The sequence below is a fragment of the Helianthus annuus genome, chromosome 13, assembly GCF_002127325.2.
Source record: "Helianthus annuus cultivar XRQ/B chromosome 13, HanXRQr2.0-SUNRISE, whole genome shotgun sequence".
Lineage (NCBI taxonomy): Eukaryota > Viridiplantae > Streptophyta > Magnoliopsida > Asterales > Asteraceae > Helianthus > Helianthus annuus.
The window spans coordinates 61647474-61719562 of record NC_035445.2 but is presented as its reverse complement, the minus strand read 5'-3'; the positions used below and the strand labels follow the sequence as shown (position 1 = coordinate 61719562).

At 40.7% G+C, this 72089-nt stretch overlaps 1 protein-coding gene and 2 non-coding genes across 3 annotated transcripts; 2 read left to right on the top strand and 1 right to left on the bottom strand.

Annotated features, from left to right (window-relative positions):
• Positions 1-30538: 30538 nt before the first annotated feature.
• On the bottom strand, positions 30539-31201 carry LOC110900863. Its single transcript, XM_022147723.1, has one exon. It carries the CDS (start codon positions 31199-31201, stop codon positions 30539-30541), a length of 663 nt encoding a protein of 220 aa, XP_022003415.1.
• Positions 31202-45107: 13906 nt separating this feature from the next.
• On the top strand, positions 45108-45214 carry LOC118486100. Its single transcript, XR_004877956.1, has one exon. It is a non-coding gene; the product is annotated as a small nucleolar RNA R71 (small nucleolar RNA).
• Positions 45215-55486: 10272 nt separating this feature from the next.
• LOC118486111 lies at positions 55487-55593 on the top strand. The gene has a single exon (XR_004877967.1). It is a non-coding gene; the product is annotated as a small nucleolar RNA R71 (small nucleolar RNA).
• Positions 55594-72089: the final 16496 nt, after the last annotated feature.

Genomic DNA, 72089 nt, shown 5'->3' with positions numbered 1-72089 from the left:
GTGCTGAAGGCTATTTCAAGTGGGATTGCCCCCAGATAAACCAGAATCGCAACAACAACAACAATCAGGGCAATGGTAACAACGGTGGAAGAAATAATGGCAATGAAGCCAGGGGTCGAGCTTTTGTGCTAGGTCGGGGTGACGCAAGGAACGATCCTAACGTGGTCATGGGTAAGTTTCTTCTCGACGAATTTTACGTTACAGTTTTGTTTGATTCGGGTGCGGATACAAGTTATATGTCTTTGAAAGTTAGCCAAATGTTAAAACGTGCACCCACACTTCTGAACACTAAGCATGTCGTAGAGTTAGCTAATGGTAAGAGCCTAGAGGCCACGCACATAGTTCAGGGTTGTAATCTTATCCTCGCTGGTCAGACTTTATCTATCGATCTTATTCCCATAGTTTTGGCTAGTTTTGACATCATCATTGGTATGGACTGGTTATCCCAACATCACCCAGAGATTCTATGCAATGAGAAGATTGTTCGTATCCCTCGTTCCGGCCAGGAACCCCTCGAAGTTCAAGGCGACAAGAGTGGTGCAGTGGTTGGCATCATCTCCTTTCTAAAGGCTCAGAAGTGTTTACGTAAGGGCCACACTGCCATTCTGGCACTCGTTACTGATGTATCAGCGAAGGAAAAGAAATTGGAAGGCATTCCAGTTGTATGCGACTTTCCTCAGGTGTTTCCTGAAGATTTACCTGGTCTACCGCCTCCTCGCCAGGTCGAGTTTCAAATCGAGCTAGCACCTGGAGCAGCACCAATAGCTCGTGCACCGTATCGCTTAGCTCCATCAGAGTTGGAAGAACTCTCTGCGCAACTACAAGAACTCTTGGATAAGGGATTTATCCGACCTAGCTCTTCGCCTTGGGGAGCCCCAGTATTATTTGTGAAGAAGTAGGACGGTACCTTCAGGATGTGCATAGACTACCGTGAACTGAACAAGGTGACGGTGAAGAACCGTTATCCTCTTCCGCGTATAGACGACTTATTCGACCAGTTGCAAGGGTCGAGCTACTACTCCAAGATAGATTTGAGGTCAGGTAATCATCAGCTGAGAGTCCGGGATGAGGACGTCTCCAAGACAGCATTCAGAACTCGTTACGGCCACTACGAGTTTCTTGTCATGCCGTTCGGGTTAACGAACGCGCCTGCCGTATTTATGGATCTTATGAACAGGGTGTGCAAACCCTAACTAGACAAGTTTGTGATTGTTTTCACTGATGACATCCTGATCTATTCCAAGAGTCAGGAGGAGCACGAGTAGCATTTGCGACTTATCTTGGAACTTCTTCGAAAGGAACAACTGTACGCCAAGTTTTCGAAATGCGACGTCTGGCTTCGTGAAGTCCACTTTCTAGGCCACGTAGTAAACAAGGATGGGATCCATGTCGATCCATCCATGGTTGATTCGATCAGGAACTGGCCTGCACTGTGTACACCAACGGAAATACGCCAATTCTTGGGTTTGGCGGGATACTACAAACGGTTTATCAAGGACTTTTCAAAGATCACACAGCCGCTTACATTACTGACACAGAAGGGTGTCACCTACCGTTGGGGTAATACTCAAGAAACCGCTTTTCAGCACTTAAAGGATAGACTCTGTAGTGCACCTATCCTCTCATTGCCAGAGGGCACAGACGATTTCGTGGTTTATTGTGATGCATCCATTCAGGGTCTTGGATGTGTGTTAATGCAGCGCGATAAGGTCATTGCTTACGCTTCGCGCCAACTCAAGGTTCATGAACGGAACTACCCAACGCACGATTTAGAGCTGGGAGCTGTTGCTTTCGCGCTCAAGATATGGCGACACTACCTGTACGGTACCAGGTGCACTATCTACACCGATCACAGGAGCCTCGAGTGTCACACCCCCAAAATCCACCCGCGGAGTACCACCGCTTGGGAGCGTGACATGACCAGGATCAAGCCATCAATCATATCAAACATAGCATTTAATATAAAAGTAATTAACGTAAATCATCATGACATGATTGATGTTTCAAAACCAACATCGTTTAAGTAGCGGAAGCATAGTATGTAATCTCAAAATATTTATAAGTTCAGAATAAGTTCATGATCCGTATCCCACAACGACCTGCTCCTCCTTGTGCAAGCTCCAAAGAGTACCTAAGGCCCTGCAAGGCATGCAGCAAATAATCAACAAACTAGTTGAGCGAGTTCACAGATAGTAAGTTCATAATCTAGTGCATAAGTTTAGCTAGTGGGGGCTTCCCATACTAGTGTGTACTAAAGGTGGGGGCTTCCCAAACCTTGTGTTCATATACTGGTGGGGGCTTCCCATGTTTATCCCGGCTAATGAGGGCTTCTCATTAACGGTACTTACTAGACTAACTTCCGACCATGTGTTCTTCTTTACCGAGAACAGGAATACGTACTGGGTCACGTAGGCTTTACGTGACGTGCCCTTCCCCGAGGACATGGTACGCGTGGGGGCTACGTAGGCTTTACGCAGCGTGGCCTTCCGACCTGGAAGCCAGCGGATGGTATTGGGTTACGTAGGCTTTACGTAACGTGTCCTCCCGACCCGGGAGACAAATGGCAAATAATCTGGGTTACGTAGGCTTTACGTAACGTGTCCTGACTAACCTGAGGACGATGGTCTATAGTCTAGAGAATGCGTAAGTACGAGCAACTCTTTTAACAATAACATATCCAACCCAATTCCCAACCCGGGAATCCCATGCCTTGGCTGTGTGAACTCACCTTGGTTTGCTCGGCAGATACACAAAGAGTACAGTTAAGCTAGTAAATGATCAACCACGTCCTATCATGGTTGTTATACAAGTCAGGTTCGTATATAGCACGTATATTGTATCACGTATAATCATGGCAAACACGTACATGTATCATCAACCCGATAAACAATCTAAGTGTTCGGTCCAAATCATTACCCGGCCCAAAGACAATAAGCAGCCCAATATCATAAGATTGGGCCCGTGACAGTGTAGGCCCAAAACAGTGTTTGTGCATAGCCGGTCTCGAGTCGCAACCGGGGTCTCGAGTCACAGCAAGGGATTACGAGTCGCAACCGCTGGTTACGAGTCGCAATGGTGATCTCGGTTCATCATGGTCTGGTTACGAGTCGCAACGGGACTCGCAACCATGATCTCGGCTTGTGCTGTTTGTGGTCTCGAGTCGAGACGGTGAGGTTTCGACTCGCAATCTGAGTCGCAACCGTGTGTGTAACGGGTTTCCATAATTCCTGTAACAATCACCCGTGATTCTAGCAAACAACTTAGGCAGTTTCACAATTCAGATCAATTAACAGTTTTTCCATAATCCACCAAGCATACTATCGATCAAACAGGACTATTATCATGAATTTCGTATGAACATTTATAATCCAAAATCAAGAACATTTATCTAAGCACATAAACACATCCGATTCTAACATTCACGAAGCCAATCAATGAGCATCAACTAATCCGATTTAGTTAGCATATTAACCAGTTACAATCTGATTTAATCACATATACATGTAGCCGATTACAATCATTCAATCACCTATATCCGATTCATGAGCAAGTCAATTATATGAACACTACTATCATTGATCCAATCTAAAATTATCATACACAACCCGTTAACAAGACTCATTCAGTATCAAGCAATCATATTCGAAAACATCAACATACACACAAACAATTACAAACATGACAAGTACTAACCGAATTAGAGAAGAAGAGAGGGTGATCCGAATTGTGGAGGCTCTTGCCGTCGGGTTCCAAGCAAACGAGAGAGATAGAGAGCAAGTAGGGTTGTGTGTGTTTGTGTTTGCAAAACAATGAAACAAAACCCTTAAACTCGGTTTTGTGTTGCGAGTGGGGGAGTGGGCCGAGCCCATCCGGTTACTTCTAAGGGTCCGTGAACAAGGTGTGGTCCAAAGGGCTTGTGCACTCGGTTCGTGTACATTCACAACATACATACATACCACGCAATACATACACATATGCACATAATAATAAAACATTCATTAAATCATGGTATCACGTAGACACGTAACGTTACACAAAGTAAGTCTGAGGTTCGAGCATATCTTCAAGCAGAAGGAATTGAACATGCGTCAACGTCGATGGGTTGAACTACTGAACGATTACGAATGTGCCATCAAGTACCATCCAGGCAAAGCCAACGTGGTGGCTGATGCTCTCAGTCGAAAGGACACTCTACCTAGACGTGTGCGAGCTTTACAGTTCACTATTCAAGCCAGTCTTCCTGCACAGATACGAGATGCTCAGGTAGAAGCATTGAAACCAGAAAACGTCAGGGCTGAAGCCTTACGTGGCTCAAGGCAACGATTAGAACAGAAGGAAGACGGCGCCTACTATGTAACGGGGCGTATTTGGGTCCCACTATATGGCGGATTACGAGAACTTGTGATGGATGAAGCACACAAGTCTCGCTACTCGGTACATCCTGGTTCGGATAAGATGTACCATGATATCAGGACAACGTATTGGTGGCCTAGCATGAAAGCCCACATTGCAACTTATGTCGGCAAATGTTTGACTTGTGCAAGAGTCAAAGCGGAATATCAGAAACCGTCAGGCCTACTTCAGCAACCCAAGATACCACAGTGGAAATGGGAAGAAATTTCCATGGATTTTGTTACTGGCCTGCCTAGATCCCAGCATGGGAATGATACTATTTGGGTGATCGTGGATCGACTCACAAAGTCTGCACACTTCCTGGCAATAAAGGAAACGGACAAGTTCTCCACCTTAGCAGACATCTACTTGAAAGAAGTTGTTTCGAGGCACGGAGTGCCAACTTCTATTATTTCGGATTGGGATGCACGATTCACTTCAGAACTATAGCAAGCAATGCACAAAGCTTTTGGCTCTCAGTTAGACATGAGCACAGCTTATCACCCTCAGACGGATGGGCAGTCTGAGCGCATGATTCAAACCCTAGAAGACATGCTTCGGGCATGTGTTATTGATTTCGGCAACAACTGGGAAAAGCATCTCCCTTTGGTGGAGTTTTCGTATAATAACAGTTACCACACCAGCATTCAAGCCGCTCCATTCGAGGCATTGTACGGACGTAAATGCCGGTCACCTCTCTGTTGGGCAGAGGTGGGGGATAGTCAAATCACAGGACAAGAAATGGTAGTTGGTGCTACTGAGATGATTGCTCAGATACGACAACGCATGGCGGCGGCACATAACCGTCAGAAAAGTTACGCTGATAAGCGCAGGAAACCATTCGAATTCCAAGTTGGGGATCGGGTGCTACTCAAAGTCTCACCCTGGAAGGGTGTGGTTCGTTTTGGCAAACGGGGCAAGCTCAATCCGCGGTATGTCGGACCATTTGAGATCATAGAAAGAATAGGCAAAATAGCCTACAGACTGAACCTACCAGCAGAACTCGGGGCAGTTCACAACGTCTTTCACGTGTCGAATCTGAAGAAGTGTCTGTCAGATGAGACCCTCATAATTCCCTTGAAGGAACTCACTTTCGACGAACAGTTGCACATCGTCGTGGAACCAGTTGAAATCACGGACCGGGATGTTAAGCTCCTCAAAAAAAAAGAGAATCCCTCTTGTTCGAGTTCGTTGGAACTCCCGTCGTGGCCCAGAGTTCACCTGGGAACGCGAAGATCAGATAACAGAAAAGTACCCCCAATTGTTCGCGAACAGTACAACCACTACTGAGGCTGAAGCTACCACGGAATTTCGGGACCCAGATCAACGGGGGAGGATGTGACACCCCAGGAAAACCAGTAAACGATACAACTTACCTAGCTTCCTCAGTAAGCACGTATCAAATTTCGGGACGAAATTTCTTTTAAGTTGGGGATAATGTGACAACTCGTATTTCAGAACCCTTCGTTGTACTTTGATGTAACTTGCTTGGACTATATGTGATTATGTGATATGTGCTTTTAATGAATGAACGAATGTTATGATTAAATGCTTATATGTATGTTGTGGTCGCACAAGACTCACCGACCGCACAAGTCCATTTGGGCTGATCGTACATGTTAGGATCTGAGGCTGTCATGATTCGTGTTTGTTTGCATAAAACTAATAAGTGCAGCGGAAATGAGTTGCAAACAAAATAAACACAAACAAAGGAAAGTATAGATTGATAAACAATTGCTTTTCATTGAGTCAAATGATTGAAATACAAAGCAAATGATTACAGTAAAAGCTTACAATCTAAACTCCCCCTCAGCCTGATACACCAGAGTTGGTTGCACAAGATGAAAGGATGAATTGAGGAGAGGAACTCACTCAAAACGATCAAGTATAACAGTACAGAGTACTGTCATACTTATAGGCAAACCAAACTACTGATATACTTCAGCTGACGTCACCATGATAGTGACATCTAACGACCTAACAAACTACAAATACTGTCCTATACAAACTACTGTTATGTAACATCTGATATTCACTAACATACAAGACATAAGGAAAACTACTGCTTCACGTTCCACTGTTGTAGCCTTAGCACAGATGTTGAGTCTTCAGTGCTTTCTTCAAAGGTGGATCAGTCTTTGAGAGGGCAGTGCTTGAATCTTCAGCAGCACTTAGGAAACAACAGTAGATAGAGCAACAGAGTTTGTCTTCAGCAGTTGTTAGGTAATCATCAGAGTTTGGTTTATTAGTTGTTGTAGTTGAGCAGCACTTAACATTTATCAGCTGTTAGATAACCACTGTCAAGGGGAGAGATTAGAGTAAACTGCTGCTTATTAGGAGTCCACTGATGGGATCCGGTTTTGGCTTTACATTATCTGTTCCTCTGTTAGGGTTCAATCCCAACAATCTCCCCCTGGAACAGATAATGCCAAAACCCTTCCTTATTCAGGACCTTTATTTTTCATCAGAAGTTCCATTGCTTTTCTTTTAAATTCTTTCTCAAAATCCTTGGAACTTGTATCATCCTCATCCCAGTGTAAGCTCAAGGAGATCCTGTAGATCTTCAGCACTTAGGCCTAGTGCCTGATTCCTTGATATATGCTTCACTTCACCATTGAATCTGAGCAAAGTCAATACGTGGGTCTTTTGATCAGACATCCACTTTAGTATTTTTGAACTCAATGGGTTTCTTGGGAGAGCTTTATTATCTGATGAACTTGAAGTGATTGGCCTGAAGAAGTGAAGAGCAGCATCATGAGCTTCAGACACTCGTATGAATGCTTGTTCAATGATCTTGTTGGCTTCAGCTATATCTGCTTCAACTTCTTTGTCAATCAGCTCACTGTTTGTGATGCCTGCTGATGACTTTTGGCTTACTACTTTAACCTTTTTGGCAAGGGCTTGTAGTTTGGCCAATCTTTCTTTATCTGAAGCTATTTTCTTCATAGCTTCTTCAATCTGTTCAGCTTCTTTGTTCTTATCTACTCCAGCAGACAGCATTTCCTTCTTTTCTTTACTCAGCTTTGTGATAAAATCTTCTGCTGTGCTGATCTGTGTTTCGAAAAGTTTGACTTGTTCTTGAAGCTTTTTGTAGTCAGACTTTTTGGGAGGGTTAGAGGCTTCAACCTCTGCTTCTCAAGTCTTTCATAAGCTTCATCAGTTTGTTGCCTAGACCATTTTGATATGGCTTCAGCAGTGCCTATCTTAGCATCCACCAACTCCCTTTTCTTTCTTTTATACTCAGCAGTGAGATCAGCAATGAGTCTTTTGTACTTACTCCAGTTTGGAGCAGTTTTCTTCTTTGAGGGATCATTTTTGATTCTTTGGATCCTTTCAGCCTCATGCTTCAAAGCTACTAAAGGCCATTCTTTAAGCTGGGATTCTTCAGCAGAATAGAACTTTTCTTTCATGATGAAGGCTAGAAGTTGATCTCTCAATCTCTTCTTTTGATCAGCCTTTTCTTTGTCAAGCTCTTGTGCATATTCTTCCATCTGCTTAACCTTTGCAAGGTAGAACTCCAGTCTATTCGCAATGCCTTCTTCGCTTAGCCTTTCTTTCTCACTGTCAACCTTGGCTTTAACTTTAGCTTGCCTTGCCTTTATCTTGAGATAATCATTTATATCTTCTGGAGCTATATAGCCTATGAGTGAGGAGAATTTTCTTTTTGAGGGATCTGTTTCTGTATAAAACTGCCTCATCTCATCTTTGATGGCTTCTAGTTCCAGTGGATACTTTGCAGCATTTGGATCAAGTATCCCTACTTCGGCAGTGATTGGCTTTCTTTTTCTGCTAAAGTGCTGTGGTTGTGATATAGGAAGAATTAGGGCAGTTGTGGATGTCTGACTAACAGTGGTTAAAACAACTAGTGTCTCAACTGCTGTTGTCATTACAACTACTGATGTATCAGTTGTTGTCTTCTGCTTTTGAGCAGGGGATGGAGAATGGGAAATGATATTTGAAGGTGGTGATGGTGGTGGTGACTCATCATCAGGAATGAAGACCCTTCTCCTTTTTGAAGAAGAGGCTGATGATGTTTTGGGTGGATCAGTGGTTTGAGATTGGATGGCAGTGGATTGTGATTGACTAACAGTGGTTGAAACAACTGGTGCTTCAATCACTGTTGTCACTACAGCAGATGTTGTAACATCTGCTATCTTCTGCTTTATGGCAGGAGGCAGTGGTGGTGTGGCTTTGGATGATGGTGGTTTTTGGTTTTGATGAGGATTTTTGTGTTGTAGACATAGGTGGTGGTGGAACAGTAGTTGTGATGGTGTGTGATGAGGTGGTGTGTGTTGGAGGTGTGTGTGTTGATGAGATGGCAGCTGTTTGGCTACTTGCAGCAGTTTTTGTAACTGCTGGTGTATCAGCTGTTTTGGGTTTCTCAGGTTCAATGTGCATCCCATCTTCTATACCTTTCTTTTTCAACCTGTTTTTCTCCCCCTTTTTGGCATTATCTGCCAGGGGTGTATCCATGAAGAAAATGGCAGATGGAGCTTTCTCACTTTGAGCATTCTGTTGAATGCTGGCCTTTATAGCCTTGATATCAGCTTGAGTATCTTTGAACCGAGATTCAACCATGTTGTTCAACATTTGCACTTGAAGAGCATGCTTTTTAGCAGCCATTTGTTGTTGTTGTTCAAGCAGTGGTTGGAGGATGTTCCAGAGCTCATTTGCAGCAAATGCTTGTGGAGCAGGTGCTTGAGCAGGAGGAGCAGATGATTGGGCTATTTGAGCTTGTAACAGCTGCTGCACCATATCTTTTATTTCTGCAACTGAAGATTCCAGGTTTTCAACTCTGGCCGTCAATTCATTATATCTTGAATCATCACCTGAATTAACAGGATCATCTGAATCCCCACCAGCAGTGGTTGTATCAATGTTTGACTTAGGAAGTGAATCCCAAAAATCTTCCATTGATGCCCCTTGTTCTTGGTACTGGGGACTTCTTTCTTCAGCACTTGTTAGCCTTTGGAAAATACCAGTAGGTAAAACATACTCACTGGTGGCTTTCATTGGTGCTATGGAAGAAATTGCCTTCAAGGGAGTCTTACTAATGAAACAACTGTCCAACTGAAGATCTGTTGATCCATCAGTTGTAGTTGCTGCTCCACTTGAACTACCACCAAGAGTTACTTGTAACTCAAGGAGTGTAACCTCCTCAACTGTTGCTGGGATAGCAGAGGTATGCACATCAGACCCAGTCACTTGTGGAGGTATACTCTCAGTAATAGGGTATTAAGAGGAACTGGTTTGTGTCTGTGCCATATCAACTGCATGCAACAAGGGCGTTATTGATTGTGGTAATATTATTGGTGAGGGTGTGGGGGTAGAAAGAGACATGTCCTTGGGATCAGGACTGTGGAAGATGGATCCGAGTGGATACAGAGCTTCATAATGTGGTGTCCCTGTGCTTACAACCTGACCCTTTTGTGAGGATGCAGGAGGAGTTTTAGGCTGGGGATGAGATCTTTCTTCCAACTGCTGTGAGGAAGTAGCAGCAGTGGTTTCTTGTGACTTTTGTGTTGTCACTGGCATTAACTCTGGGATCTCATCTTCCAGAGTTGCCTTTGGTGTGGGTTTGGTGGGTTTTCTGGATGTTTTTCTTTTGGTCTTTTTGGTGGCAGGTGTTGGTTTCAAAGCAGTGGGTGTGCTACTTTGATCACCTGGAGCAGTGGGCTCAGCAGTGGTTGCTTCAGGGTCAGTGGCAGTTTCTAAAACCTGCTCTGCCTCTTTTGTTTTTGATTTTATTGGTGCCATCATTCTTGAAAAAGTTTCTTTTGTTAAAAAGTTTATTTTGAATGAGACACCTTGTTTGGGCAGTTCTGCTTCTTTCTCTACAAATGTTTGTTCAAAATAATAGCTTAGAAATCTCAGAAAGAGCAGAAAAGCTTTATTATCAACGTTCTTTACCAAATCATCAAATATTACCTGGGAGTAGTTAAAGTTTTTGTCGTTTAAAATTGCATACCCCAGGCATTGGATTTTTGTTGGTATCTCATTGAATGACGTTGTTTTATTTGAAACACACATGAGCAGTGTGTGAAATAAAAATCTGGGTGCAGAAGGGAAGTAACCCTTTTGTAGGGTATCTACCTTTGGTTGTTCTGCATAACCCCTGTTCATGAAATCCTTTACCAACTCATCTTTTGTAAAAGAAGTTTTTCCATTTAAATCATCGAGTTTAAAGGTTTCAGAGATGGATTTCGGAGAGATTTTTACCTTCTTACCCTGTATCGAGGAGTTGATGGCGACGGTGATATCTCCTTGTTTTTCAAGGGTGGCATTTTTCCAGAACTCTCTCTGGGTATCAAGGTAAATAGGAGCGTCTGCTGTTATCAAAGTTTTGTACTTTGATGCAGAAATGATGTCAAGGATGGAGTCGAATGTGTGGTTATCGGTGGGTTTTGTGAGTATACCCACATAATTGTGTGGAGCTTTGTAGCGTATCTCCATGGTTTCAGCGGCCATTTAGTGGCTTCTGCTGTTTTGGATGAAGATGATGAAGGTTTTGTTTTTAATTTCGATTTTGGCTTCGTCATTTTTGATGATGAATATCGAAGAAGATTTTTGGAGTTATGAGAGGAAAACTGTTTTGTGAAGAGAATGTTTGGAATTCAACTCGACAGTGTAATCCTCTGTTTGGATTTAATCAGGGTTTTATTTAGGGAAAAAGTGATTGCTGATGTGGCAGCGGTTATTTTGATCTGAAGGCTAAAAACTGAACACGTGTCAAACATCTGATGAAATGGAAAATGATGGAAGACAGTTGTTTTGACAACTACTGATGAATCAAGCATCAGTAGTTACAACGGTAATAAAATGAAGCAGTGGAAGAAACAATGATTTTGAGCATCAGTGTTCTTGAAGAACAGAGGTTGACACTTTAGCAGTGGACAGACTTTAGAGAGCAGATGTTAAGGCACAACAGCATTTTAGATACAGCAGTGGATAAAAATGAAGATCATATGTTTAACAACTGTTTGTGCAGCAGTGTTTTGACTTTTGACAAATAATTTTAGCATCTGTTGGTTTAGATGTAGATATTGATTTTTGTCTTTGTGGAAACACAATATCTTATCTATCATCTGTTGAGCACCAAAAATGCTATTCTTAACAAAATACATTTTAGATGTATTATATCAAGATTAAGTTATCAGCAGTCATTTTCAGAAATTTTGTTCAAGGTTTTGCCATCTGTCTATTATTTCAGACAGTGGTTTAGCATCCCAGATGATGAAGTCTTGCTCTACCTAGAACAACTCATTTTATGTCTAATTACTAGAACATGAGTGTCTTAGTAGTTCAAAAATGAATTTACAATCAATTTCTGATCTGTGACAAACTAAACTTGAGCTCAACATGACCTTGATGTGTGAGTCATTTCCTTTTGACCAGTTTTAAGGATAGTAATTTCACACACAAAAAAAAAATAATAAGGAGATTACATCCTGACCAGAGATGAACTTTCACTATTAAAAATGAGTAAAAGTTCAAAATACATTTTATAGAAATTAAAATGCATCTGGTTTTATTAAAAGGAAAACACCTTAAAAAAATTAAAGGATGTTTTGGAGCTAATCAAAAGGATCTGACACTCTTTTCAAGTAAATGATCAAATTATTCTCAAGTTATTCTGACCATTATTTGGGTCATTTTCTTGTCAATTGATTGTAAATTTCTTTTACGCACAATCACTGGATATGCCATTGTTACCAGAACAATTTCTGTATTGATGAATGCACACAGTTGTATGATGACCACTGAAGATCTAATTCTAACCTCACAAGTGTTTTATGCTAATACTCTTTTCTTTTGATTTCAAAAGTTTTGAGATATCCACACTTTGAGATTTTTATTTCCTTTTTCCCTTTTTACCCTTATTATTCATATGTTCAGAAATACTCACTAGGAGATTTTATTTTGAACATACCTTGTCCATAATCACTTTGAAGCAATGTTTTAAGAAATCTGACCATGTTTGAACATGTTTTAGTTCAGATTTCACATTACTTATGATTAGGACTGTTTTGACATTTTATTTTTCTCAATATGTGTTAGACAAGGTTGATTTGGTCCTTTTGTAGGCACTCAACATGCCTTTGAACACATGAGAGATTTTGACTAAAGTTTTTCTCCCTCTTTTCGATATCAGCAGTATGCAGGTGTTTTAGATGAACACAAGTTTTGCTGATCTGAGGTACATACTTTAGTGTTTTAAAAAAACATCACAAATATCGAAACAAAAATTGTAATTCATTTTGAAACAATTAACGATCCCATAATTTATCAGATATTTTGCAAATCTGAACACTATAAGTGACATATGTATGAAAACATTTGTTGTGTGAGATTTGTGTGTCATATGACATCTTGGTTGAATTACAGAGTTTTTGAATAACCATTTTGACCATGATTTGTTCATTACTCTGTTTTTCAACTGAATGCAACCAACCTTAGTATCAATGAATTTTGAGCTGAACTGTTATGTCAAATTGATTGTTAGATCGAATTTGACTGTCCAAGCTCTGATACCAATTGTTTGGATCTGAGGCTATCATGATTCGTGTTTGTTTGCATAAAACTAATAAGTGCAGCGGAAATGAGTTGCAAACAAAATAAACACAAACAAAGGAAAGTATAGATTGATAAACAATTGCTTTTCATTGAGTCAAATGATTGAAATACAAAGCAAATGATTACAGTAAAAGCTTACAATCTAAACTTCCCCTCAGCCTGATACACCAGAGTTGGTTGCACAAGATGAAAGGATGAATTGAGGAGAGGAACTCACTCAAAACGATCAAGTATAACAGTACAGAGTACTGTCATACTTATAGACAAACCAAACTACTGATATACTTCAGCTGACGTCACCATGATAGTGACATCTAACGACCTAACAAACTACAAATATTGTCCTATATAAACTACTGTTATGTAACATATGATATTCACTAACATACAAGACATAAGGAAAACTACTGCTTCACGTTCCACTGTTGTAGCCTTAGCACAGATGTTGAGTCTTCAGTGCTTTCTTCAAAGGTGATCAGTCTTTGAGAGGGCAGTGCTTGAATCTTCAGCAGCACTTAGGAAACAGCAGTAGATAGAGCAACAGAGTTTGTCTTCAGCAGTTGTTAGGTAATCATCAGAGTTTGGTTTATCAGTTGTTGTAGTTGAGCAGCACTTAACATTTATCAGCTGTTAGATAACCACTGTCAAGGGGAGAGATTAGAGTAAACTGCTGCTTATTAGGAGTCCACTGATGGGATCCGGTTTTGGCTTTACATTATCTGTTCCTCTGTTAGGGTTCAATCTCAACAGTACAAGTCCTTATGGACTCCACGTGAACCGAATGGGCAGCCCAAGTTGGGTTCGGCCCATCCTTCTTGTCCGATTAACATTAGGGTGTTGTAACCATTCTACACTTTACCAAAAACACACACAAGTTTACAAACCCTAGTGCTCTGCTTCCCTCTCTCGAAGCCGACGACGAGCACCCCTCTCGGATCATAGATTCTACTCGTTCGGATCAATTCTTGTTCACTCTCTTTCAATCGGTTAGTGCGTTATGATATATGTTTGTAATTTATGTATGATTACATGTTCGATTTCATGGTTAGGGTTGCTTGTATGATAAATCGAGATGTTTTATATGTTTGTAAATCGGATGTCTTGCAAGTAATCGGTTGATTATATGTTGTTCGAATTATGTTAAGGTGATTGTTAACCGAAAGCTTACTAATCGGCTGTGATATGATATCATTCGGATGGATGTGTGATGTTATGTTAGTATGCATGCTAGTGATCAAGTATATGAATCATGATAATATGTTATGAATATTGTTCATATGTATGATATTAGGGTTCATGTGGATTAAAGGATAGTTGTCTTGTTTGATTGAAAATTACCATGATTGAAACTGATTATCTGTTGATTGATTTGTAAAATTGGAAACTGATTAAATTATGTAACTGATTGCCATGTTTTCGGGTAATTTAAACGGATCGCACAAGTCTTTCGGTCGCACAAGATCAAATCACACCAGGTCTGATTTGATCGCACAAGACAATCGCACAAGCAGGGTACCAACACACTAAGCACCGTGTACAATCAACTGATGCATGATCGCATAAGGCCTTATGGATCGCACAAGACAGTGACGATCGCATAAGGCTTGGGCCACACACAAACTATTTAAACTGTTACACTGTTGGGCCTCAAAGCCCAAACCCAGTCGCACAACCCAAGCAGATCGCACAAGTCACTTATATGTTATTTAATTGGGCCGAGAATGTGTTATTGATCTGTTATGATAATTGGGTCGGGATATGTTGGATCGCACACCATGTTGTGGAGCAGACAACATGTTGGGCCGAGTACTATTGGGCTTATTTAAATCGCACAAGTTAGGTGAACTGCTTGACTGTTAAAGTGTTGCCATGATCTATACGTGCTCGTAACGTGTTAACTTGTGTGAAACATACGTGCAATACTTGAGTCAAAAACTGACTTGTATGGTAACCCAGTTAGGACGTGGTTGACCACCCTTAGTTCAAGAAACCTTTTGTGTATCTGCCGAGCAAACCAAGGTGAGTTCACACAGCCAAGGCATGGGATTCCCGGGTTGGGAATGGGTTGAAAGATTTTGTCACACCCCGATTTCCACGTGTCTCACCGGTGGGCCCGGTGGGGGATTACCGTGACGTAGTTGGCAACAATATAGTCAAACCACACATTATATGAATGCACAGCGGAAGCATAAAGATAAATATAATTCAACCTTTGATTGTAATATCGAATGTATCACAAATAGTCGAATGGTATCCACAGGGGGATCAAAATAATAAAAAGTGTTGTTCAACAGACAAGGCATCAAAGCTTGCGAGACTTCTTAAGATGCTAAGGAGCTATAGCCAGCCGATTACGTGTAGTACCTGCACTTAATCTTTTTGGGAAAATACGTTAGTTTACACTGGTAAATACATTCAACCGACACTTTTGAAAAATGTTTATTAAAATTGATTTGAATGTACAAGGCACAAACTCTTGTATAACTTGGGAGAAATATTTAATATTATAATCTTGTGAACGAATTACATGTTCCTTCTTTGCGTTCAGTAGCCCGGATCTAGTCCGGGTTAAAGATCAATAGACACACCACATTGCGTAAAACCGAGGTGGGTAAACCAACGGTTACGTCTTTTATTAATATAGACATAATGCTGGGTGTACGCCTACACCCGGATGTCGAGGTCGTGGCCATTTCGTAAAATGATGCCTAGGATATCCGGGACATGGTCATTAACCCCCCAAAGGCTTTTAAGTAACAAGACTGTTTAAACGAGCCGATCAAATTATTCAATTAACCACCAAACGATGGAAGATTTGATGCTCGATCAAGCGGTATTTTATATATACCGTAACCCAAGCCCGTAATACGGAAAATAAGTTAAAAGTATTTACCAGTGTAAACTGACGTATTTTCCCAAAAAGATTAAGTGCAGGTACTACACGTAATCGGCTGGCTATAGCTCCTTAGCATCTTAAGAAGTCTCGCAAGCTTTGATGCCTTGTCTGTTGAACAACACTTTTTATTATTTTGATCCCCCTGTGGATACCATTCGACTATTTGTGATACATTCGATATTACAATCAAAGGTTGAATTATATTTATCTTTATGCTTCCGCTGTGCATTCATATATTGTGTGGTTTGACTATATTGTTGCCAACTACGTCACGGTAATCCCCCACCGGGCCCACCGGTGAGACACGTGGAAATCGGGGTGTGACAGGTTGGTATCAGAGCCAACATTGAGTGAATTAAACACTATCCTAATGTGTTTAATCTCAGTGACACAATTGCACATACTTGAGTCTAGACAAGAACATAGGACAAATTCGAATTGTTATTCCAAGTTTGTCTTTTTCTTTTATTATTGTTATTTAAAGTTTTAAAAGCAGGAAATATGGCACCTGTAATTTTCCGGGGAAGAGGAAGAGGAAGAGGAAGAAGAGGCAGAGGAGAGATCGTTACTCACAACGATCACGAAGCTGGACCTTCAAATACGCGAGCTCCTTCGACCACAAGGAGTGAAGAACCGCAAAGACGGAGAAACCTTTTCGAACCTGCGAGGCATTCCACCTCGCACAGCTCGACGCCATCGTACCGTCACTCGTTCGGGCCAGATTCCGAGAATGATCCCAATAACCCTCAACCCTCCTACATACCTCTACAGCGTTCGGTATCGCACCGTGCTTTTGACGATCCTACTCCATACTTCAGAGGTCAGTTTAACCCAGCTGACTACATTCAGGAGCCTGCAGGCTTTGTTCCGTTAGGACCACAAGATCACTTCTCCGAAGACCATATGGACGAGGACACGGACCCGACAGAACCTGCTCGTGGTACGCCCACGCATCCAATAGAAATCTCTGATGGGTCATCCTTTCATGGCACACCCTATCAGGGACCAGATAGCTTCATGGCATTGTTTAATCAACACAAGTGGTACTACACGCCACCTCAGCAGACATCACAACAGCCGCAACATCCGCAAGATCCCTCCGAGGATCCACGTTTCGTGGCAGTTACGCCACCACCTCCGCCACCGGTGCAGCCAGTAATGCCTGATCCGCCAAGGCGTAGGAGGACAAATGCCCGTATGTCCACACGAGGAGGGGAATTCCACTTCAGCACCCCTCAACACTCTAGTAGTAGCCACTACCCGCCACTACCAGAAGAAGGACCTGCAAGTCCAGCACAGGAGGCGAACTCCGCACCAGTTGCACCATCTTCGCCACTATTTGGGTATGACCACCCAATACCTGCGTACACGAGTCTAACGGCTTACAACCCGTTCGAACCGTCATCGCACGCACAGTACAACTACAACTATGAGCGCGACCCATATGTGGTAGCGGCTAGGTATAATGCCCGCTATCCTGACGGAGCTTTTGGAAACATGGGAATACCGGACTACTCAGCTCATGGGTATCCAGCACCTCCTAGACCTCCAGTTCCGCAACCGGCGCCACAACCACGTTCTTCCCCACCTTAACAAGAAGAAATACTCCACCGTTTGAGCCATGTGGAAAGAGACTTCGAGGAAGAACGTAAGAGCCACCGAGGTTTCCTCAAGGGCTTGGCAAACCTACTGAAGGGCAAGAAGAAGAAACGAGACCCTTAGTCTCCTTATGGATTGTTGTACTTACACTTTAGTCCCTGCGTGGACATTTATCGTATTTCAGTCCCTACGTGGACTTATCTTTTAATCCCTGCGCGGACATCTATCTTGTATTAGTCCCTGCGTGGACTTGTCTCTTATTTTAACCTCTATATAGGTAAGTACTTGTTTAAAAAGTCCCGTTTAGGGCGGCGTGTAATCGTATTGAAGTTTTGGAATGTTATGTTATGAATTTCATTTTGTTATTACTATATATGAAATAAATCAAAATCATTCCTTTTAATTTGATCTGCCTAAATAAAGAATCTTAAGAGTGAAACCTAGCCAGGTGTCTTTTAAGATCCGACCAAGATGGTAAGACCTAATTAACAGATTCAGATTCCCTGTTAACCTCTGTAAGCATGTTAACAATCATGGCAGATGTGATTCGTTAAAATCGCACACGTCATTCTTATACAAGGATCCTTTAAAGGATTCCAATGCCCAAATTAATGATTTGTAAATCATGGGTTAAATCACCAGTAAAGGTAATCACTTGTTAAACATCCATTAGCGATGTAGTGCCTATGGGCCATAATTATTGTCATATAAGACAAAAGACAGTGGTGGTCTATGACTCCCTGTCAGAAGGGGGTAAAAGAACTACGGTTCAAACCTTCATACCTTGATTCTCTGTAATCTCGGCTAATATAATAATAACGTCCTCGTGACTAGGCTTCTATGCCACTAACAATATTAATTGTAAATAGGATAAGTATGTTCAAATCCTAAATATAAAGTGAGTAACAAATTAACCGGATATGGTCTTCGTTACCATGGTTAATGAATTGCCATAAAAGACAATTCTATAATAAACTCCTAAATAAAATTTTCATTATCTTCTGCAGCAGATACAAGCTACTATGGTGAATCCTAATGGAGAAAATAGTCATACAAGTGAAGATGATTATGATAATGCCCAAGTACATTTAACGGGCGCTCAACTAAAGGCTCTTGTCGACAACGCTGTTCAAGCAGCTCTAGATCGACAATATACCGAATCTCGAAGCAGAACCGTTTCCAAACCACCATCAAAGCCGAAGACACACTCAAAATCCCACACCAAACCATTATCCAAACCACTCTCCAAACCCAAAAAGGACGACGACAATCACTCGTCAAATGAAAACAGTGTTCGTCATGAAAGGGAGTATACTGATGCCTCCCGTGCCAGGGGCTGCACATACAAGTACTTTGTGTCTTGTAAACCCCGAGACTTCACGGGGGAGAAAGGTGCCGCCGAATGTATGACGTGGCTGGATGAGATGGACACTGTGGTGGACATCAGTGGCTGTGCGGAAAGGGATGTGGTAAAGTTTGTGTCGCAGTCGTTTAAGGGCGAGGCCCTGGCTTGGTGGAGGGCGTTGGTTCAGGCCTCGGGAAAGTCTGTGCTTTATAGCATGACGTGGGAGGAATTCGTTTCTCTCATCAAAGAAAATTACTGCCCTCAACATGAGGTGGAGAAGATAGAGTCCGATTTTGTATCTTTGGTGATGTCAAACCTGGGCTGCCAAGCCTACTTAATGAGCTTCAACACGATGTCTCGATTGGTTCCATATCTGGTAACCCCGGAACCAAGGAGAATCGCTCGTTTTATCGGGGGGTTAGAACCCGCGATAAAGGCAAGTGTGAAGGCCTCTCGGCCAACGACCTTCAGGTCTGTAACTGACCTCTCTTTGTCCCTCACGATGGACGCGGTCCGACTGAGATCGCTGAGGAATAAAGAGGCCGAGAAGAGGAAGCGTGAGGACGATACCTCACGAAGGTCGGGTAAGAAACACCGTGGGAACGGTGATGGCAAGAGAGGGACAGAGTCGAGAAAAGATGGGCAACAATCCGGAGAGAAGCCCAAGTGCAAAAACTGCCAGAAATTCCACTTTGGGAAATGTAGGCTTGGGTCGAACTCACAGTCCCAGTCGAAGTCGCATACTTGTGGACTGTGCAAGTCCAAGGACCACAAGACTGTGGACTGTAAGAAGATTAAAGATGCGACCTGCTATAACTGCAATGAGAAGGGGCACATTAAGAGCAACTGCCCCAAATTTGCCAAGAAGACTGAAGAAACCAAAAAGAATAACGCTAGAGTCTTCAAGATGGATGTGAAGGAAGCTTTGCAAGACGACAACGTAATCACATGTACTTTTCTCGTGAATAATATCTTTGCAAGAGTACTTTTCGATTCAGGCGCTGATAAATCCTTCGTAGACCAAAAGTTTCGCAAATTGTTGAACATGCCTGTCAAAACCCTAAATGTGAAATACGAGGTAGAGCTAGCAGACGGCACAGTAGAAACCGTCTCCACTATATTAGATGGATGTATGATATCCATTAAGAACCATTCTTTTCCTCTATCTCTACTTCCCTTTAATCTAGCTGGTTTTGACATCGTTCTGGGCATGGACTGGTTATCACACAACCAGGCCCAGATCGTCTGGAATAGAAAACAAATTGTGCTAAAGACTCCGACTGGTGAATCGCTCACCATTCGAGGAGATACGCAGTATGGATTGCCCAAGAACGTATCTATGCTCAAGGCTTCAAGATGTTTAAAAAGAGGTTGTGTCATCTACATGGCACAGGTAATTATTGAAGAGCCCAAACCAAAGATAGAGGACATTCCTGTCATTTCGGAGTATCCAGAAGTTTTCCCCGAAGATCTACCTGGGTTGCCACCAGATAGGCAAGTGGAATTCAGAATAGATATCATCCCTGGAGCAGCTCCCATTGCTAGAGCACCCTACAGGCTAGCACCAACTGAGATGAAGGAATTAAGGACCCAGCTGGATGAACTGTTAGCGAAAGGTTTCATCAAGCCTAGTTCATCCCCTTGGGGAGCACCTGTCCTGTTTGTTAAGAAGAAGGACGGATCGATGCGTCTGTGCATCGATTATCGTGAACTTAATAAGGTCACGATAAAGAATAGATACCCATTGCCAAGGATCGACGATTTGTTTGATCAGTTGCAAGGGGCTAGCTACTTCTCGAAGATCGACTTGAGGTCGGGCTACCATCAGCTGAAGGTCAGAGATGAAGACGTACATAAAACATCATTTAGGACTCGATACGGTCACTACGAGTTCCTAGTGATGCCTTTTGGGCTCACAAATGCACCGGCTGCGTTCATGGATCTCATGAATCGCGTCTACAAGCCGTACTTAGACAAATTCGTCATCGTATTCATCGACGACATTCTTATCTATTCAAAGAACAAAGCTGACCATGAGAAACACCTACGGTGTATTCTCAAATTGCTGCATCGCGAGAAGCTCTATGCCAAATTCTCAAAATGCGAATTCTGGCTACGAGAAGTCCAATTTCTTGGACATGTCGTAAGCAAGCGTGGTATCCAGGTGGATCCCGCTAAGGTAGATGCGGTCATGAATTGGCAAGAGCCAAAGACGCCCACAGAGATCCGTAGTTTTCTGGGGTTAGCAGGATACTACAGAAGATTCATTGAAAATTTCTCAAGGATTGTTGCGCCCTTAACTTCTCTAACCAAGAAGAAGATAAAATTTGTTTGGGGCCCTAAGCAGCAAGAATCCTTTGATATTTTAAAGCAAAAGCTAAGCAACGCGCCTGTGTTGACGCTACCGGAAGGTACTGAAGAGTTCGTAGTTTACTGCGACGCGTCACACACTGGCATGGGGTGTGTGCTCATGCAGAAAGGCAAGGTGATTGCCTATGCTTCGAGACAGTTAAAGGTGCACGAAAAGAATTACACCACCCATGACTTGGAATTGGGTGCCGTTGTGTTCGCACTAAAACTGTGGAGGCATTATCTATACGGAATCAAGTTTGTGGTCTTTTCAGATCACAAGAGCCTTCAACATCTGTTCAATCAGAAGGAGCTAAACATGAGGCAACGCCGTTGGATGGAGACCTTGAATGACTATGATTGTGAGATCAGATACCATCCCGGCAAGGCGAATGTAGTCGCTGATGCCCTGAGCCGGAAAGAAAGGATGAAACCCATCCGAATCAATGCTAAGAGCATTGAAGTCGAGAATAACTTGATCGAAAGGATATTAGCTGCACAGCGAGAGGCTGTGTTAGAAGCTAATTATCCTAAGGAAAAGTTAGGAGTAACTGAAGAGCAGTTAACTCTTAGCAAGGATGGAATTTTGCGATTGAATGGACGAATTTGGGTTCCTATTTATGGAGGACTACGAGATGTTATCCTCCAGGAAGCCCATAGTTCCAAATATTCTGTCCATCATGGAGCAGATAAAATGTATCAGGATTTAAAGGCAAATTATTGGTGGATAGGCTTGAAAAAGTCTGTAGCCGCTTATGTAGCCAAATGCTTAACTTGTGCGCAAGTCAAGGCTGAGCATCAAAAGCCATCTGGCTTGCTACAACAGCCTGAACTTCCTGAATGGAAGTGGGAGTGTGTAACTATGGATTTTATCACCAAGTTACCAAAAACGAGCAAAGGAAACGACACAATATGGGTTATAGTCGATAGACTGACTAAGTCAGCTCATTTCTTACCCATCAAGGAGACCTATAGCTCCGACACATTGGCCCAGTTATATGTTGATAAGATTGTAGCCTTACATGGCATACCTGTGTCTATTATCTCTGATCGAGATACTAGATACACGTCTCATTTCTGGAAGAGTTTCCAACAATCTTTGGGCACACGTTTGAACTTTAGTACGGCTTACCATCCTCAGACAGACGGTCAGAGTGAGCGTACTATTCAAACGTTAGAAGATGCTGCGGGCATGTGCTATCGATTTAGGTGGTAGTTGGGATAAGAACCTACCACTAATCGAATTCTCCTACAACAACAGCTACCATACCAGCATAAAGGCTGCGCCTTTTGAGGCATTATACGGTAGGAAGTGTAGATCGCCTGTTTGTTGGGCGGAAGTGGGAGAGGTCCAATTATCAGGGCCAGAGATAGTCTTCGAAACAACGGACAAGATTGTCTAGATTCGAGAGCGTCTCAAAGCTGCCCGTGATAGGCAGAAAAGCTACGCTAATCCAAAGCGTAAGGATTTTCACTTCGAGGTAGGTGAAAAAGTGTTACTAAAAGTATCACCCTGGAAGGGGGTGATGCATTTCGGTAAGAAGGGCAAACTGAGCCCGTGATACATAGGACCTTTCGAGGTTATCGAACGTGTCGGGTCAGTTGCCTATAAATTGAACTTACCAGAAGAGCTCAATGGAATTCACAATGTGTTCCACATCTGCAATCTAAAGAAGTGCTTCGCTGATGAATCATTGGTGATCCCACACACAGATGTGCATATAGATGAGAGCTTGAAGTTTGTGGAGAAGCCTTTGTCGATTGAAGACCGACAAGTGAAGAAGCTTCGAAGGAAACATGTACCGATAGTTAAGGTTAAATGGGATGCCCGGAGAGGACCCGAATTCACGTGGGAAGTTGAATCCACGATGAAAGAGAAATATCCCTATTTGTTTGAGTAAATCTCGGGTCGAGATTTATTTTAAGAGGGTGAGGATGTAACACCTCGAAATTTTGTGTCCAATAATGTATTGACACGTGTCTTGAGTTTACACGTGGCGTTTAATATTAAATAAAGGACTAAAGTTGATAAACCTTGAAAGTATGTAAACTCGAAGGTTATAAATGTCAAATAAGGGTAGGTATATTGTATAGTAACCCTAAATGATGCTCGTACCTTCAGACGAATAAATCATGGATCGTACGGAAGCGAAACGCGGAAGAAAGTGAGAGATTACAAGCTGCGGGGGTTAACTGTGTCAACATGTTTAATTATACCACTGAGTGACCCTTTGACGAACCCGAGGCTTTGTAACAGTAAAATACGCTCACTATAATGTACTATATAAATTCCGCGAAGTTCCGTTTTAAAACGAGAAAGTTATGATCAAATTCGTACGAGAAGGATTAAAAGCGTCAACAATAAAAATTAAAGCTTTCCGAATAATTAACAAACTAACCGGGGACTTAACAATGCGGGTAAATAACACGAGGCCCTTAGTTGTAAATAATCAGGGGCCAAATTGCAAAGTTACCCCTTCAAACCCGAAAGGTCAGGTTATTAATTACCGAAGATTTCGTTATTAATTACAAAGATTTAGTCATGATTATAAAAGATTCAAAATCCAGAAAAATTAGACCTAACGCAGGCCGCGTTAAGGTCTTGGGTAAGTTAATGCGGGCCGCGAGCCTTCTGTTTATACGCGTCTGATTTAGAGAACTCAGGCGACCCGCGTACAAGTCTGCCTGATTTCCCATGCGGGTCGCGTGAACCATACAGATGCAGAAAGTATGGGCAGATTCAATGATTTGGCTTGTAGACGAACTTGTGAGCAATCAATGAGGCATGGGTGCCCTCTACCTGACCCCTAGCACCTTAGGACACCTACTGAACATCCATACTCAATTGTAGCCTGAGTTGTAATGATCTAAGGGCCTTTCTTTCACTATAAATAGGCCTACATTGTGCATAAGTTCACCACACCTCAAAACACATCTTCTGCTCATTTCTGAAACTCCCAAGTGTTCTTCTAACATTCCTAAGTCGTGCACAAGTCTCTGTAAGTATGCCAAACCTTCTATGGCTTTGTTTTTGCTTAGTTTAGCCTAAAAGTCAATCCGTCGTAACTAACGATTGACTTTGCGATAAATCACGAATGGTCCAGTGAATTGTCGAATCAAAAGTAGTTATATGTTGGTATTTACGTGGGTAATAAACCTCTAAAATGGTTTCCCCTGATCACCACCCTAACTAGTTCAAATGTCGAGTCAAACGTATACTTAAAAAGTCAACAGAAAGCCATTTTTGCGATTCTTGCATAATATGTAATATAGTTGATATGAAACCTGTTTGAACACTCATAAAACATGATAATAAGTATACTAACTTGTCTAAGCTCGTTTGATTCGGCCATTTGCTATATTGACCCGGTTCGGAGCCGAATGTCGCAAAAGTTTGACTTTTGCTTTGACTTCAGTTCTGACCCGTTTTAGTGCAATGTATATATGCCTTAGGACTCTCTTAGGACCAGGTCACGTGATGGTATCACCCTCTGTTACCGGTTCGTTGTTTGTCCGAGTCTTTTACGTATTTCCGTTAATTGCTTAAAAGTTGACCGTAACGCCCTTTTCAAAATAAAACGAGTATTTCGGACACATGAAGGGACCATAACCTTGCTTACTAAATTCTAAGCATGGCCCTAAAATTTCACGCCAATCCGAGGTCTAGAATAGGAGTTATGCTAAATAGCGCAATTAAAAGAAACTTTTGTAATAAACGGCGCATAACGCCTACCTAAACCAAGATTTCGTCACCAAACCTTTTACTCACTGTTGTAAAATAATAGTTCGGGATTTTTAAAGATTTTTAATTAATATTAACCTGCTCATAACCTGCGGTTATGGCTACGGTTCGGTAAATACCGAATATGCCCTTTTCGGCCAAAACTTGAGTTCTACAAGGTCTTTTGACCCGATTCCAGTTGCTACTGATTTTAAGTAATAAATAAAGTATCTTGGACTTTATAAACTGAACGGGAAACTCAGATTTCCTGTAGAACTCTAAAACCCTTTTAAAAGTCCTTAAAATGACCGGAAAACCCCTACGGGGCGTATAATGAACCAAAACTCGTTACGGGCATTATGAAGGTATCCTACTGATACCACAACCTCTTTAAAGTATATTGACTTAGGAAAACAGTGTAGGACCCTTACGGTTACCCGTTGCGCCTTTCGCGCGCACGGTTCGGCTTATGTAACTAGTTTACATAAATTAGCCGACACGGGTCAAACCATATTATTTTGACCCCAAAATCCAGAGTGTGAATATTAAACCCATATAAAACAAGTCTTCGAACTTGTTGGGTCAGAATCACATTCCATTCTCGGTTTTCGCCTATCACGCGATTAAACCGTATCAATCCCTTGAAACTGACCGGTCTAGGCTACGGCTAATATAAAGACCCGTTAGGATTCTAATAGGTTATTTTAAAACCTTCGTTCCAGAATAGAAGCCCCAGTAAAAGATATCTGTGATTTAAACAATTAAGGACAATACTTGCAAAGGTAAATACTTTTAACTTATTTTCCGTATTACGGGCTTGGGTTACGGTATATATAAAATACCGCTTGATCGAGCATCAAATCTTCCATCGTTTGGTGGTTAATTGAATAATTTGATCGGCTCGTTTAAACAGTCTTGTTACTTAAAAGCCTTTGGGGGGTTAATGACCATGTCCCGGATATCCTAGGCATCATTTTACGAAATGGCCACGACCTCGACATCCGGGTGTAGGCGTACACCCGGCATTATGTCTATATTAATAAAAGACGTAACCGTTGGTTTACCCACCTCGGTTTTACACAATGTGGTATGTCTATTGATCTTTAACCCGGACTAGATCCGGGCTACTGAACGCAAAGAAGGAACATGTAATTCGTTCACAAGATTATAATATTAAATAATTCTCCCAAGTTATACAAGAGTTTGTGCCTTGTGCATTCAAATCAATTTTAATAAACATTTTTCAAAAGTGTCGGTTGAATGTATTTACCAGTGTAAACTGACGTATTTTCCCAAAAAGATTAAGTGCAGGTACTACACGTAATCGGCTGGCTATAGCTCCTTAGCATCTTAAGAAGTCTCGCAAGCTTTGATGCCTTGTCTGTTGAACAACACTTTTTATTATTTTGATCCCCCTGTGGATACCATTCGACTATTTGTCATACATTCGATATTACAATCAAAGGTTGAATTATATTTATCTTTATGCTTCTGCTGTGCATTCATATATTGTGTGGTTTGACTATATTGTTGCCAACTACGTCACGATAATCCCCCACCGGGCTCACCGGTGAGACACGTGGAAATCGGGGTGTGACAGATTTGAATTGGATAATTACTCGTACTTACGCTATTGCTAGACTATATACCATCGTCCTCAGGTTAGTCAGGACACTTACGTAAAACCTACGTAAACTAGTACTTACTACTGTCTCCCGAGTCGGGAAGACACTTACGTAAAACCTACGTAAACTCATACCTACTACTGTCTTCCGGGTCGGAAGGACACTTACGTAAAACCTATGTAAACCCCACGCGTACCACTGTCCTCGGGGAAGGGCACTCACGTAAAACCTACGTGACCTTGTACGTATTCCTGTTCTCGGGTTAAGAAGAACACTTATGGTTGCAAATAGTCTAGTAAGTATAAACATGGGAAGCCCCCATTAGTAAGGATAACCATGGGAAGCCCCCACTAGTAGTAAATATAATCATGGGAACCCCCCCCCCCCTCTAGTAGTACATACATACATGGGAAGCCCCCCACTAAATGAACATATGACTTGTTATTACGAACTTACTTTCTGTGAACTCGCTCAACTAGTTGTTGACTCTCTGCTGCATGCCTTGCAGGACCTTAGGTACTATGGAGCTTGCACAGGGAGGAGCAGGTCGTTGTGGGACATGGATCGTGGATGCCATGTTAAACGTTTAAACAATTGAACTGATGATATACAATGGGTTTACAAACTTATGCTTCCGCTACTTAAATTATGTTTTGTTGAACATCAATTATATTGTGATGGGTTTCATTGATTACTTTTAATATTTAATGTTATGTTCAATATGATTGGTGGCTTGATCTTGGTCATGTCATGCCTCCAAGCGGTAGTACTCCAACGGTGGATTTTGGGGGTGTGACAATGACCCCGAGATCTATGGACGTAGTTTTTAAAACACTTAGTTTTGCTATTCAAAAAGGGGTAGCGGTGCAGCTTGTTGCCCGTTAACCAACTATGTCGATGTAAATTCATAACACGAAAAATAATCAAACAGTAATAAATAACCACATCAATCTAACACAACTGGATTTGGGGATGATTTCATATTGAATTAATAAGAATGTAATACAATCATAAGGTACAAAGTACCCCCCCCCCCTCACTAGGTGTACTCTTGCTCACTTAGTTCTTATGCACCAAGGCTCTAAGTGTTGAAACCAACAAACGAAGTTAAGTTGAATAAAATATTGACGTTCAAAGTTTGGCGTTTGAAACCAACAATGATGAAATATTGAAGTGGAATGGAAAGTGGCAATTTGTCCCACATAGAAGAAGAGACAAAACTTGGGTGGTGTATAAATACGAACTCTCATTCCTTGTTGTTCAATGGAAGCTCACACTAGTGAAGTCGCAAAGGGCCCTAATTCGCACATGTGCTTATGTGCACGTGGCGCGGGTGATGGGCATAATGTGGCGTTTTGATGACGCACTTTGCTCTTTGTGGACTCGCAACGCCACTTGACGTCGTTGTATTTTTTACCGCATGCGTATGATTCACGAGCAAAGGCTGTGTTGGCTAGGTGACGGGTCAACCTAGCAGGTGACATGGCATAAAATTGTTTTATTTATTTTATACGCAAACGGTTCCTACACATGATTTGAACACATATCAATTGTTGAAAAAAAAACTATTAAAATGAATTGTTATTTAGAAATATGTGTACATAATTCTTTCAAACTTTTAAGCAAGCTTATCACAATAATTGCTTATATATAAAGTTGACAGAAGTGATGGCCCAACTATTAAAGTTTTTAAGGCAATTAATGTTGTAATACTTGCCAAAAAAGATAAACTTGAAGAGGTGATCAGGTGCATGTAACAGATAACTTTACAAATTTTCTAGGGCTTGGGCATGTGGCCAAAAGAAATTGCCCCAACATCAATGCAGAATTATGCATCTTTGAATATAGTAAAATAAAGGTTAGAGATATTTCAGAAATCAAATTATTCCAACCAACCATTTTTAAGTATATAAATTTTATAACATTTAATCAACAAGGACGTGACAGGGTAATAAACTAATAATGATTAACATGTATTATACTCATTATAACGTCACTTATTTTTTTCACTTTCATACACCTTCTCGCCTTTTCACCATCGTCTTTATGCGATATCCACCCTCACAACGCCCTGAATTTGATGCTAGAACCATGGTTGCTACACCTCTCAGCGTCCCAACTCGTATTCGGTCTATACTCACAAAACAAGTTTCAACGCAGTTCTAACTTCGATTTTGTTGATTTTAGGTGATGGGTGGTGGTTTCGACGGTTGTTTTTGCTATTAGTGGTGATAAGTTAAAAAAATGATAGGTCAGTTTTAATCAAACAAACGTGTTTTAGTTAAACAAAAGATCTGTTATTAGTCACCTCTTATATACAAATGTCAAAGAAAAAATTACTTTCAAGACAATAACGGCTTTCAATGAATAATCAAAACCTGCGCTCTTTGACTATGACATAGTTATGTTCGGTGAGAAATTAATTGCATCAAACAACAAAAGGCCACAACAAAATCACATTAAACATCCATACTTTAAAATTATTTGGAATAACATCACATTCGTGGCGAAGTTTGAGATTTCTGAACCGATATCGAAAACGTATATACTTAAAAAAAATTATAAAACTGGGAGTCGAAAACGTATATACCTAAAAAATTGTATACGAAAACTATATACCGAACACTATTGAACGAAAAGTTCGGAGGTCCCCTTGCGCGGCGGCCCCTTCTATCCTGCGCACTTGACATTCATATAATAATATTATAATATGTGGTTAGAAAAGTATTAGCCACATGCTACACCTAATCTACACTATTAAAATCTATGATAATAACATACTTAATGATTGTAGCATGTTCAAATATTTCTTTTACCACACATGCTAATAAAATAAAAGACAACATGCCAAAGTAGAATAAAAAGACATTGAAACCAGTTGGTTCAACGGATTCTATCTGACATATAACGACTGTTAGCTGCCTTATTAGACTTGATTGCGTGGTTTGAACTTTGATCGGCTTTATCTTATTTCAAGTTGTTTTCTAAAATAAATATTACTTTTTCTAATATATCAGTTTTCTAATAAGGGGGCTTATATTATATATAATATAATTGAACCAGTCCTCTTACTCTTCACTAGTCAGAGTGATCATACCAATTTAAAAAACTGAATGAGGTAAACTTTATTTTTCTAAACGACAAACTAAACCACTATTAAAGGTTTCTGTGAACGACAAACTACACTACTATTAAGATTTATATCACATGTCCACATGTCTCAAATAAGATTAAAACCAGGGGCGTCTACGAAAATGTTCGAAAATTTTTAGGCTCTATGCGAATGAAAAATATGGGTCCCTTAAATATAAATTTTTAAAAAAATATGTATAAAAAAATTTTAAATATATGAAATTGAATTAATGTCATTTGAATCAACACCAATCATTTATTGTAACTTGACAAAATTAGGCAATAGATAAAGAAACAAAACAAAACTGAGGACGCCAGGATTTGAACCCGTATTCTCTTATTATTAAAGTGACTTTCAAACCACCAAACCAAGTGCTTCAAGATGGTATTTCAAATTTACAGTGTAAACCTAATACAAAAACAACAAAAATTTGGGCCCTCGATTGGTTTGGGCCCTGAGCCATCGCCCATTCCGCACACCCTTTAGACCGGCTATGACTAGAATCCTCCCATCACTTTTGAAGTGACAAATGCAACATTAAGCTAGGAGCTCTTTGATGAATAACATTAACTAATCAAACCCAAAATATCAATATGGTACACAATTTTATAGATTATCAAACTTAACAAACCATAGAGTTAGTATAAACAAATTAAAAAGAATAAATTGTTGGATAATCATTAACAATAGATTTTAAAAATAAAAACTATGTAAACTCCACTTGATTCATCCGTACAATAATTCATCGGTTTAACTGGTCAGACCGATAACTAGTCAATACATAACAATATATCTAAAATTATGTTAAACTAGAATCAAAACCCAAAACACAATCACAAAAAATGTATTAAAAAAAAGTATCTTTTTATTAAATCAGTTACAAGTTGAACCAAACACTAAACCACTATGAAACAGCAACAGACCTTGGAGGCTTTGAATACCCAAACCACCCCTTCTGTTTCACCGACGCCGGAGTAAAACCGTTTCCGCCACCAACAGCCACCGATCTAGACCTCATCATCACCGGATTATTATTACTATTACTATTATTATTGTTATCATCACACTTATTCAATTCTTCATCAACTCCAGTATCATCAACATGTAACTCACACTTCTTACTCTTACTAACCATAAACACCGACCAAAAATTAATCTTACTCCGGCTAACCTTCGGCAGCAAAACGTTATTATTATCCGTAACGCAATCACCGGTTTCAGTTCCGTTTCCGGTGCCGGCGTGTCTAGATCTCGATCGGAGGAATGAAACCGCAACGGATCTCGATTTACGCAACGTCGGATCGGAACCGCCGGTGACGGAACCGGAATCACGGCGGCTACCGCCGCGGGAGAAGGAGAAGAGAGAGAAGGAAGTGGAAGATGTGGAGGAAGATGACGATGAGTCAGCCGGAGCCGGAGAACAGTCGCAGGGACGAGCGGTGGCGCAGTCAGGGCAGAGAGTTACGAGGCGTTCGCGGAGGCATTTGGCGCAGATGCCGCTCACGCGCCGCCGTGATGGATGTTTGGAGCATTTGTAGAGTTGTGATTCGTCCATGTAGAACGCCATAATTGAATTTGAGGTGTGTTTGTTAGGGTTTTTGTTAGGTGTTTGTGTTTGTGACGGTATTTTGAGTGTTTTTTTTAGAGAGAGAAAGTGTGATGGTTGGTTATGGGAAGAGAGAGAGGGGGGGCTTTAAATGGGAAATGGAGGGAGAGTTAACCGTGGTTAGGTGGTTGGGTTATGAAATTTTAGCGACGACTGGTGGACCAAAACAGCGTGATAAATGACTTTTTGGTAACTAATTAATAAACTAATATTCACGTTTCTCCGTACCATAAATTTATGGAGAGTGATGAGGTAACATCCTTGTAACCAACCAAAGATTGCCTAAGGTCAGAAGAATCATCCGATTCTTCGTCTGATCTTACGCCCATAATAGCTTCCCCATCTCTTTATAAGTAACTAGGGACTCACATCATTAACCGCCTTTAAAGTGAGTGGCCGGTCCGACTTGGACCATTTCGCCACATCAAACCCCTCTAACGATTCAGAGAACTCAACTGTTGATGAAACACTGGTAGTGGCGAAGCTTGAAGATTTCGTCGGTGGGGTCGAAAACGTATATACCCAAAAATTTCTCTAGAACCGGGGGGTCGAAAACGTATATATCCAAAAATTTCTATACAAAAACTACATGTACAACACTACTGAGCGAAAAGTTCGGGGGGTCGGGCGTCCCTCCCGGCCCCTTAAATGCTACGCCCCTGAACACTGGTTAACAACGATGGTTAACTAGCTGGGTCGTCTCTTATATGGGTTCAATCTCCTTCTCTACTCGCCAAAGACTGGAGTCCTACAAAACAGTAACACCATTAGCTCGTTAAGAGGGAAATATGGGGGTTTCCCTCTTAACCGGGCTGCGGCGTGAGGATAAGTACTGCTCTGAGTAAGAAAACAGTGTGTGTTGTGAGTGAAAGTGAGGAGAATAGAATAAAATAACCTGAATGATGAAGGGTCCTATTTATAGCCGGAGGGTGAAGGAGGGAGGAGCGACCTTGCCAACTGTTATCGGGTGCCAGCTGTCCGACCAAGGGGAATATCCTCTTGGTCTCCTCTGCTGCGGACAGGATAGTGGCCCACGTGGCGTGCCGATAATCGTCCCTGCTGGAGAAATCGTACTGCTGCTGTCGGTCTGCCCCCAGATTTGTCGCAGGTTTACATGGCGCTCGATTACTGGTGACACGTGTCGTCCTTTCTGTCGGAAGGAGCATCTTTGGTGCCATCTTGACATCTTCCAGAAGCTTCTGGATATATTTGCTGATGTAGGTGCCATGTTGGACTGAAAAAGTGGTGTGGTCCTTGCCATGTGGATGTGGAATTGGGACCATACCTCTTCAAGTCCCCCCAGTCCAGTGTGCCTTCTAGTTGAGTTGATCATCTAGGAGGGATTTTGGACTTATAAGGGTAGTGGTTGTTTTTAATTTTTAAAACGCATGTTGGTTATTTTGCGAAATTGAGCCAAGAGGACGCGTTGCGCATGGCGTATGGTGGTAACCTTACAAAGTTGAGCCAAGTGGACGCATGGCGTATGATGGTAACCTTACAAAGTTGAGCCAACTGGACGCACGGCGCATGGCGTACGATGGTAACTTTACAAAGTTGAGCCAACTGGACGCACGGCGCATGACGTATGGTGGTGACTTTACAAAGTTGAACCATCTGGACGCATGGCGCATGGCGTATGATGGTGACTTTACAAAGTTGAGCCATCTGGACGCATGACGCATGGCATATGATGGTTCCTTCTAAAAGAAGTTTTCTTTTCTTGGCTTGAAGACAACTGACATGACCGTCTGATGTCTCTGTCTTTTCGGAGGTGAACAGTCGCCTTTTGCAGGTGTGTCAGTTGCTTTTTCGCCAGGGTGTCAGGTCTGTGCCGCCCACGTTTCCGAAAAAACAAGGTGACGGTTTCTCTTCCCTCTGACGTGTCTTTCCCCCATTGATCAATGATCTGTCTTCCTGACGGTCCACTACCCATCGCATTTAATGCGATGGGTATAAATAGATGGCGGTTCCTTCTTTTTCCTTCATTTTTTGAATTTCAAACTCTGTTTTCTTCTCTTCTTCCTTCTCTTATCCTCTTCTCCATATTTCTTCTTTCTTTCCTTTATCTCCAAGTTATTCTTCTTGTAATCATGTCTACTGTAGTGAATCCTTCTACTAAGAAGAGAAAGTATAAACCTAGGAATCCTCCTGGTCCTGACCGGGCGGCGATAAGCTGGAAAGAAGAGGAGTTTCAGAACCTGGTTAGAGATATGGGTTTTCGGTCTGAGTAGAGTGCCCAGTTGCCAACCCCCAATTCGACTGCTCTAGATGCTCCTCCTGGGTATATTGCGTTATATGCTGCCTACTTCCGGGAGGGTAACTTCCGTCTCCCTATGACGATGTTCACTGCGGAAGTTTTGACGAACTATGGGTTACATATCTCTCAGATTAACGCCTTGGGGTTACCTCGGCTTACTCATTTCGAGTTCATATGCAGGGCCAACCGTATTGAGCCAACCTTCGAGATGTTTAACATGTTTTATTTTGTGAGTTACACTAGTGGCTTTTACTCTTTCAACTCTCGAACCAGTGGGGTTAGTTCTTGTAGTACTAACCCACCGAAGAGTCTGCACGATTGGAAGCAGAAGTTTTTCTATATTCGCCGTGGAGTCATTCCGGTCGATATGCATTTCCGGGCAGAGAGTGAAGGAGTTCCTCACATAAACGTGTCTATAGATTTTGCTGGGCAGGAGTGGTATAAGGTGTTGACTCGGAAGGTTACTTCTATCACCCAGCTTGAGGAGAGGGCCCTGGTGGGGGCGGGGATGAGTATGTTGTGGGCCCCTCTGAACCCTAGGGGGGTTCCTGTCTATGGCTACCAAGGGAAAGGTATTGTTGTTCTTGGTTTATTGTTATATTCTTCCTTTATTTATTGTATACTTCCTCACGTTTGTTGTGTTCTACAGTTGGGTATAGTTTGATGAATGTGCTCGATCCTAAGGCTGGTGGGGCCATGATCGTTGCGTATTTGCCTGAGGGGAGGCCTGTTTAGTTGGATCAGATAAGGGATCGTTTTCTACACCCTACCAGTGAAAGCTTTGCTTCATATGCTAACACCATTTTAGGTGAAGATGGTGGGGATGATCTTGAGGATGAAATTAGTCCTACTCGAGAGGAGGTTATCGTCCTTTCGGGTGAGGGTTCTGATAGATCGCGTGAAGGTCTAATCCCTCTTTCCACACGTGCAGGTCCACCACAAGGGACTGGGAATGAGCCAGTGAATGAGCCTGTCGGTGATGATGTTGATGCTCCGGTTGACACTGTTGAGCAGTTAGAGGCCCGAAAGAAGAAAACGTTGGATAAATCTGAGAAGAAAAAGAAGGTTGAAGGGTCTGCCACTGAGGTTCCTCGTAAGCGACCTTCTACCCTTCCTTTCTTAGACTATGTTGTCGTTTCTGATACGCTGTCTGGTTTAGATGCAGGGGATAAGCGCACTGAGCGTGACCCCGATGATGATGAGACTCTGACGGAGATCATTAAGAAGAAAAAGGTTCTTGAAGACAAGAAGAAAGAGCTTGATGAACAAGTTGCTGCTGCGCTTGCCGCGAAAAAGTCTAAGCTTCAAAAGGAAACTCCTCCTGCACCCTCAGAATCAGAGATTGACCTAGGTGTTTTTAGTGCAAAGCGTGGTAATCTCCTGGAGAAGATATATGCGGCCTCTAGCTCCCAAGGTAAAGATTTTTCATTTGTGTTTCTTGTTTTTTACCTTTTGTTCTTCTTTTTAACTATCATGCTTGTCTTGTAACAGGTGTTAAATCGGGTAAGGCTCCCCGTAAAGTTGATATTTTGAAGATTACTCCCCCCACTTCTCCACCTTCCAGGACCTTTGGTCTGTCTCCTCCGCATGTTGATCCGGGGAAAAGAAAAGAAGATGATGTGGAGGTTGAGCAGGTTGGGGAAGGTGGTGGTGCTGGTGGTGATGGTGGTAATGATGGAGCTCGTGGTGGTGGTGATGATGTCCAAGAGGAATCTAGTGAGGCTACTCCTCACCATACTATCTACACCAAGGTTGTCCGGGGTTCTGGCTAGGGTGGTGCTTCTGGGACTCATCATAGTCGGGAATATGAACATATTCAGGGTGGGTCTTGGGATACTCATAATTCTGCATGTGCTGATCTCCCGAATACCCCCCGATGGAACTTGACCCAAGGTTCTCGTATGAGCGAGCTCGCTAACTGCCGTGTGTTCTTTTCTCTGTCCCTCCCCCCGCTGAGAGATTATTTCAAAAAAGACGCGATCGGATGGATCTCTTGGATGATCATATCCACGCTGGGGTCAACTTTTTCGCCATTTCCCAAAAGATCGCCCGGGAGTGGCAGCTGATGGGGGAGGATACTCTGGAGTTTGAAAATGCGAAGAAGGCGTTCGCTGAAGAGAGGGAGAAATTTAATGTTGAGAAGAAGGGATTGGCATGGAGGGTTGCTGATGCTGAAGAGAAACTCGCCAAGGAAAAGCAGTTGAACGTCGACAAGCAGAAAGATTGGTGAGTTGCTTGTGAACGGACAAACAAAGAGCTGCAATCCCAGCGCGATGCCATTGTGAGGTTGTCAGGAGAGAAACGTAAGATCAGTGACAAAGCTGAACAAGAGCGCGCTGCGCACCAGAAGAGGGAACAAGAGTACATCCAACACATAGCTAAGTTGGAGAAGTTTGTTGAGGAAAAAGTTGCTGAGAGCAAAGCCTCTGAGATCTTGGTTGAGGAAGTCACTGCTGACTGCAAGTGGCTACTTGCTCGTGCAGTGCCTCTTGTAATTTTCATTATGTTTGTTTGTTTTTTTGTTAGTCGTTTCCGCTTTCCTCATATATGTATTATCTTCGCAGATTGCTGAACGTATCGCAGGATCTGAAGAGTTAGCCAAGTACATGTATGAACTTGGTGAAGCTGCGTATGCTCATGGTCGTAAGGAAGGTTATGCTGAAGGAAGGGCAGCTGCTGAGGCAAAGGAACCATTGAAGAGCTTTGACTTGTATAAAACTGACTGTGCTGCTCGCTATGCTCAGAAGCGACAAGAATTCGAATCTCTTGAGTTTGCCATCGTCAAAGCTGCTGGGAAGTTATCCCGAAAACCTGACGGGATCGCATTGTTGGAAAAGGGCACTTGGTGAGGAAGATCGTGAAGCTGGGGGTGCTGGTACTAGCCACCAAGAATGAAGGTTTCCGGCCTGCGTGCCGTGTATGGGCTTGATAGCCTTGTAATCATCTGACAATTTACCTGAACAATTGACTCTATGGTCTGTAAACATTCTTACTTTCTGTTGCTTCGTCTGTTAACATTTTGGTACGTTTGATATATTTCATGCTAGCTGGGGGTTTTGCTTTTTATTTGTTGTGAATTTTGCTATCGTTACAATATGTGCGTCTGTAATTACTTTGATTAGGTATCACGAATGAATGATGGCACTGACAGGTTATGCTGTGTTAGTTATCTTAGCGTTACACAGTGTTGTGTTACGCTTCGGGAAAACTCTACAACGTCTGTGTTGTCGTTAGGCGCATGATTTGATTCGTGTATACGAAGTGATCGATTTACAGGTTATTGTGTTGGCCCAGCTGTGTTCAGCTTTGGGGACCTTACAATGTTTGTTTATATGGGCACGAAGTATTATTTGGCGTGATAGGCTTTAGTTGTGTTTTTTACCCGGCTGTGCACGTGTTCGTGACGAGCCTTCGAGGTCTACAATGTTTCCTATGTCTGTGCCATTGATGTTTTCGTGTATGCCCGAAGTAATATATGCAGTTGTAACAAAAATTCGCATGAGATAAGATAGCCAACACTTCTTGTATTAGAGTTAAATGTGTTGGCGCGCGGCCATTACAAGTACAGATAAAAACTTCGACCGTCTACATGTAACATTTTCTTAGTTGCTGAGCATTCCAAGTTCTTGGGACTTCTTTGTTCTCCAGTGTGCGTAGCTTGTACGCTCACTTTCCAAGGATTTCATCAATAATGTAAGGCCCCTCCCACTTGGGAGCTAATTTTCCCGGTTTCTTGGCGTTGGACGCCTCGTTGTCCCTTAGGACATAGTCTCCGGGGTTGAACATGCAAATTCGGACCTTACTGTTATATTATTTTTCCAATTTGGTTTTATATTTTGTCTCGTTAATCGCCGCCATCTCTCTTCTTTCTTCTAGAAGGTCTAGATCCAACCTTCTTTCTTCTTCGTTGTTGATCATGTTCATGGAGAGCATTCTTGGAGATGACAGGCCAATTTCTGCCGGTATCACGGCTTCGGACCCATAGACCAGACTGAACGGTGTTTCTCCGTTACTTGTTTTTGGCATCGTCCTATGGGCCCACAGTATGCTCGGTAATTCGTCGACCCAACCTCTTCGCTGCGTTCCTAATCGTGCCTTGATGCCGTCTATGATACTCTTGTTCACAGCTTCAACCTAACCATTTCCTTGCGGGTGCGCAACCGAGGAAAAGGTGTGCTCTATGTGCAGCTCCTTGAACCAATTTTGGAGATCATCCGCAGCAAAATTTGTTCCGTTATCGGTGATGATTCTTAGGGGCAGCCCGAATCGACAGATTATTTGTTCCCAGGTGAACCTTCACACTACGGTAGATGTAGTTGACACCAGCGCCTTTGCTTCCACCCATTTTGTGAAATAGTCTACCGCGACTATGATGAACTTCACTGCTCCCGGGGCTTCTGGAAAAGGACCAACCATATCTATCCCCCATTGTTGGAACGACCATGCCGTTGTTACGGGGACCAGTTCATTTTTTGGGCGCATCGTTTTCGGGGCGTGTCTCTGACATCCGTTGCATTTCCTCAAAACCTTGACTGCGTCTAGATGCATTCCGGGCCAGTAATACCCGACGTTCATTACTTTCGCTACTACCATTCTTGGGCCGGCATGAATGTCGCAGATGCCCTCATGTACTTCGCGTATCAGGTAGTTTGCATCTTCTGGATCGACACATCTCAGTAATGGTCCGAGGTACGATTTTCGGTACAGGATTCCATCAACCATCTGGTAATGCTCGGACTTGTACTGTACTTTCCTTGCTTCGGCTTTGTTTTCGGGTAGTATTCCAGACTTGAGATACATGATGATTGGAGTCATCCAAGACGTTGTTCCTAGTTGAATGACGCTCACTTGCCTTAGCGGTACCGATGAATTGCTTAGAACTTCAATGCGCACGTCCTTGGCCAGGTGCTGGAAGCTGGTGGATGCGAGTTTGCTTAGTGCATCTGCTGGTTTATTCTCGCTCCGATTGATGTGGTGCACCTTGCAGGAATTGAAGTTCTGTAGCAATGATTTTGCTTGGTCTAGGTATAGCGCCATTACATCTCCTTTGGCATCGTACTGGCCATTAATCTGCCCTACTACTAGCATGGAGTCCACATGCGCCTCTATGTGTTTGACTCCCATCTTGATTGCTAACCTCAAACCACCGAGGAAAGCTTCATATTCGGCTTCATTATTTGTGCTCTTGAAGTCTAACCGGATGGCGTAAGTGAATTCATGTTTCTCTGGACTTACCAACCTAAGTCCGGCTCCTGTACCATCTTCATTGGATGCGCCATCTGTGTATAATAACCATGGTTCTTCTGAGTGTTGTTTTTCAGCTCTTTCCATTGCCTTGCACTCTCTGTCTTTATCATCAGGCACCTCTATCATGAAATCGGCCAACACCTGACCTTTAATTGCTGGACTTGGTCTAAAAACCACGCTATGGCCCCCCAATTCTATAGCCCATTTCGCTAATCTTCCAGATATCTCAGGCCTTGCGAGGATGTTGCCGATGTTGTAATTCGTTAAGACGTGGATGAAATGGTTGGCAAAGTACCTGCGCAATCGTCTGGATGCATGAATCAATGCGAGGACCAGCTTCTCCATTATGGCATACCTCATTTCTGGGTCGTTTAGGGTACGGGACACGTAGTACACCGGCGTTTGTATGCCTTGTCGATCCACGAGCAGAACTACTCCTACTGCTTTTTCGGATGCTGAAAGGTACATGACCAGCGGTTCGCCCTTCATTGGTGCAGTAAGTGTTGGTAATCGTATGAGGTAATCTTTCATTTCTAGAAAAGCGTGCTCAGCCTCGGGTGTCCATTGGAACTGATTTTTCTTCACACATTTGCGGAGTGTTTTGATAAATGGAAAAGATTTTGCTGCGTGATTGGCGAGGAAACGGTTGAGTGCTTCTAACCGTCCAGCCAACTTTTGCATTTCTTTTATTGTTGATGGTGAAGGCATCCGCTCTATCGCTTGCACTTTGTCAGAGTTGACCTTAGACCCATCCTTTGTCACAATGAAACCTATGAACTTTCCTTCTTCCATCCCAAAGGAACACTTCGCTGGATTTAGCTTGATGTTCACCCCGCACAATGTGTCGAGTGTTTTTTGGATGTTTACTAGCATCATACTTTCTTCTTTGCTCATGATGACCAGGTCATTCATGTATACTTCGATGTACTTGCCGATAGTGTCACTGAACGTTTCGTTCATCAGTCTCTGATAAGTTGCGCCTGCATTATTTAAACCAAAGGGCATTTTTGTATAGCAGTACAACCCTGTTGGTGTGCGAAATGCAGTTTTCTCTTCATCTTGGATGGCCATCTGCACCTGATGGTATCCCTATTAGCAGTCAAGGAAACATTTCCATCTGAATGATGCCAGTGAATCGATCTTCTCGTCAATATCTGGTAAAGCGTAACAGTCGCGCGGACATGCTTTGTTCAAATCTTTATAATCCACACACAGTCTCCAACTACCGTTTCCTTTTTGGACCATCACTGGGCTGGACACAGATGCGTGTCAGTGTGTATATATTTTAGATGTATATTTTAAGCCCTTTTTACACTTTTAGCCAAGTTTTAAATTTATAAAACACGATATTTACTAACACTAAACACACATATAGGCAAGTGCACCCATCGTGGACGTAGTATAGTGTTGGTAAGATACCGAGGTCCTCCAAGGACACAAGAGCTTTTAGTACCGGTTTATCCTCAACGTCTAATCAAGTCAAAATGTTAGAAGAGATTTTTAAACTAAGAAAATAAAAACTAACTAAATGCTGAAAAATAAAAATAAAAATAAAAACAGATAGACAAGATGAATCACTCGGATCCGACTCGTGTATTAGTATAACCTTTGATTATTTTCGCACTTTCGCACTTGTTTAAGAGATTATCTTAGTTATTGTAGTAGGCCCCTCTTTTGAAGGCGACGTTACCCTCAACCCAGTAGTTTGAGTCAGCAAGGATACAATCTTAAAGGGTTGGATTATTGAAAGATAATGAATTAAGTTATTAATGCAAATTATGGAAGGCCCCTCTTTTGGAGGTGACGTTACCCTCGACTAAGTAGTCTGAGTCACTAGGGATACAGTCCTAAATAGCCGGGTTATAGTATTAATAGTAGTTAACTTATGAGGGGGTCAAAGAGTTTGGATCCCCGCCATCCAATACCTATGGGTATTGAAGGAGATCCTACTAAATTTGACCCAGGTCCCTTGCAGGACCTCTAAACGCTGAACAAGGGCAAGTCCCTTACCAAACCGTTCCCTTAATCCCCGACCAAGTAGCCAACATACCTCCATATAGACCGTGGAGATATGAATGGCGCAAATCTTTTATTTTATATAGACAGTAAAATAATGCCAAGACACCACGGACAAACGATAAGGAAGAATCACCTTCAACATAAGCAACTAGTTATTAAAGTCATTAATACAAAACCAAATAAAAAGTGCAAAAGATTAAAAATAAAAAGTATTATACTAAACACTTGTCTTCACCAAGTGATGTAAGAGACTTAGGAAAACATGGCCTTGATTGTCAAGAACTCTTACGATCAATCTTGGATCCCGAGACGACTCACACACTCTATGATGGACAATGGATGATGGTGGTGGATGATGGTGTTGTGATGGTGGTGGGTGGTGGGTGGTGGATGAAGTGTGAGAGAGGTGGTGTGCCAAGGGATGAGTTGCAATGAAGCCAAGCACTCCTATTTATAGGCTGAACAGAAGCCTGGGCACGGCCCCGTGTCCGCTGCACACGGCCCCGTGCCCGTTTGACAATCTCTCTCTTCATTAATTGTAATTCTCAATTACAATTAATGTGCCTGCAGTACTTTCTCCACGCCCCCGTGTTCGCTGGGCACGGCCCCGTGGTGGGCAATAGAAGCTTCTATAGGTTTGTCTTTTCTGCTGCTTCTTGGGCATGGCCCCGTGCTGGCTAAGCACGGGGCGTGTTCAGTCTTCTGCCTTCTCTGTTTTGCTTGGGAGGATGCTGTCGAGGGGTCGGGCAATCCACTTATGTTCCTTTTCTTGTATTTATGTTAGATTTAGCCGCCTTTTTGCTTCTTTTGTTAATTTGAGCTCATTTAATCCTGAAAATACAAAAGGAAGACAAAAACACTCTTTTTCCAACATTAGTACTTAAAAAGGGTTAGTTTTATGTCTCATTTGATGTAATTTATATGTTGCATTTTACACACATCAAATACCCCCACACTTGAATTTTTGCTTGTCCTCAAGCAAAACTCTTTAATATGTGGCTTACACTCCCAAATGGAATGGGTAGAAGAGAAGGTTTTGGCTTGTCATAGAGTGTCGGGAATCCAAGATCCTTATTGGGTTTTATTTTTATTTATTTACAATCCTATTCGTTATGATTTATTTAGAACTTTTCATAAGAGAAATTACTTATTTGGGCATAGCATGCCTTTTTTAAAATTCCATTTTTATACAAGTTAACATACCTCACGGGAGAAATCACTCACACTCGGCCAAAGGTGTAATTTTTTTGTAGTGAATCACTCGAGAGCGGCATGGAACTTATTCCTACCATAGGCTTGCCAAGCAATCAATCCTCCTCCTTTTTAACTTGTTACCTTTATAAATATCAAGAGGACTTTTTTGGGTAAAGGCTTGGGCTAAAGGTGGGTAGTTGGGTTAATGGTTAGTAGAAAAGGGCGAAAAGCGTAAAAAGCGTCGGTTTTCGTAAAACATTTTATTTTAGTGACTTTTTATTCTTAATGAAGTATTTCTTCAAACAAGCTTTTGTTTTAAGAGCTTTATTTGTTTATTTCTAACTTCATCATTCATTTTTTTTAGTCACATGAAAACCGAGCTTGTTACTAAAATAAAGGGTAAAAATAAAAAAAAGGGTTTTTTGGTGGGTAAAAAGGGTTTCTGGAGGTATGAAATGAAAAGGTTTAGGCTCAAAGGGGTTAACTAGGGGGAGTTTTTGGGTAAGTGAAAAGAAAAATAAAAATAATGGTTTTGAAAGAAAAAGGGGTTAGTCCTAATGCCTCCATCATTTACTTACTTGGGTTTAAGTTGGTAAGGACCGGGAATGAATTGTCGTGGCAAGTTCTAGAGTCGTAAGAACCAAGTGGCTATTCACACAAGAAACGAAAAATGAGCATTTAGCGTAAAGATGTATATTTGTATGCTCAATAAAGGCTCAAAACTCACTTTTTGTGGGAATGGGTTTTTCTATGTGATCAAGTATATATAATCGAATTTTAACTAAGCTTGTCATGCCGTTTCATAATTTTCTTATGTTGGTTCTTTTTATCACGACGCTATCGGTTGTAAATTTGTAAAAATATAACCTTGTTAGTCTTAGAATTCCCAACTTAAACTTTAGACAAGTAAAAAAAATTGAATTTTTTTTGAAAAAATTTGGGGTGATTAACGGTTCCAATAGAGTTTTGTGTAAGGCTTGTTATTAGGACTTGCAAAATTCAAGGTTTTAGCATCCCCCCCACTATTAAATTACACATTGTCCTCAATGTGTCCCAAAAATAAATTTTTAGGTTGATTGAATGTGTAACATGGTGTTAAAAACAAAAATTTATGTTACTGGCAATCTGGACACGGCCCCGTGGGGACCGGGCACGGCCCCGTGTTCAGGTGCCAGTAACGATAATTAAAGAAAAGAAACAGAAGCCTGGACACGGGGGCGTGTCTGGTGAACACGGCCCGTGTCCAGTTACCTGAACTGGGCGTTTTCCTGCAGGGTGTTCAGCACGGGGCCGTGTGGGCTGGGCACGTCCCATGCTGAACCTACTGTAATGGAGAAATTGTTGACGGGTGGCCTTGTTCTTGTGCATGGGGCCATGTTTCTCGTTTCCCTTATCATCCTTTACCACCATGAGTGTGTTTTATTCCTGCAAATTAAAACTAAACTAAGGATAGTTCCGCGGAATGCTTCCGTGGTGCGCCACGTTTATAAGGGTCCTTGGCTAGACCCAATGTGAGGTTATATATTTTCTGAGTGGGATGTTTGGCATCCCATGTTGCACCGTCGGAGAGCAGCATCCAAACTCGAATCAATAACCTTCATGTAGTTGACCGGGTCATCGTGCTCTATTCTCTTCCCAACCCCAAACTTTACTTCATCATCCCCGTACCTTAAGGTGAGCGTTCCGTCATTCATGTCTACCACTGCTTGTGCGGTGGCGAGAAATGGTCTCCCTAGTATGAGGGGGACTTCGGTGTCTTCTTCCATATCGAGTATGACAAAGCCGACCGGATAGACAAATTTGTTTACCTTTACTAGGATATTTTCGATGACACCTTGCGGGAATTTGACGGATCGATCAGCAAGTTGTATGCTCATTTTTGTAGGACTCGTTGTTCCTAGGCCGAGTCTTTTGAACATTGATGAGGGCATGAGGTTAATGCTAGCCCCAAGGTCGGCTAGTGCATTACGAACGGGGGAGTCCCCGATCGAGCAAGGAATCGTGAAGCTTCCGGGATCGATTTTCTTTCGGGGGAGTTTGTTGAGTACAAGGGCAAAGCATTCTTTGCCTAAGTTAACTAATTGCAAAGTTTCAATTTTCCTTTTATGAGTGAGGAAGTCCCTCATGAACTTAGAGTATTTGGGCATTTGGGTTAGGACATCAATAAAAGGAATATTGACATGCAATTGTTTTGGTAGACTTTCGAATTTTGCGAATTGCTCATTGGTCTTTTGACGGATTAACCTACCGGGGTACGGAACTCGAGGAGCCTTGGTAGGTTCTGGTGATGGAGGGGAACCCTTCTCTTGTAGAGGCGGCGGTATAGTCTCCTCTGTAGGCGGTGGCACTTCCGTAGGCCCCACGGTGCGGCTTCGTAATGTGATGAGATAAACTTGCGCTTTTGGGTTTGTTTCGGTATTGCTTGGTAATGCGCCTTGTAGTCTCTCGGAAAAATTTTGGGCTAGTTGACTTAATTGTTTTTCTATGTTTTGAATACTAGCTTGTTTATTTCTAAAATTTGATTCTAATTGTAGAAACCTTTCCGAGTTTTTCTTTTCAGTGTCAGAGATAAGGCGAGATATAGTATCTTCAAGCCTTTCTCGTCCACCTTGTTGTTGAGGGAAATTTTGTGACTCATTTCTTGGTTGTTGAAAGTTTGTTCGTTGGTTTTGTTGGTTACTACTATTGCCGGGTTCTCTCCAACCAAGGTTAGGGTGATTTCGCCATCCTTGTTTGTAGGTGCCCGTTGGAGGACCCGATGGCCTAGGTCTATTATCAATGTAGCTTACCGACTCTTGTTGATCGTCTGTTTCTTTCATACAACTCCAATTTTCATGTGGCCCACCACACCCTTCACAAGCCATAACCGAGACTGTTTTTGTCATTTCCAATTTTTTTATTTTCGAAGAAAGGGCTTCGATTTGGGCTTGTAAAGAAGTGCTTTCATCAACTTTATGGGCGCCTGGGGCAATAGATTTATTGCCTCAGGGAGTGTGCCACTGAAAATTGGTTTGAGCAATTTCCTCAATTTGATTATATATTTCATGCGGGCGGCGATTACCTAAAAGTCCCCCGGAGCTAGAGTCAAGTGTCTGCCTTGTGTGTGGCAACAACCCATTATAGAAAGTGGATACTTGTTGCCATATCGCAAGGCCGTGATGTGGACACTTTCGTAATAGCTCCTTGAACCTTTCCCAAGTTTCATATAAGGATTCCCCGTCCTCTTGTGAATATGTATTAATTTCAGTCATTAATTTAGCCGTTTTAGCGGGAGGGAAATACTTATATAAAAAAGTTTTGGCTAGTTCATCCCAGGTGTTTACCGATCCAGCTGGGAGGGGGTTAAGCCAAGCTTTTGCTCGGTCTTTTAGTGAGAAAGGAAACATTCGAAGGCGGATGGCGTCATTTGATGCTCCATTGATCCGAAAAGTATCACATATTTCTAAGAAATTAGTAATATGTAGATGGGGATCCTTGTCCGCAAGCCCATAAAAGGTTGCGGAGTTTTGAAGCATCTGTATCAAATGCGGCCGAAGTTCGAAGTTATTGGCTTCGACATTCGGTGCGTTGATAGCGGCGCCGAGATTACCTACGATGGGTCGTAGATAATTCATTAGGGTACGTTGGTCCGCCATTGGAAGTGGATTCCCCGAAACTTTCTCTTGGTTTTTGGCTTTTAGTCTTTTTCTGAGAAAGCGTTCGGGTTCTTCTAGAGGTTCTTTTATGTCCTTATTAGAACTGGAGCTCATACACTACGTGGGGGTGGCGTCTGGTTCCAAGTCCTGCAATAAAAACAGAAAATAATGCTGGTCAGAAGGTTCACCACGGCCCCGTGCTCAGTGAACACGGTCCGTGGTCAGAGTTACAGTGATTGTTTTCCAGATCCCAGTTACTGGAGAGTTGGACACGGCCCTGTGTTGCACCGACACGGCCCCGTGCTAAGCCTTCTGTAACTTGGAAAACTAAAAACTGCCAGTAATAATGCTGGGCACGGCCCGTGTCCTACCAGGCACGGCCCGTGCTGAGCTCTGCAGAAGCTGAAAAACTAAGAAAATCGTAAAAAATTAAAAAGAAAAATAAAAATGTGATTAGGCCGTTGATTCCTAACTTTCTTAAAATCCTTGTGTCCCCGGCAGCGGCGCCAAAAACTTGATGCGTGTCGGTGTGTATATATTTTAGATGTATATTTTAAGACCTTTTTACACTTTTAGCCAAGTTTTAAATTTATAAAACATGATATTTACTAACACTAAACACACATATGGGCAAGTGCACCCATCGTGGACGTAGTATAGTGTTGGTAAGATACCGAGGTCGTCCAAGGACACAAGAGCTTTTAGTACCGGTTTATCCTCAACGTCTAATCAAGTCAAAATGTTAGAAGAGATTTTTAAACTAAGAAAATAAAAACTAACTAAATGCTGAAAAATAAAAATAAAAATAAAAACAGATAGACAAGATGAATCACTTGGATCCGACTCGTGTATTAGTATAACCTTTGATTATTTTCGCACCTTTGCACTTGTTTAAGAGATTATCTTAGTTATTGTAGTAGGCCCCTCTTTTGAAGGCGACGTTACCCTCAACCCAGTAGTTTGAGTCAGCAAGGATACAATCTTAAAGGGTTGGATTATTGAAAGATAATGAATTAAGTTATTAATGCAAATTATGGTAGGCCCCTCTTTTAGAGGTGGCGTTACCCTCGACTAAGTAGTCTGAGTCAGCAGGGATACAGTCCTAAATAGTCGGGTTATAGTATTAATAGTAGTTAACTTATGAGGGGGTCAAAGAGTTTGGATCCCCGCCATCCAATACCTTTGGGTATTGAAGGAGATCCTACTAAATTTGACCCAGGTCCTTGCAGGACTTCTAAACGCTGAACAAGGGCAAGACCCTTACCAAACTGTTCCCTTAACCCCCGACCAGGTAGCCAACATACCTCCATATAGACCGTGGAGATATGAATGGTGAAAATCTTTTATTTTATATAGACAGTAAAATAATGCCAAGACACCACGGACAAACGATAAGGAAAAGTCACCTTCAACATAAGCAACTAGTTATTAAAGTCATTAATACAAAACCAAATAAAAAGTGCAAAAAATTAAAAATAAAAAGTATTATACTAAACACATGTCTTCACCAAGTGATGTAACAGACTTAGGCAAACATGGCCTTGATTGTCAAGAACTCTTACGATCAATCTTGGATCCCGAGACGACTCACACACTCTATGATGGACAATGGGTGATGGTGGTGGATGATGGTGTTGTGATGGTGGTGGGTGGTGGATGGTGGATGAAGTGTGAGAGAGGTGGTGTGCCAAGGGATGATTTGCAATGAAGCCAAGCACTCCTATTTATAGGCTGAACAGAGGCCTGGGCACGGCCCCGTGCCTGTCTGACACTATCTCTCCTCATTAATTGTAATTCGCAATTACAATTAATGCGCCTGCAGTACTTTGGGCACGCCCCCGTGTTCACTGGGCACGCCCCCGTGGTGAGCAATAGAAGCTTCTACATGTTTGTCTTTTCTGCTGCTTCTTGGGCACGGCCCCGTGCTCGCTGAGCACGGGGCGTGTTCAGTCTTCTGCCTTCTCTGTTTTGCTTGGGAGGATGCTGTCGAGGGGTCGGGCAATCCACTTTTGTTCCTTTTCTTGTATTTATGTTAGATTTAGCTGCCTTTTTGCTTCTTTTGTTAATTTGAGCTCATTTAATCCTGAAAATACAAAAGGAAGACAAAAACATACTTTTTCCAACATTAGTACTTAAAAAGGGTTAGTTTTATGCCTCATTTGATGTAATTTATATGTTGCATTTTACACATCAAATATCCCCACACTTGAACTTTTGCTTATCCTCAAGCAAAACTCTTTAATATGTGGCTTACACTCCCAAATGGAATGGGTAGAAGAGAAGGTTTTGGCTTGTCATAGAGTGTCGGGAATCCAAGATCTTTATTGGGTTTTATTTTTATTTATTTACAATCCTATGCGTCATGATTTTAAAAACTTTTGGTAAATTATTTATTAAGGCATAACATACCTTTCTAAAATTCCATTTATATACAAGTTCACATACCTCACGGGAGAAATCACACACACTCGGCCGAAGGTGTATTTTTAGTGAATCACTCGAGAGCGGCATGGAACTTATTCCTACCATAAGCTTGCCAAGCAATCAATCCTCCTCCTTTTTAACTTTATATCTTTGTAAATATCAAGAGGACTTTTTGGGTGAAGGGTTAGGCTTGGGCTAAAGGTGGGTAGTTGGGTTAGTGGTTAGTAGAAAAGGGCGAAAGTCGCAAAAAGCGTCGGTTTTCGTAAAACATTTTGTTTTTGTGACTTTTTTTAGTCACACGAAAACCGAGCTTGTTACTAAAATAAGGAGTAAAAATAAAAAGGGGTTTTGGTGGGTAAAAAGGGTTTTTGGGTTAAGAAATGAAAAGGTTTAGGCTCAAAGGGGCTAACTAGGGGGAGCTTTTGGGTAGGTGAAAAGAAAAATAAAAATAATGGTGTTGAAAGAAAAAGGGTTAGTCCTAATGCCTCCATCATTTACTTACTTGGGTTTAAGTTGGTAAGGACCGGGAATGAATTGTCGTGGCAAGTTCTAGAGTCGTAAGAACCAAGCGGCTGTTCACACAAGAAACGAAAAATAAGCATTTAGCGTAAAGATGTATATTTGTATGCTCAATAAAGGCTCAAAACTCACTTTTGTGGGAATGGGTTTTTATGTGATCAAGTATATATAATCGAATTTTAACTAGGCTTGTCATGCCGTTTCATAATTTTCTTATGTTGGTTCTTTTTATCACGATGCTATCGGTTGTATACTTGTAAAAATATACCCTTGTTAGTCTTAGAATTCCCAACTTAAACTTTAGACAAGTAAAAAAAATGTAAATTTTTGAAAAAATTTTGGGTGATTAGCGGTTCCAATAGAGTTTTGTGTAAGGCTTGTTATTAGAACTTGCAAAATTCAAGGTTTTAGCATCCCCCCCCCCCCACACACACACACTTAAATTACACATTGTCCTCAATGTGTCCCAAAAATAGATTTTTAGGTTAATTGAATGTGTAAAATGGTGTTAAAATGCAAGACTTTATGCTATTAGCAGTCTGGACACGGCCCCGTGGGGACCGGGCACGGCCCCGTGGGGACCGGGCACGACCCCGTGTTCAGGTGCCAGTAACAATAATTAAAGAAAAGAAACAGAAGCCTGGACACGGGGGCGTGTTCGGTGAACACGGCCTGTGTCCAGTTACCTAAACTGGGCATTTGTCTGCAGGGTGTTCAGCACGGGGCCGTGTTGGCTGGGCACGGCCCGTGCTGAACTTACTGTAATGGAGAAATTGTTGTCGGGTGGGCTTGTTTTTGTGCATGGGCCATGTTTCTCGTTTCCCTTTTCATACTTGACCACCATGAGTGTGTTTTATTCCTTACAACATCATTCAAACCTTAAAACCATCGTTCCATTAAAATCATAGAGAGATCTTACATAACGTTCCTAAAAAAAAGAAAAATAAAAAGAAACAAAAGAAAAATCTTAACTAATTAGGTCAGGAGGTACACAAAGTCATCGTAAAGAGTTCTATTGTTTGTTAGGAAAATTTCGGGAATAGTTCCCCGATGTAGTAGGACTCTCGGCCGATGGTTTTTCTTCCTAAATGTTGCTAAAGCCATTCTTCTATTTCCCTTGGGAGGAAGAAGGCGGCTTCACTTTCCTCAACATCTTGTGGAGGAGGGGGTACAACCACCGGGACTCCTTGCACTATCCCTTGCGGAGGTTCGGGGTGTATGGCGTACCACTCGGCGGGTATGATGACTTCGGGGACCACGTTCCACGCCCTTTGGGTTATTATAGGAACCAAGGGAGGAGAGGCGAGCAGGTTTAACCTCTGGTGCAAGAGGTTTACCTCTCGGAGACATCCTTCCAGTCCCACCGTTAGATGGTTGATACGGTCGACCAATGCTTCTTCCACCCCCGTTATTTCATCAATAGCCTCTCTTAGGGCGTAAACATAGTTTACAAGAGAGTCTTCTGCCATTGATGATCTCCTCCCCTGTCGGTTATTTCTTGATGAAGATGCTCTGCTGGTTCTGCTTGCCATTTCTGGGAAATAGACCGAAGAGATTTCAATTTTTATGAAACAGAACCTCGGACATGGCCCCGTGCTCACTGAGCACGGCCCCGTGTCCAGTTGTCTGCAGGTTTTGAGATCAAGGAATCTTGTAGTTTTAAATTATTTTTATGGTTTTTATTCGAGTTTTAAGCACAGATAATTTAAAACAAAGTTATATAACTTACTTTGAGTAAGATCCCTTGGATAATAACCTTACAAACTTCACACCAAAGGCTGGAATCATGGAGTTTCCAAGCTTTAGTGGAGGAGATGTGATGTGTGTTGGTGTCTATATAATTTAGATATATAATTAAGCCCTTTTTACACCTTTAGCCAAGTTTTAAATTTATAAAACACGATATTCACTAACACTAAACACACATATGGGCAAGTGCACCCATCGTGGATGTAGTATAGTGTTGGTAAGATACCGAGGTCGTCCAAGGACACAAGAGCTTTTAGTACCGGTTTATCCTCAACGTCTAATCAAATCAAAAAGTTAAAAAAAAGTTTTTAAACTAAGAAAATAAAAACTAACTAAATGCTGAAAAATAAAAATAAAATAAAAACAGATAGACAAGATGAATCACTTGGATCCGACTCGTGTATTAGTATAACCTTTGATTATTTTCGCACTTTTGTACTTGTTTAAGAGATTCTCTTAGTTATTGTAGTAGGCCCCTCTTTTGAAGGCGACGTTACCCTCAACCCAGTAGTTTGAGTCAGCAAGGATACAATCCTAAAGGGTTGGATTATTGGAAGATAATGAATTAAGTTATTAATGCAAATTGTGGTAGGCCCCGCTTTTGGCGGTGACGTTACCCTCGGCTAAGTAGTCTGAGTCAGCAGGGATACAGTCCTAAATAGTCGGGTTATAGTATTAATAGTAGTTAACTTATGAGGGGGTCAAAGAGTTTGGATCCCCGCCATCCAATACCTATGGGCATTGAAGGAGATCCTACTAAATTTGACCCAGGTCCCTTGCAGGACCTCTAAACGCTGAACAAGGGCAAGACCCTTACCAAACCGTTCCCTTAACCCCCGACCAGGTAGCCAACATACCTCCATATAGACCGTGGAGATATGAATGGTGAAAATCTTTTATTTTATATAGACAGTAAAATAATGCCAAGACACCACGGATAAACGATAAGGAAAGATCACCTTCAACATAAGCAACTAATTATTAAAGTCATTAATACAAAACCAAATAAAAAGTGCAAAAGATTAAAAATAAAAAGTATTATACTAAACACTTGTCTTCACCAAGTGATGTAAGAGACTTAGGCAAACATGGCCTTGATTGTCAAGAACTCTTAATATCAATCTTGGATCCCGAGACGACTCACACACTCTACGATGGACAATGGATGATGGTTGTGGATGATGGTGTTATGGTGGTGGTGGGTGATGGATGAAGTGTGAGAGAGGTGGTGTGCCAAGGGATAAGTTGGAATGAAACCAAGCACTCCTATTTATAGGCTGAAGAGAAGGCTGGGCACGGCCCCATGTCCGCTGGACACGCCCCCGTGCCCGTCTGACACTCTCTCTCTTCATTAATTGTAATTCGCAATTACAATTAATGCGCCTGCTGTACTTTCGCCACGCCCCCGTGCTCACTGGACACGGCCCCGTGGTGGGCAATAGAAGCTTCTACAGGTTTGTCTTTTCTGCTGCTTCTTGGGCACGGCCCCATGCAGGCTGAGCACGGGGCGTGTTCAGGCTTCTGTTTTCTCTTCTTTGCCTGGGAGGATGCCGTTGAGGGTTCGGGCAGTCTACTTTTATTCCTTATCTTGTATTTATGTTAGAATTAGCTGTCTTTTTGCTTCTTTTGTCAATTTGAGCTCATTTCATCCTGAAAATACAAAAGGAAGACAAAAACACTCTTTTTCCAACATTAGTACTTAAAAAGGGTTTGTTTTATGCCTTATTTGATGTAATTTATATGTTGCATTTTACACACATCAAATACCCCCACACTTGAACTTTTGCTTGTCCTCAAGCAAAACTCTTTAAATGTGGCTTACACTCCCAAATGGAATGGGTAGAAGAGAAGGTTTTTGGCTTGTCATAGAGTGTCGGGAATCCAAGATCTTTTTGGGTTTTATTTTTATTTATTTACAATCCTATTCGTTATGATTTATTTAGAACGTTTCATAGGATAAATTACTTATTTGGGCATAACATGCCTTTTTAAAATTCCATTTATATACAAGTTCACATACCTCACGGGAGAAATCACTTAACACTCGGCCGAAGGTGTATATTTTTGTGAATCACTCGAGAGCGGCATGGAACTTATGCCTTTCATAGGCTTGCCAAGCAATCAATGCTCCTCCTTTTTAACTTTATACCTTTGTAAATATCAAGAGGACTTTTTGGGTGAAGGGTTAGGCTTGGGCTAAAGGTGGGTGGTTGGGTTAGTGGTTAGTAAAAGGGCGAAAAGCGTAAAAAGCGTCGGTTTTCGTAACACATTTTGTTTTTAGTGACTTTTTATTTTGAAGTATTTCTCCAAACAAGCTTTTGTCTGTATAGCTTTGTTTGTTTTTAACTTCATCATCAAATTTTATTTTATTTATTTTTTTTTTCAGTCACATAAAAGAACGAGCTTGCGAAAAACCGAGCTTGTTACTAAAAGAAAGGGTGAAAAATAAAAAGGTTTTTGGTGGGTAAAAAAAAGTTTAGGGTAAAGAAACGAAAGGTTTAGGCTCAAAGGGGTTAACTAGGGGGATTTTGGGTAGGTGGTAAAAAAAAATGAAAAATAATGGTGTAGAAAGAAAAATGGTTAGTCCTAATGCCTCTATCATTTACTTACTTGGGTTTAAGTTGGTAAGGACCGGGAATGAATCATCGTGGCAAGTTCTAGAGTTGTAAGAACCAAGCGGCTTATTCACACAAGAAACGAAAAATGAGCATTTAGTCTAAAGATGTAAATTTGTATGCTCTATAAAGGCTCAAAACTCACTTTTGTGGGAATGGGTTTTTAATGTGATCAAGTATATATAATCAAATTTTAACTACACTTGATATGCCGTTTCATAATTTTCTTATGTTGGTTCTTGTTATCACGACGCTTTCGGTTGTAAATTTTATAAAAATATAACCTTATTAATCTTGGGATTCCTAACTTAAACTTCAGACAAGTAAAAAGAAAAAAATGAAAAAAAAATTTTTGAGAAAATTTGGGGTGTTTAGCGGTTCCAATAGAGTTTTGTGTAAGGCTTGTTGTTAGGACTTGCAAAATTTCAAAGTGTTAGCTTCCCCCCCCCACACACACTTAAATTACACATTGTCCTCAATGTGTCCCAAAAATAAATTTTTAGGTTGTGTAATGTGGTGTTAAAAAGCAAAGATTTATGTTACTGGCAGTCTGGACACGACCCCGAGGGAACCGGACACGGCCCCGTGTTCAGGTGCCAGTAACAGAAATTAAAGAAATGAGACAGAAGCCTGGACATGGGGGCGTGTCTGGTGAACACGGCCCGTGTCCAGTTACCTGAACTGGGCGTTTTCCTGCAGGTGGCTCAGCACGGGGCCGTGTTGGTTGAGCACGGCCCGTGTTGAGCCTTCTGTAATGGGGAGTTGTGTCGGGTTGCTTCGTTCTTTGTGCATTGGGCCATTTTTCTCGTTCCCTTTTTCATCCATTACCACCACGAGTGTGTTCTATTCCTGCAAATTAAAACGAAAAGATTAAACTAAACTAAGGATAGTTCCGCGGAATGCCTCCGTGGTGCGCCACGTTTATAAGGGTCCTTGGCTAGACCCAATGTGAGGTTATATATTTTCTGAGTGGGACGCTTGGCATCCCATGTTACACCGTCGGAGAGCAGCATCCAAGCTCGAATCAATAACCTTCATGTAGTTGACCGTGTCGTCGTCCTCTATTCTCTTCCCAACTCCGAATTTTACTTCATCATCCCCATATCTCAAGGTGAGTGTTCCGTCATTCATATCTACCACCGCTTGTGCGGTGGCAAGAAATGGTCTCCCTAGTATGAGGGGGACCTCGGTGTCTTCCTCCATATCGAGTATGACAAAGTCGGCTGGATAGACGAATCTGCTTACCTTTACCAAGACATTTTCAATGACACCTTGTGGGAATTTGACGGATCGATCATCGAGTTGTATGCTCATTTTTGTAGGACTCGTGGTTCCCAGGCCGAGTCTTTTAAACATTGATGAGGGCATGAGGTTAATGCTAGCCCCAAGGTCGGCTAGGGCATTACGAACGGGGGACTCCCCTATTGAGCAGGGAATCGTGAAGCTTCCGGGATCGATTTTCTTTTGGGGAAGTTTATTGAGTACGAGGGCAGAGCATTCTTTGCCTAAATTGACTAATTGCAAATTTTCAATTTTCTTTTTATGAGTGAGGAAGTCCCTCATGAACTTAGAGTATTTGGGCATTTGGGTTAGGACCTCAATAAAAGGAATATTGACATGCAATTGCTTTAATAGACTTTCGAACTTTGCGAATTGCCCATTGGTCTTCTGACGAATTAACCTACCGGGGTACGGAACTCGAGGAGCTTTGGTTGGCTCTGGTGATGGAGGGGAGTTCTTTTCCTGCAGAGGTGTGGGTACAGTTTCTTCTGTTGGCGGCGGCGCTTCTGCAGGCCCTACGGTGCGGTTTTGTAGCGTGATGAGATGAACTTGCGCTTTTGGGTTTGTTTCGGTATTGCTAGGTAATGCGCCTTGCGGTCTCTCGGCAAAATTTTGAGCTATTTGATTTAATTGTTTCTCTATGTTTTGAATACTAGCTTGTTGATTTCTAAAATTTGATTCTAATTGTAGAAATCTTTCCGAGTTTTTCTTTTCAGTGTCGGAGATGAGGCGAGATACAGTATCTTCAAGCCTTTCTCGTCCACTTTGTTGTTGAGTGAAATTTTGTGACTCATTTCTTGGTTGTTGAAAGTTTGTTCGTTGGGTTTGTTGGTTACTACTATTGCCGGGTTCTCTCCAACCAAGGTTTGGGTGGTTTCGCCATCCTTGGTTGTAAGTTCCCGTTGGAGGACCCGACGGCCTAGGTCTATTATCAATGTAGTTTACCAATTCTTGTTGATCGTCCGTTTCTTTCATACAACTCCAATTTTCATGTGACACACCACACCCTTCACAAGCCATAACCGAGACTGTTTTTGTCATTTCCAATTTTTTTATTTTTGAAGAAAGGGCCTCGATTTGGGCTTGTAAAGAAGTGCTTTCATCGACCTTATGGGCGCCCGGGGCAATAGATTTATTGCCTCGGGGGGTGTGCCATTGAAAATTGGTTTGAGCAATTTCCTCAATTTGGTTATATATTTCATGCGGGCGTCGATTACCTAAAAGTCCCCCGGAGCTAGAATCAAGTGTCTGCCTTGTGTGTGGCAACAATCCATTATAGAAAGTGGATACTTGTTGCCATATCGCAGGACCGTGATGCGGACACTTGAGTAATAACTCCTTGAACCTTTCCCAAGTTTCATATAAGGATTCCCCGTCCTCTTGTGAATATGTATTAATTTCAGTCATTAATTTAGCCGTTTTAGCGGGAGGGAAATACTTATATAGAAATTTTTGGGCTAGTTAATCCCAGGTGTTTACCGATCTAGCTGGGAGGGCGTTAAGCCAAGCTTTTGCTCGGTCTTTTAGTGAGAAAGGAAACATTCGGAGGCGGATGGCGTCATTTGATGCTCCGTTGATCCGAAAGGTATCACATATTTCTAAGAAATTAGTAATATGTAGATGAGGATCCTCGTCCGCAAGCCCATGGAAGGTTGCGGAGTTTTGGAGCATTTGTATCAAATGCGGCCGAAGTTCGAAGTTATTAGCTTCAACATTCGGAGCATTGATAGCGGCGCCTAAGTTACCTACGGTGGGTCGTAGATAATCCATGAGGGTACGTTGGTCCGCCATTGGAGGTGGATCACCCGAAACTTTCTCTTGGTTTTTAGCTTTTAATCTTTTTCTGAGAATGCGTTCGGGTTCTTCTAGAGGTTCTTTTATGTCCTTATTAGAACTGGAGCTCATACACTATGTAAAATTGGCGTCGGGTTCCAAGTCCTGCAATAAAAACAGAAAAGAATGCTGGTCAGAAAGTTTACCACGGCCCCGTGTTCAGCGAACACGGCCCGTGGTCGGAGTTACAGTGATTGTTTTCCAGATCCCAGTTACTGGAAGTTGGACACGGCCCCGTGTTGCACCGACACGGCCCCGTGGTCAACCTTCTGTAACTTGGAAAACTAAAAACTGCCAATAACGATGCTGGGCACGGCCCGTGTCCGACCAGGCACGGCCCGTGCTGAGCTCTGCAGAAGCTGAAAAACTAAGAAAATCCTAAAGAATTAAAAAGAAAAATAAAAATATGATTAGGCCGTTGATTCCTAACTTTCTTAAAATCCTTGTGTCCCCGGCAACGGCGCCAAAAACTTGATGTGTGTTGGTGTGTATATAATTTAGATATATAATTAAGCCCTTTTTACACCTTTAGCCAAGTTTTAAATTTATAAAACACGATATTCACTAACACTAAACACACATATGGGCAAGTGCACCCATCGTGGATGTAGTATAGTGTTGGTAAGATACCGAGGTCGTCCAAGGACACAAGAGCTTTTAGTACCGGTTTATCCTCAACGTCTAATCAAATCAAAAAGTTAGAAAAATGTTTTTAAACTAAGAAAATAAAAACTAACTAAATGCTGAAAAATAAAAATAAAATAAAAACAGATAGACAAGATGAATCACTTGGATCCGACTCGTGTATTAGTATAACCTTTAATTATTTTCGCACTTTTGTACTTGTTTAAGAGATTATCTTAGTTATTGTAGTAGGCCCCTCTTTTGAAGGCGACGTTACCCTCAACCCAGTAGTTTGAGTCAGCAAGGATACAATCCTAAAGGGTTGGATTATTGGAAGATAATGAATTAAGTTATTAATGCAAATTGTGGTAGGCCCCGCTTTTGGCGGTGACGCTACCCTCGGCTAAGTAGTCTGAGTCAGCAGGGATACAGTCCTAAATAGGCGGGTTATAGTATTAATAGTAGTTAACTTATGAGGGGATCAAAGAGTTTGGATCCCCGCCATCCAATAACTATGGGCATTGAAGGAGATTCTACTAAATTTGACCCAGGTCCCTTGCAGGACCTCTAAACGCTGAACAAGGGCAAGACCCTTACCAAACTGTTCCCTTAACCCCCGACCAGGTAGCCAACATACCTCCATATAGACCGTGGAGATATGAATGGTGAAAAACTTTTATTTTATATAGACAGTAAAATAATGCCAAGACACCACGGACAAACGACAAGGAAAGATCACCTTCAACATAAGCAACTAATTATTAAAGTCATTAATACAAAACCAAATAAAAAGTGCAAAAGATTAAAAATAAAAAGTATTATACTAAACACTTGTCTTCACCAAGTGATGTAAGAGACTTAGGCAAACATGGCCTTGATTGTAGAGAACTCATACTATCAATCTTGGATCCCGAGACGACTCACACACTCTACGATGGACAATGGATGATGGTGGTGGATGATGGTATTATGGTGGTGGTGGGTGGTGGATGAAGTGTGAGAGAGGTGGTGTGCCAAGGGATGAGTTGGAATGAAACCAAGCACTCCTATTTATAGGCTGAACAGAAGGCTGGGCACGGCTCCGTGTCCGCTGGACACGCCCCCATGCCCGTCTGACACTCTCTCTCTTCATTAATTGTAATTCGCAATTACAATTAATGCGCCTGCTGTACTTTCGCCACGCCCCCGTGCTCACTGGACACGGCCCCATGGTGGGCAATAGAAGCTTCTACAGGTTTGTCTTTTCTGCTGCTTCTTGGGCACGATCCCGTGCTGGTTGAGCACGGGGCGTGTTCAGGCTTCTGTTTTCTCTTCTTTGCTTGGGAGGATGCCGTTGAGGGTTCGGGCAGTCTACTTTTATTCATTTTCTTGTATTTATGTTAGAATTAGCTGTCTTTTTGCTTCTTTTATAAATTTGAGCTCATTTCATCCTGAAAATACAAAAGGAAGACAAAAACACTCTTTTTCCAACATTAGTACTTAAAAAGGGTTAGTTTTATGCCTTATTTGATGTAATTTATATGTTGCATTTTACACACATCAAGATGTTATGAAAAATTGAAAGAGAAGGCAACGAATGGAAGTGGAAAAGACAAGAGGGTTCTTTGGAACCTTCTTTTTGAACTTACCTAGGATAGTATGAGTGAAGATCCCAGGAATATCTGTCTTTTGAAGTGGTAAAAAATGAGCAGGAATCAGGCTGCATTTAAAGAAAACGACAGCGCATTGGACACGGCCCCGTGTTGGTTGGACACGGCCCCGTGTGCAGTAAAAGTCCTGACACATTTTGTCCGTATTCTGACGAAATCAGCAGAGAATCTTTTTAGGTGGGCACGGGGGCGTGCTGACCTGGACACGGCCCCGTGTCTGGAAGCTGTCCTATGGTGTTTCTTTCATTTCTAAGGAACTTATTGATATCGGGTGGTTCCTTACTGGTTGGAACAACCCCAAAGTGCCTAAGATACCTTAATTGTCCTAGACTAAGGCGAGAACGCAAGAGGTTGTCGGTGAGGGTAATTCCTATTTTTATTCAAGGTGGACAAGTCCAACCCTTTCTCGGGCTCTCGTTAAAGAAGGTATATGCCGAATCGCTCAGGTCTATGTATGCACCGAACGAAGTCGATGGAGAGTCCTTCACGGCACAATCGGCACAAGGACGACTATCGTCCAAGTCTTCGCTAGAACTGAAGGTATTTTTGGGAGCAACGAGGTTGTTGGAATGCGACCCCAACATTTCTTCATGGTCGTTGTCTTGGGATGGATTAATGAAATCCTTCCTAAGCTCTTTTAACCAATTTAAAATTAGATTTTCTGGTTGAAATAACTCGTCAAGGAGCACTTCTCCCAGAATATCTGGCTGGGCGCATTCGAGGGAGAGATAGTGATTATTTTTACTTTCGCCCCTCTTAAGGTTATAGGGAGACGGTGGGTCTATATAGTGAGGCCTATAATTTAGAAAGTAACATTCTAATTCTTTATGTTTGCCTCCACATAATTGACACCACGTACTATAAGAGTGCCGAAAGTAAAAAGAATTACCATCACTCATGTTTGTGTCAGAAATTACCAACCGCCGGGATCTAACGGTTCTGTTTTCAGTAACTGAATCTTGGGCACGGGGGCGTGTTGAGTGAGCACGGCCCCGTGTTCAGCTTACTGTCTGACTTAAAACAAGATTGCCAGTTCCAATGATTGAGCACGGGGGCGTGTTCAGTAGGCACGGCCCGTGCTGAGCTCTGCAGAGGCTGAAAAACTAAGAAAATCCTAAAAAAATAAAAAGAAAATAAAAAAAATGATTAGGCCATTGATTCCTAACTTTCTTAAAATCCTTGTGTCCCCGGCAACGGCGCCAAAAACTTGATGTGTGCGAGGTGTTATATATTTTTTGGTATATATTTTAAGCCCTTTTACACTTTTTAGCCAAGTTTTAAATTTATAAAACACGATATTTACTAACACTAAACACACATATGGGCAAGTGCACCTATTGTGGACGTAGTATAGTGTTGGTAAGATACCGAGGTCGTCCAAGGACACAAGAGCTTTTAGTACCGGTTTATCCTCATCGTCTAATCAAATCAAAATGTTAGAAAAGATTTTTAAACTAAGAAAATAAAACTAACTAAATGCTGAAAAATAAAAGAAAAATAAAAACAGATAGACAAGATGAATCACTTGGATCCGACTCGTGTATTAGTATAACCTTTGATTATTTTCGCACTTTTGCACTTGTTTAAGAGATTATCTTAGTTATTGTAGTAGGCCCCTCTTTTGAAGGCGACGTTACCCTCAACCCAGTAGTTTGAGTCAGCAAGGATACAATCCTAAAGGGTTGGATTATTGAAAGATAATGAATTAAGTTATTAATGCAAATTATGGTAGGCCCCTCTTTTAGAGGTGGCGTTACCCTCGACTAAGTAGTCTGAGTCAGCAGGGATACAATCCTAAATAGCCGGGTTATAGTATTAATAGTAGTTAACTTATAAGGGGGTCAAAGAGTTTGGATCCCCGCCATCTAATACCTTTGGGTATTGAAGGAGATCCTACTAAATTTGACCCAGGTCCTTGCAGGACCTCTAAACGCTGAACAAGGGCAAGATCCTTACCAAACCGTTCCCTTAACCCCCGACCAGGTAGCCAACATACCTCCATATAGACCGTGGAGATATGAATGGTGAAAATCTTTTATTTTATATAGACAGTAAAATAATGCCAAGACACCACGGACAAACGATAAGGAAAAGTCACCTTCAACATAAGCAACTAGTTATTAAAGTCATTAATACAAAACCAAATAAAAATTGCAAAAAATTAAAAATAAAAAATATTATACTAAACACTTGTCTTCACCAAGTGATGTAAGAGACTAAGGCAAACATGGCCTTGATTGTCAAGAACTCTTACGATCAATCTTGGATCCCGAGACGACTCACACACTCTATGATGGACAATGGATGATGGTGGTGGATGATGGTGTTGTGATGGTGGTGGGTGGTGGATGAAGTGTGAGAGAGGTGGTGTGCCAAGGGATGATTTGCAATGAAGCCAAGCACTCCTATTTAAAGGCTGAACAGAGGCTTGGGCACGGCCCCGTACCTGTCTGACACTATCTCTCCTCATTAATTGTAATTGGCAATTACAATTAATGTGCCTGCAGTACTTTGGGCACGCCCCCGTGGTGAGCAATAGAAGCTTCTATAGGTTTGTCATTTCTGCTGCTTCTTGGGCACGGCCCCGTGCTCGCTGAGCACGGGGCGTGTTCAGTCTTCTGCCTTCTTTGTTTTGCTTGGGAGGATGCTGTCGAGGGGTCGGGCAATCCACTTTTGTTCCTTTTCTTATATTTGTGTTAGATTTAGCTGCCTTTTTGCTTCTTTTGTTAATTTGAGCTCATTTAATCCTGAAAATACAAAAGGAAGACAAAAACATACTTTTTCCAACATTAGTACTTAAAAATGGTTAGTTTTATGCCTCATTTGATGTAATTTATATGTTGCATTTTACACACATCAAATATCCCCACACTTGAACTTTTGCTTGTCCTCAAGCAAAACTCTTTAATATGTGGCTTACACTCCCAAATGGAATGGGTAGAAGAGAAGGTTTTGGCTTGTCATAGAGTGTCGGGAATCCAAGATCTTTATTGGGTTTTATTTTTATTTATTTACAATCCTATTCGTCATGATTTTAAAAACTTTTCTTAAGGTAAATTATTTATTAAGGCATAACATACCTTTCTAAAATTCCATTTATATACAAGTTCACATACCTCACGGGAGAAATCACACACACTCGGCCGAAGGTGTATTTTTAGTGAATCACTCGAGAGTGGCATGGAACTTATTCCTACCATAAGCTTGCCAAGCAATCAATCCTCCTCCTTTTTAACTTTATACCTTTGTAAATATCAAGAGGACTTTTTGGGTGAAGGGTTAGGCTTGGGCTAAAGGTGGGTAGTTGGGTTAGTGGTTAGTAGAAAAGGGCGAAAGTCGCAAAAAGCGTCGGTTTTCGTAAAACATTTTGTTTTTGTGACTTTTTTTTAGTCACACGAAAACCGAGCTTGTTACTAAAATAATGAGTAAAAATAAAAAGGGTTTTTTGTGGGTAAAAAGGGTTTTTGGGTTAAGAAATGAAAAGGTTTAGGCTCAAATGGGCTAACTAGGGGGAGCTTTTGGGTAGGTGAAAAGAAAAATAAAAATAATGGTGTTGAAAGAAAAAGGGTTAGTCCTAATGCCTCCATCATTTACTTACTTGGGTTTAAGTTGGTAAGGACCGGGAATGAATTGTCGTGGCAAGTTCTCGAGTCGTAAGAACCAAGCGGCTATTCATACAAGAAACGAAAAATGAGCATTTAGCGTAAAGATGTATATTTGTATGCTCAATAAAGGCTCAAAACTCACTTTTGTGGGAATGGGTTTTTATGTGATCAAGTATATAATCGAATTTTAACTAGGCTTGTCATGCCGTTTTATAATTTTCTTATGTTGGTTCTTTTTATCACGACGCTATCGGTTGTAAACTTGTAAAAATATACCCTTGTTAGTCTTAGAATTCCCAACTTAAACTTTAGACAAGTAAAAAAATGAAAATTTTTGAAAAAATTTGGGGTGATTAGCGGTTCCAATAGAGTTTTGTGTAAGGCTTGTTATTAGGACTTGCAAAATTCAAGGTTTTAGCATCCCCCCCCCCCCCACACACACTTAAATTACACATTGTCCTCAATGTGTCCCAAAAATAGATTTTTAGGTTTATTGAATGTGTAAAATGGTGTTAAAATGCAAGACTTTATGTTACTAGCAGTCTGGACACGGCCCCGTGGGGACCGGGCACGGCCCCGTGTTCAGGTGCCAGTAACAATAATTAAAGAAAAGAAACAAAAGCCTGGACACGGGGGCGTGTTCGGTGAACACGGCCTGTGTCCAGTTACCTGAACTGGGCATTTGTCTGCAGGGTGTTCAGCACGGGGCCGTGTTGGCTGGGAACGGCACGTGCTGAACTTACTGTAATGGAGAAATTGTTGTCGAGTGGCCTTGTTTTTGTGCATGGGCCATGTTTCTCGTTTCCCTTTTCATCCTTGACCACCATGAGTGTGTTTTATTCCTTACAACATCATTCAAACCTTAAAACCATCGTTCCATTAAAATCATAGAGAGATCTTACATAACGTTCCTAAAAAAAAGAAAAATAAAAAGAAACAAAAGAAAAATCTAAACTAATTAGGTCAGGAGGTACACAAAGTTATCATAAAGAGTTCTACTATTTGTTAGGAAAATTTCGGGAATAGTTCCCCGATGTAGTAGGACTCTCGGCCGATGGTTTTTCTTCCTAAATGTTGCTAAAGCCATTCTTCTATTTCCCTTGGGAGGAAGAAGGCGGCTTCACTTTCCTCAACATCTTGTGGATGAGGGGGAACAACCACCGGGACTCCTTGCACTATCTCTTGCGGAGGTTCGGGGTGTATGGCGTACCACTCGGCGGGTATGATGACTTCGGGGACCACGTTCCACGCCCTTTGGGTTATTATAGGAACCAAGGGAGGAGAGGCGAGCAGGTTTAACCTCTGGTGCAAGAGGTTTACCTCTCGGAGACATCCTTCCAGTCCCACCGTTAGATGGTTGATACGGTCGACCAATGCTTCTTCCACCCCCGTTATTTCATCAATAGCCTCTCTTAGGGCGTAAACATAGTTTACAAGAGAGTCTTCTGCCATTGATAATCTCCTCCCTTGTCGGTTATTTCTTGATGAAGATGCTCTGCTGGTTCTGCTTGCCATTTCTGGGAAATAGACCGAAGAGAGTTCAATTTTTATGAAACAGAACCTCGGACATGGCCCCGTGCTCACTGAGCACGGCCCCGTGTCCAGTTGTCTGCAGGTTTTGAGATCAAGAAATCTTGGAGTTTTAAATTTTTTTTATGGTTTTATTCGAGTTTTAAGCACAGATAATTTAAAACAAAGTTATATAACTTACTTTGAGTAAGATCCCTTGGATAATAACCTTACAAACTTCACACCAAAGGCTGGAATCATGGAGTTTCCAAGCTTTAGTGGAGGAGATGTTATGAAAAATTGAAAGAGAAGGCAATGAATGGAAGTGGAAAAGACAAGAGGGTTCTTTGGAACCTTCTTTTAGAACTTACCTAGGATAGTATGAGTGAAGATCCCAGGAATCTCTGTCTTTTGAAGTGGTCAAAAATGAGCAGGAATCAGGCTGCATTTAAAGAAAATGACAGCGCACTGGACACGGCCCCGTGTTGGTTGGACACGGCCCCGTGTGCAGTAAAAGTCCTGACACATTTTGTCCGTATTCTGACGAAATCAGCAGAGAATCTTTTTAGGTGGGCACGGGGGCGTGCTGACCTGGACACGGCCCCGTGTCTGGAAGCTGTCCTATGGTGTTTCTTTCATTTCTAAGGAACTTATTGATATCGGGTGGTTCCTTACTGGTTGGAACAACCCCAAAGTGCCTAAGATACCTTAATTGTCCTAGACTAAGGCGAGAACGCAAGAGGTTGTCGGTGAGGGTAATTCCTATTTTTATTCTAGGTGGACAAGTCCAACCCTTTCCTGGGCTCTCGTTAAAGAAGGTATATGCCGAATCGCTCAGGTCTATGTATGCACCGAACGAAGTCGATGGAGAGTCCTTCACGGCACAATCGGCACAGGGACAACTATCGTCCAAGTCTTCGCTAGAACTGAAGGTATTTTTGGGAGCAACGAGGTTGTTGGAATGCGACCCCAACATTTCTTCATGGTCGTTGTCTTGGGATGGATTAATGAAATCCTTCCTAAGCTCTTTTAACCAATTTAAAATTAGATTTTTCTAGTTGAAATAACTCGTTAAGGAGCATTTCGCCCAGAATATCTGGCTGGGCGCATTCGAGGGAGAGATAGTTGTAACATTCCTATTTTTATATAAGAATTATAGGGTTGATTAAATTTATTAACCACTAGTAACTAGTAACTAGTCTATTTTAATATAAATACTCAACCCAAATAGTTTTAAACATTATTTTATATAGTTTGTTGAAATATTATATTAATTAATTGGCTTGTATATGAGTGCCTTTTCTAATAAAATAAAAGTGTATAAAAATTTATATTATTAGACGGGTAGATTACGGGTAAGTTGATTACTAGAAATATGAAGTACCTGGACGGGTCTAGGAACCATCTAATAAATTAAATTATAAAAATACATTGTATTTTGAACCTACTCTGTTTTTTTAATAAAACTTGGTTCAAACTGTAGATAAAATTAGTCTCGTTCTAAATGTCATATTTGTTGTTTTATAAAACATCATATTTTAAAAGTTATAAGCGTCAAATACGTAAAGCAGTTAAATTAATTATACTATATATATATATATATATAAATAGTAAAATAAAATTTACATTTGAGATATTTTAGTGTATGCATGTCAAGATAATCACAAAATATTTGAAATGAGAACTCAAATGCACGTATGTGCATATGTGTACAAAATTCAAAGTCATGCATTTAATAGAAATAGTATACGTATTTCTGTGAGAATAAAATAAAATAAAATATTATTCCATATATAAGTTTGTAAGTTTTTTTTGTGCATTATTAGTTGTACATTAAGCTTTAGGAGTTTTTCAAGAAAAAAAAAAACTTGATTTTTTTACTTTAGCCCAAAGGTTTTATTTTTTTCAATTTTAACCCTACATAATTTGTTTTTTTAACTTTAACTCAAAAATTTTCATTATTTGCAATTTAATTTCGCAACTTTTGTCACTTATACTTTTTATCTTTCACAAATTTTCGTTTTACGTATAGTTCTAATTTTTTTTCGAGTTAATACGACACAACGTGCATATGTGGTTTAACGTTTTTACCTCTATTTTCCCATGTTTGATAGGTTCGTCGTAACACGCATACCCTAGGTCGAGTCAGTGTTGGTGGTTGATGACGGTTGTGTGACATTAGTACTATTTGACAACGTTTTACACGCCGCCGCAACGCGGGGTGTGCTTTGAGGTTTTTCAAAGAAAAAATAGTTATGCATATGTTTGTCGTAACGTTGGCTTTGGGGGTTTTCCAAAAAAAATGATTTTTTTTACCTTTCACCCAAAAGTCTTTCGTAAATTACTTTTAACCCAAAACTATTTGTTTTATTACTTCTAACCCAAAACTTTTTATCTTTTGCAATCTATTCTCATAACTTTTTTTTTTACTTTCAACTTGGTCCTTTATAGTTTCATTTTCGGCAAATTTTTCGCTTTATGCTTGGTTCTAAATTTTGTGACTTAACACATCGCAACGTGCGTCTTTGGTTTAACGTTTTTACGTTTCGTTCTAATTTTGCGAGTTAACACGACGCAACGTGCGTGTGTGGGTGAACGTTTTTACATCGTCTATTTTCCCCCATTTGACAAGTTTAACATAACGTGCGGGTCCTAGATCGACTTAGTTATAACTAAAGAATCCCCGCCGCATTGCGGCGGGTCACAATGCTAGTTAAAACTTACATATGAAATCATGTCATATGTACGTGTGTGTAAATTAATTATAGTATAGGTGTCCAGAAAAGATAGAATCAAAATTCCGTGCTCCTCAAGCTCAAAACCAAATATAAATAGGATGGGCACTTCTAACTTTGAAGCTGCTCATTCCTTACCCCTCTCGCCAATTTTCTCAAACTCTAAAATTCTATTAATTATCTTTCTTATTTATAATAAAAATAAAAAATAAGGCTCTGCCTCGTTTTAAGCGTTTTAACTTCCGATCACCGCTACCCTTTCCGATTGATCTGGAACTCATAACTTATGTCAGGGCTCTGCCTGACTAAATTGTTGGGATTCGATCTCGGAACTTCGGGCCAAGGTTGAATTAGGGGTACTATACTTACCACGAGTGCATTATATATTTTTAATAGCTTAGAAATTATACCCAAAATTTATACCAACAGATTTTCTAGTTGAACCCTAAAGTTACAAAGTGGGCCCATTCTCTTTTCTCACCGTTTTATTTTCTTTTTGTGATTTACCCAAAACTATTATTTATTATTCTATTCTATAAACAACTCTCATCAAAAATCATATCTATTATTTTATTTACCCAATAGGAAACTCTAGTTGAGACACCCAAGTAATTCTGCACAAACCCTAAAATTTTCATAACAATCGGAATCAGGATCAGGGCCCCTAAAACTCAAAGGGGGTAAACCCTAGCTGATAATTATCTTCATAATTCGCTGTAAAATGTGAATTTAGCCATACAATCAACTCAGCCAAGCTACCCCTAAACGTGTCCACACTAGGCTAGAAAATAGACCCGTCGCGCCATGCGACGGGTGCACATGTTCCTGTCGCGACACGCGAGGGGGACGATTTTCCAGCTATAAATAGTAGGCTGTGGGACTTGATTTCTGGAGTTGGAACGACGGAAAATTTCGTCTTACACTCTGAGTTATAACCGTTTTACTATAAAACACCCACAATCACGAATTCTGCTACGATAGAGGGTATTAACTCGATCGCTACTACGATTCGATGTCCGATCAATTGAAACTATCCAACAGATGTTTAAGTGCTTCCCACATTAGGGTTATACTTTGTCATTCGTTGTGATTTCGACTTGAATGTTTGAGTGCTGTCCAAATTCGGACTATATATGAATCCACTGGATGTTTAAGTATCGCACTTTGTCATTTGTTGTGAGGGTATTAATCTCGTGAGTTCATCGTAAATGTTGTATTAGTTAATTACCTAGTTTCGGGTACATTATCGCTTAAATTAGGTTATCCGGCTTATCAGTAGACTAAACACTACCCATACACTTACAATCAAAGTAGATGCTAATTCTCAGAAGAATCTGAATCATGAAGCTTGTTAATTCAATACTACATGCTTATACAGTGAGTCATTCTCTTTTTATCAACTGTTTTACAATACTCCAAATTATTTTCCCAAAGTTATAATTACAGGGATTAAGTCTTTGTAATCACCAAATTACAGCCAATATGTGGGGTATTGTGCACATTACTACTGTTTGTATCATTTTAGGTGAGCGAGCCTAAATCATGATATACACTATTAGGTAGTCGGACCGAAATAGTGATTAACGTCACTTGTGGGTGAATGGACCCAACAGTGATATGACCACAGTTACAGACCCGGTCGAGTGACAAATACTGTGGGTAGTTGGTTGATAGAAACATTGTAATCTCCCTTAATATTGTAAATTATAACAATGTGTCATTTTATTTAAAATGAATGATTCACTAAGTATTTCCCGCTGACAAAACCTTTTTAAAACGCGTTTCAGGTAATTACAGTAGATTGGAGTAAGAGTTGGATACGGCACCAACAAGACTTACAGAAGTGGCTCATTTTTATCAATTAAATTAAATTAAGAAAAAAAATTGTTTTATATAATTGGGTTTATCCCTTATTAAAGCTACCATTGTAAAACATGGGTTTTTATCCCATCTATTTAATAAATAAAATCCGGTGTTTCTAAACTCTGATATTTTTCCTAACTCACGGTCCTGATGAAAATTTCCGCTACAATGTTTTTCAAAAGTAACCACCGGTACCGCTTGGCTGTCCGCGGCGCCCGATTCCATCCAAGGTTGGGTCGGGGTCGTGACAGAAGGTGGTATCAGAGCCACTGATTTAAGCGTATAAGTGTTGTGATGATAATACTTAAGCTTAAATAAAAGAGTTAGGAGATTGCTATTAACTGGTAGCACATCTGATAGCTTTTAGACTTGAACATAAGAAAAGATGCCTTAGTATAAGCTAAGCCACTTGTTTAAAGCAATTAGGTGTTATAATAATACCTAAGTTTAAACGGAGAGTTAGGAACTTAATATTATCTGATAGCACTCAGGATAATATTTAGACTTGAACTTAAGAATTTTGCCTTAATATAAGCTTCAAGATAAATTACTTATATAAGTATAATGTAATGAATATTGGTATGCCATAAGAAGGGTGATTAGAAAATTGCAAGGTACATAAGCAATAACACTTAATTACTATTAATTCTTGTTTATTGATATTACTTGGTCTAGAATAAAGATATGTTATGGAGATACAAATTTCCTTGATTTTGGATAAAAAGCCTAATAAAAGAGGCACTTTTAAAATCTTGAAAAGATACTATTTATGGGAAATAGAAAATTTTTCCGACAAGACTGGGTATGGTGTAGTAGACTCTCCAGCTTGTCAGGATATACTGAGGTTACCTCTCCGGCGCGAACCGGATAAGACGGGGTATATAATATGTCAAACAAGTGACAAGATTTCCTTAAATAGTATCATGATCTGATATATGACTTGTTTTTGGAAATAAGAATCTGTTAAAAACATTGACCTTATGAAGAGTATGTATATTACAGCATGTGAAATATATGATTATATAGATATGTATATCTATAAGGAATTCCAAAAGTCAATTAAGAATAAATCACAAACATATGTGTCAATAATAAACCTAGATTTCTTTATTAGGAATCTTTTGCATATAACTATAATTTCGATATCAAACATTATTTCGTTTGATTATCTACCTCGTAATTCATGCAACAAAATAATACTAGAAACCCATTAAGTTGGGACACCATCAAAAATATAAGAATTACCAATGATTATTAATGCAAATAAGAAGCATGTAAAGTTGTGCTACTACACAAGAAAACACATGAAACTTAAATTATACGACCACAGACGTCGAAGTATATCACACACGACTTCCAAGGCTAGACTTTTGGAAAAGATAAATTGGGCACGATGACACCAATGCTAATTCCATCAGTAGAAGAACTACTAATCAAAAAGCAGCACTTTGTCACGTGATCCTATAAACGACATGAATCTTGCTGAGGTATGTTAGAACAAGATTTCACAACCATCGGTGCACAATCCAATCTGAGTCATAATTATTAGCACTGCAAAAGGAATCACATACCTTTGCAAATTCCCTATTTCATTTTATTCGACATTTCCTACCAATGTCACTTAACAACAGTTATCACACGAAATTCCAGATAAAGTTCTTATATTTCTATTCTGACCTTTGTGAATAGACTTTGGCCTTGCTACTTCCCCTAATGGTCATCATACCATGAGGATTTCTTTATAGTAGCAAATATTGATCTATTTCATTTTTGGTAAATCCACATGTTACACATGCACTGTTTGTTGCGCATGTGGTTCATTTGATTCATGAAGACCTCTGGAGGGCTTCATTCCAATTTGTTGTTTTATCCAAACTCGAATATCATTTCGCTGTACTTGATCTTTGCATTGTAAACCGCGTTTTGCAAAATGATTACCCTTTTGTATCAAGTCGATGAATTTCTTGAAAAACTCGAATTTCTTTTGGTAAACATAGTTTTTGTTGTAACCATGTCAGAACTTTCTTATTGATACATGAACTCGTTCTGTTTTAACCAAGTTCAATTGTTTGAACTTGCTCGCATTACGTATTCAGTTCAAGGTTCCATATGATGGATTGTAGCTATCATATTCAAAATAGTCCCAACAAGCACTTCATTTGTTTAGAACCATAACATGCTTATTTGGTCTTCGACTTCCCTAAATTATTTCTTTGATCACGATCACCTTGTGATGACGTTTTCACAAAATCTGAAGCTTGCGCTAATCTAGGATTTAATTATTTATTTATTTATATTGAATCCGATCTATTGATTTTTTCTATACAAGCAATCTTAACACAATCATGTGCTAAGATAATGATACACAAATTTATTTCATATTTCAGTATATCTCTTAATAGTCCTTACAACATCAATCGAGCCTTTCGTGATATTTATTGCTTTATCATCATTGATCGATAAACATTAAAATATAAAATTTTTATTGATTATATATGGAAACTTACATAAATAATTACCTTATCTACAATATAGTATTCCTATATTTAAAATTCTTGTTAAACCATTAAGGTAAAAAAAAAATTTAAATTATATTTGAGGTATACTCTCGTTTAAATTTATGATCAGTTACTTATTATTTATTTTTGGTAGTTAATATTAGTTTTATTATTAGTAATAATATATTAATAGTAATAGTGTTAGTATTATTTTAAAATACTAGGGTTATTGTCAGGGACAGGTATTGGATAGCCTAGCCTTAGTTAGGCATGGACTGGCCACCTATGCTTAAACAAGGCAGCACTAACCAATATCCGCCATGATAATGACTAGTTAATTAAGCCATCATACTTATTTAGTAAATCTTAATTATATATAAAAATATTTTACTTTGGACTGTAAAGAAAAGACATATTTTCATAAAATAATATAAGAATTAGAGGGACAAATAAAACTATATAAATAATAGTCTATCACATGCTTTGTGGTAACTATGTACCATAACACTCTGGCAAGAAAATAACCACATAAGAATAATATAATAGTCATTAACTACGTCGAGTTAGGAAAACATTGTAATATATAAAGAATAGACCTCGTTTTCACTTATTTACAACATTTGTAAATACATTCACAACGTTATATAATTTCAAAATGAAAATAAGTAATCACATTGAATCAACCCATTAAAGTAATATATATATTTACAAAATATTTCACAAATACTTTTATACAATATTTTTACACCTTTATTTACCACTTTCATTTAACGTTATAAATAAAAGTAAATTCTTTTACAAAATAATAATACTAAAATATTTTATAATGTAATAACTTCATCGCAGTGTTTGTAATGTGTATTACATAATAAATATAAGTTATTTTACACAGTATAGTAAAATACTATAATATTTATTTAAAAAGTAGTAACCATTTACATATAGTAAAAATGTGAGACAAATAATATATATTACATTTGCTTTAGTAATATAATATAATGGTTGGTCATGCCAAAACAACTTGTTCTTATTATATTTCTATCTCTAGGACATAGTATGAAAAATATAGTCACTAATAATGTACTATCACATTGTTTCATAATTAAAACAACTTGGAACTCTAAACCATGATACACTAACTCTATTGTCTTTTAGTGTATCTTTGCAATTCACTCATCTCAGCACATTGATTTTTCTCATATCATAATTCAATATTTGACAAATCATTTTCATGCTTTTATTTCATTTTGGACCTTTCGATCCTAAGTCTTCCTCAGTTGCCAATCAAAGTAAGCTCTCTTTTGACAAAGAATTTTTATTAATTCTAAAAGTCCTTCACATTCATTTTAAATATCTATTGATCATATATCTTTTGGCTTGAACCTAGTCATTCTGGAAATTATAACATTCCATCTCATTCGTTTGTCATCGATTTCTTGAACTAATTCAATTGAACCATTGAATCTCACTTATTGTAAAACTAGTATTCACAAAATTTGGTACCTTGATTCTACCTTAAATTTGTTTTTAACTAAAAAGTGACATAAGTCTAAAAGAAATATCGTAACCCAAATCTCGAGGACGAGATTTAAA

Bases quoted from the DNA above. Each gene is read 5' to 3' on its own strand.
- LOC110900863 (XM_022147723.1), bottom strand. From the start codon at position 31,201: ATGGCGTTCTACATGGACGAATCACAACTCTACAAATGCTCCAAACAT.